Source organism: Pituophis catenifer, unplaced genomic scaffold (genome assembly GCF_029215685.1).
Source record: "Pituophis catenifer annectens isolate HBS135680 unplaced genomic scaffold, rPitCat1.0.hap2 SCAF_2, whole genome shotgun sequence".
NCBI classification, from domain to species: domain Eukaryota; kingdom Metazoa; phylum Chordata; class Lepidosauria; order Squamata; family Colubridae; genus Pituophis; species Pituophis catenifer.
Genome location: NW_027256882.1, coordinates 286,862,027 through 286,934,115, shown reverse-complemented (window position 1 = coordinate 286,934,115; position 72,089 = coordinate 286,862,027). Strand labels below are relative to the sequence as shown.

At 42.1% G+C, this 72,089-nt stretch overlaps 1 protein-coding gene across 1 annotated transcript; it reads right to left on the bottom strand.

Annotated features, from left to right (window-relative positions):
- Nucleotides 1-13,884: 13,884 nt before the first annotated feature.
- Nucleotides 13,885-53,027, bottom strand: SKOR2 (SKI family transcriptional corepressor 2). Its single transcript, XM_070934570.1, has 7 exons — nucleotides 50,730-53,027; nucleotides 41,650-41,713; nucleotides 38,778-38,849; nucleotides 25,759-25,824; nucleotides 25,233-25,331; nucleotides 18,073-18,140; nucleotides 13,885-13,947 (listed from the first exon to the last, which is right to left on the bottom strand). The coding sequence occupies exons 1-7, from the start codon at nucleotides 53,025-53,027 to the stop codon at nucleotides 13,885-13,887; spliced, it is 2,730 nt and encodes a 909-aa protein (XP_070790671.1).
- Nucleotides 53,028-72,089: the final 19,062 nt, after the last annotated feature.

The window sequence follows — 72,089 nt, the reverse complement described above, 5'->3', positions numbered from 1 at the left end:
TTGCGTGTAGATACGCAGTCTGTATGTCATATTGAAATACATCAAGATTGAGTGCTGATGCTACCACTAGAGCTGTTTTGACACTCTCTGTTCTTACAGTGGGGGAATACGTGTCAGTATAGTCCTCCGGATATTTCTGTGCATAACCTTGTGCAACTAATCTAGCTTTATATAGAGTATTGCCTCCTTCTAAGTTCTTAATTTTATATATCCACCTGGTACCAATAATTGTTTTATCTTTAGGTGCAATTGCAGGTGTAAATACATTTAATCCTTGTAAACTTTCCATCTCTTTTTTCATAGCTAATTCCCATTTTTCTTTTTCTTCACGAGGGAGTTTTAACACTTCCTCGTAAGTATTAGGTGTTATTGGCTCACCATCCATATGCATTATGTAATCTCTGTATTTATTTGGCATTTGATTTCTGTTGTTTCTAATGACTCTTTCAGGTTTGCTATTGTTATCATGCAAATATCTTGCTTCTTTTTTTGTTAGTGTGTCTGTCTTTATTTTGTGTTGGCTATTTGTCCAAGTTTTGGTTTTGCTTTTATATTTGTTGATATTCTGTTTTTCTATGGTCCCTTTCTCATGAGGTTTTGTATCTTTACATTTATTTGGAAATATTTCATTAAGATGTAATTTAGACCAGTTGGCCTGTTCATGGAACACAGCTGTTCTGGAAACTATAAATTTGTTATTATTATCAATGAATCTGTACCCTTTGGTGCCAGTTTCATATCCCATAAATCTGAGTCTTCTGGATACGTTTTCTCCCTTTCTTCTCAACTGCTTAGGTATGTGTACGTCTGCAGTGACTCCAAATATGTGCATGTGTGCTAATTTCGGTTTCCTATTATACATTACTTCATATGGTGTCTTATTTACAATACTGGACCAGGTTCTATTTTGTGTGTAATTTGAATAATGTAAGGCTTCTGACCAAAATTGTTTGCTTAAGCCAGCATCTTCCAATGTGCATCTAATCATGGTTTGTAATGTGGAATTCTTTCTCTCTGCAATCCCGTTCTGAAACGCAGAAAATGGACTAGACGTGTAATGTAGCATTCCTCTATCCTTTAACCATTGGGAGAATTCTTTAGACATGAATTCACATCCCCTATCTGTCATAATTTGTTTTATTTTGATATTGTGTTGTGTTTCTATGCGTTTGTAAAATTCCTTAAATTTTTGAAAGGTTTCATCTTTGTGTTTTAATGTATAAACAAACCCATAACGGCTATAATCGTCTACTATTGTCAGGAAGTAACGTTTTCTATAGGTGATTGATGGAGTTAATGGGCCAACTAAGTCCATGTGTACTAAGTCAAAAATTTTGTTAGTTGATCTAGTAGATTTTCTTGGCCTGGGACTAGTTTTTAGTTTTGTAGATTTACATACTGAGCATTCCAAATAGTTTTCACAATTTTTTATTTTGATACCTTCTGCGTGTTCAGTCATTTTTTGTACTACAGGAAAACTGGCATGTCCTAACTTCCTATGTAAGATGTGAGCACACTCATCATGAATTGGTTTACCTATTTTTGGTTTTTTTTCATTGTGTGCATCTGCGTGATCATGAGATATTTTACATTCATCATTGTCACTGTTGCTAATATTTTCATCATCTGCTTCAATACAATCTTCCATATTTGAATCAATGTTATGCAACCATTTTTCCTTTGTTATCAGATAAGGTAGGCCTCCTTTAATCATCACAGTGCCTATATTTATTTTATTCTTCTCCAAAGTCGCTTTTCCCTTTGAGAAAACTATATTAATGTCAGAATCTCTACTTAGTTTTATGGCACTTAGTATGTTATGAGGTATTTCAGGTATTAACAATACCCCCTCTATTTTTCCTAGACCAGGCAAGGTTACATTTCCTCTGCCTAATACTTGAACCTTTTCTTGGTTAGCTACCTTTATTACAAATTTATCTTCTGTAAATGAAGACAATATATTTTTGTTATTAGTGGTGTGATTAGTTGCTCCAGAATCAATAAGCCAATTATTGTTCTCATTTTGCTGTATTTTAGTGTTGTCTTGTTTATTTAATCCATTTAGTGAACCAGATTTTCTATCCTTTGAATTATCTCTGCCCCCTCTATTCTCTTTGTAATTTGGTGGGCTTCTATATCTATGTCTATCTATGGAAGACTGTCTATAATTGTATTTGTTCCTATATTCTGACCTATGTCTTTCCTTTGAAATTTTGGGACAATCTCTTCTATTGTGTTCCCTGGATCCACAATTGTGACATTTAAATGTTTCATTATATTTTTCTTGGAAAGCTACTTTCCTATAAGGTTTGTGTTCTGTGTGATTGCTAGAACGATTTCTTCTTGAATTGTCTTCTGCTATCAATTTATTGGATAGACTTTCTATGGATAAATATCCTAGATTGATAGTGTCTAAATGTGACATAAAACTGTCCCATGATGAATCAAGTGAGTTGATAATAACACTTTTCATTGTTTGGTCTGAAATCACCTCCCCCCTCAAATGCAGCTCAGCTCTTATTTTGTTTAAAGATATTAAATGCTCACTTATGGAAACCCCTGGTTTCACTCTAGATGAAAAGAAATCCTTAGACATTCTTGTGGTGGTAGCCACACTATCGCTGTGAAACAAATTAAACATGCATTGAATAATTTCTGAAACAGTCAGATTAGGTTTGATGCTATGATACATTGCAGGAGACACACTAGATATTATTAAGAAAAATGCTCTATGGTGTAAACAATCTATTTTTAAAGTCCAAGGTCTTTTTGGGGGACTAGTGATAAAAAATAGTAAATTTTCCTTCATAAAGACAACCTGTAGCTGTTGATACCATTCTTGCAAGTTAATGCCATCAACCCTTAGTTTTGGGAAGTCACTGGGTAAATTTCCGACATTATTTTGTCCATTACTTACGACCTGAGGTAGTCCGTGGTCTCGCAAGTGTAGAAAATTGCAAAACGGCATGGGGATGCTCGCAACGAGTCTGCGTGGTTCTCTCGCCAGTTCATGTCTTCCCGGACCGTCTGCGTAGTTTCGCGCATGCGCGTTGTCCATTTCTTCTTTGAAGTCGTCGTGGAAGGTTCTCTCCGTTGCGGCTCGCTCGCTCTGCTCTGCTTCAGACGAGTCGGTCTCTGGTTCGACCTTGGGAGTTCTGACGACGGCGGCTGCTCTTCTTTTTCTTTTGGGGGCGTTGGCACTTGCTTCGGTCTGTGGTGTAGGGCGGAATCGACAAGGCTCTCTGGGTTCGGGCGTCGTCGCTTTCGAAGTCAGGATGGGAGCGGGCAGTTCTTGAGGTATCGGCTTGCTCGCTCGCTTCTTCGGTGGCTCTTTGGTAATTTTTAGTTTTGGCCCAAATGCAGCAAAAAGTGTTTTCATTGCTGATTTTATTTGAGATTTTGTTGAGTCATCTTCACTTTCTGATTCTGATTCTTCTGAGGAGTTCGAATCTTCTTTTTCATTTTCGTTGTCTGATAACGTTTTTCGCGCCAGAAATTTTGAATTGAGCATTTTGATTGGCTCTGCTTCGCTCACCTTGGAGGCCTGTTGAAACCAAGATGGCTGCCATTCAAAATTTCGCGCGGGATCACTGTTTTTCTTCTTCGTAATGACTTTCTCTGCAGTCATATCACTCACTATTTTTGGGTCTTTAGACTTCTCATTAGTGATGTTTTTCTCTCTCGCTGCTCCGCTGTTCTTCAGCATTTCTTGGAGGTTCGCGATGAGGCTTTCATCATTCTTCTGGCTTTTTAATAGTTTTAATATCTCTGACCTGAGTTCGTTATTCTCTATTTCGATTTCCTCCTGGTCATCATTTTCGTCTATTATTTCTTCGTCTTCAGTGGTGTATTCTTCGGATTCTCTCGAAATTGCGTTTGTGGATTCGTTGATTATTTCTTGTTCTGTTTCCATTTCTTTGCTGTAGGCCCTGGTGTTGGGCCTATCTTTCTTAGACATTTTTAAGTTTTTATTGAGTCAATTAACCATCCTCTGCTACCAGCTTGTTGCAATATTTTCAGGATCAGACTCAATAATATTAGTGAGAGTTGAAGGTTTAAATATACTTCCTTTTATTTACAATAGGCATTCTATATTCACTGAATATTCACAGATAGAAGCAAGGAAAAGGGTGTAGGTGGCTCCTTATATATACAATGGGTGGAGCTATAAGTGGGAGTGGTGAATTATGAATACATTAAGAAGTGAAGAATAAGTTAACCCCTGATACCCCATTCATATACTATTTACACATTAGGGAATAAGGCATTTACATCTGACACTTAGTTTTATCATTCATCCATTCGTACCACCTTCCCCACACAGTATAGTAGTATGAATTCTCATCATGGTTTATTTCATGGGTTAATTTACTTATCTCTGCGCACTCCAGTATTTTCCTAATTATAAGTTCTTCTGGTGGTGGGTCTTTCTCTTTCCAGTATTGTGCATTGCTTCTTGTCCTGCCTTCAAGTGCTTTGGAGAATAGGTTGACCCCCTCTTCTTTGTGGCAGCCCCTTAGATATTGGAAGACTGCTATCATGGCATCCTACTTTTTTTCATTAACTAGACCATGGGTCTGCAACCTTAAACACTCAAAGAGCCATTTGGACCAGTTTCCCCACAGAAAAGAAAACACCGGGAGCCACAAAACCCTTCCCGTGCCTGACTATTTCTTGAGCGGCCACAAAACTAGCATATGTAGTCAAATTAAACGTTCTGTTTTCTTCTGAAACTTTTCTTTTCTTGGATTTATCCATGGTTGGCCTACCGGGGGGGTTGAAAAGCTCAATAAATTGTGTGCTGGCAGCTGTCGCACATTGGCGGTTGTGACGCATATTTTGAGTGACAGGGAGCTGCAGCAGAGGAGCGAAAGAGCGACAAGCGGCTCCAGAGCTGCAGGTTGCTGACCCCTGAACTAGACATACTCAATTCCAGCAGCCGTTCTTTATATGTTTTAGCCTCTGGTCCCCTAATCATCTTCGTTGCTCTTCTCTGCACTCTTTCTAGAGTCTCAACATCTTTTTTATATTGTGGCAACCAAAACTCGATGCAATATTCCAAGTGTGGTCTTATTATTATGAAGTGGTACTAATACTACATGTGATTTGATTCTATGTCTTTGTTTATACAAGCAATGATTGTATTAGCTTTTTTGACTGCTGCTACAGTGCTGGCTCATATTCCACTAGGACTCCAATATCCCTCTTGCAGTTACTACAGTTGAGCCAGGTACCACCTATTCTAGATTATTTGTTGTTGTTAGTTCCGAAGTTGTGTCCGACCCATAGCAACCCGATGGACAACGTTCCTCCAGGCCTTCCTGTCCTCTACCATCCTCTGGAGTCCATTTAAGCTCACGCCGACTGCTTCAGTGACTCCATCCAGCCACCTCGTTCTCTGCCGTCCCATTCTTCTTTTGCCCTCCATCGTTCCCAGCATTAGGCTCTTCTCCAGTGAGTCCTTCCTTCTCATTAAGTGTCTTTCCTTCCTTCCTTCCATTCTATATTATATGATCACCCTAATTCATAAATTAATTTCTCAAGATAAGATCTCATGATTGTATAACCGTTCAAATAGGTCTACAGGTAGTCCTCAACTTATGACCACAATTAAACCCAAAATTTATGTGGCTAAGCAAGACAGTTGTTAAATGAATTTATCATTAAGTCTGCTTAATCCTACAATGGGAAACCCATTTGTAACTGTGGGCAAAATTACAAGTTTAAAAAAAAATTCAAGAGACGATAATTGTAAATATTTCCATGCTTTTTTTTTTTTTTTTTAATTTGATTTATATGCTGCCCTTCTCCGAAGACTCAGGGTGGCTTACAATGTGCTCAGCAATAGCCTTCATCCTTTTGTATATTTATACAAAGTCAGCTTATTGCCCCCACAAACTGGGTCCTCATTTCACCTACCTTAGAAAGGATGGAAGGCTGAGTCAACCTTGAGCCTTGGCGAGATTCGAACCCTGCAGTAATTGCAGGCAGCTGGTCTTAATAAGCTTAATAACAGGGTGCCTTAAACCCCTGTACTTTTACCCAAAACTTCACATGCATTTCCACATAGTCAACAGGAGTTGAGCATTTTCTTTTCCAACCATGTTGCTTGGACAATCAAATGCAAATAAAGTAGCCCTCAATTTACGACCACAATTGAGCCCAATGTTTATGTTGCTCAGTGAGAAAATTGTTATGTGAGTTTTGCCCCATTTTACAGCCTTTCTTTTCACAGTTGTTAAGTGAATCACTGCCGTTGTTAAGTTAGTAACATGGTTGTTAAATGAATCTGGCTTCCTCATTGACTTTGCTTCTCACAGGGTCACAAAATGTGATCCCATAACCCCGGGACACTGCAAACCATCTTAAATATGACTCAGTTGTGAAGCATCCAAATGTAATTCACATGACCATGGGAATACTGAAACGGTCATAAGTGTGAAAAATGGTCATAGGTCACTTTTTTCAGTGCCATTGTAACTTCGATCGGTCACTAAAAGCAAACTGTTGTAAGTCAAGGACTACCTGTAGACATATATGTCCATTATCCTCTGATGTTTGGTTTACAAAGGTATTCTGCTCCAAAATGAGAGCTGCATTTACTTGATTAAGAAGAACAACAGGTACAGATAGTCCTTGACTTACAACCAGGGGTGAAATCCAGCAGGTTCTGACAGATTCTAGAGAACCGGTAGCGGAAATTTTGAGCAGTTCAGAGAACTGGCAAATACTACCTCTGGCTGGCCCCAGAGTGGGGTGGGAATGGAGATTTTGCAATATCCTTCCCCCAGGAGTGGGGAGGGAGGGAATGTGGATTTTGCAGTATCGTTTCCTTGGAGTGGGGTGGGAATGGAGATTTTGCAGTATCCTTCCCCTGCCACGCCTACCAAGCCACACCACACCCACCAAGCCATGCCCACAGAACTGGTAGTAAAAAAAATTAGATTTCACCACTGCTTACAACCATTCGTTTAGTGTTACAACAGCAATGAAAAAAATGACATGACTGTTTTTTCACAGTTATAACTGTTGTAGCATCCCCATAGTCACATGAACAAAATTGAGACGCTCGACAACTGGCTTGTACTTATGACGGTTTCAGTGTTCTGCTGTCACGTGATCATCTTTTGCAAGCAAATTCCATGGGAAACCCAGATTCACTTTACAACCATTTTACTAGCTTATCAACCGAAGTGATTCACTTAACAACTGTGGCAAGAAAAGTCACAAAATGGGGCAAGACCTCCTTAACAACTGTCTCGCTTAGCAACGGAAGGTTTGGGCTTAATTGTGACTATAACTCAAGGACTACCTACAGTGCATCCTCAAATATTTGAATTTAGTCTGTCCGGCTAAGTAACTCTTGTCAACTGAACTGCACAGATTTGGGTCTCAAGAGGTGGTTCTGGAGCACATTCATAGATCCAGTGAAACAAAAGAGATTTAGCATTCTTTCAAAGGTTACCACCAAATTTTTAATGTGCCAAAGGAGTATAATTATTAAGTACCTCAGAGAAGCATCTTGTTAATTGTATTTAATTAATTTGATTTGATGTAAATTAAATCAAACTTATCATGCTTGATTTTTGCAATAACTTGGCTCATTTTTTTTTTGTCCTATCTGCCAAAGAGCAGCAATTTCTAGACTTAAAAAACATAAACATGTCCAAAACTCTCTGCGCATCCCGTTTTTGCGAAAATAGGCCTGTTTTTAGCAAAAACAGGATGCGCAGAGAGTTTGGGAGGCCTGCAGAGTGCTCCTGGGGGCTGGGGAGGGCAAAAACTGTTTTTTCCCCTTGTTTTCCTCTTCGAAATCTTGGTGTGTCTTATACTCCAGTGCCTTATAGTCCAAAAAATACGGTACCTGAAAACATTGCAATATCCTTGATTTCAACCGAACTGGAGGAAATGCAGATTCACCTTGAACATAGCTTGCTACTGCTGTCCCTTGAGGAAACGATTAGAATTAGATTGTTTTCCATTAAATCAGGATGCATCCCGTATTGTCTCTTGGGTGGTACTTCACATTCCCTAATTGTATTAAGTATTCTCTCCTTGGATATCCCAAAGGTGCTTTTCAAAAGGCAAATAGGCTTTCTTGGATTTTTTTTTTTTTTTTTGCCTTGCAAATGTTTTGCTGCTCATCCAAGAAGCTTATTCCGTTCTGAAGAAATGAGAGAACTGAAGAAGCTTCTTGGATGAGAAGCGAAACGTCTTCAAGGGTGGAAAAAAGAAAGAAAGTCCAGTTGCCTTTTGAAAAACAGCTTTGGGACAAGCATGACCAGGATGATTGAGAATCTTCATAGACATTTTTCTTTCTTGAATGTTTTAGGAAAAAAGAGAGGGAGGGAGAGAGGGAGAGAGATTAATTGTTCTCACTGTCAGAAAATTTATTCTTATTTCCAGCTTGAATCTCTCCTTGTTCAGTTTCCATCCATTATTCCTTGTCCTGCCCTCAGGTGCTTTGGAGAATCGCTTGACTCCCTCTTCTTTGTGGCAGCCCCTGAGATATTGGAACACTGCTATCATGTCTCCCCTAGTCCTTCTTTTCATTAGACTAGATATACCCAATTCCTGCAACTATTCTTCATATGTTTTATCCTCCAGGCCCCTAATCATCTTTGCTGCTCTTCTCTGCACTCTTTCCAGAGTCACAACAACATCTTTTTTATATGGTGGTGACCAAAACTGGATGCAATATTCAATATTAAGTGTGGTTTTACGAAAGGAATTATAAAGTGATACTCTGAGTCCTCAGGTGCTTGTTAAAAGCGAATGTTTTGTGTTAGTCTTCAGATCAGCTCCATTGACAAGTATTAACAATAGAAGCAATATTTATATATGTCAGGTTTCGATGTCATCTCAAATAAATTGCACTCCCAAACAATTAATCTTTGCTGAAATATTCCATTTATTGAGTACGACAGATCTGGCCCCGACTTCGTCGTAGCCGATACTAACCCTCTGACCCCCAAACCCTTCCCTTTCCATTCCCCAATTCTCATCTTCTCATTGTCCATCTTCCAAGTCAGTCTGCCCAGCTTCTGACCTCACCCCACAGGAATGTTCCCCCCTCCCATCTCATCTCCTAGGGGATATTATCTACAGAGAAAATAAGTAGGTGAAAAGTCAAGCCTCGTCTTTTTATGGCAGCATCAGAATGCTGACAATGTAAATATCCCTGGATCCCAAATGAACTCCAAAACTGTAAGGGAAAGGGCACCACCGAGTATGGCAATTGATGAAATAATCTGAAAGATCCTTCACGGCGCTGAAGGAACACCTTTGTTGTGATGGCACATGCTGATGGAGCAGAGGTGGAATTCACTTACCTTCCCTAACAGTTCACAAATGTGACCGCATGCGTGCACTCGCTCGCTTTGCTTACACACCATTTGGCATTGTAGGAAGTTAACACCCACCCCATTCTTGGGAAAATGAGATATTTTAGGAAATATCAAAAGGGTAGAATATTTCCCTTAAAAGGGAGGCAGAAATTCAGCCCCCCACCTTTGTCAATGGGCCATTAAGGCCTGAGCCAGTCCATTCTACATAACAAAGGTCTACCTGTTTCAGGTAGAGCCATAGTAGGAATTGCCCAAAGCCCTTTCATGACATCATCATCGTGACCAGTGTGTGTGAAAAATGGTCAGGTCACTTTTTTTCAGTATTGTTATAACTTTGGGTGGTCACTAAATGAACTGTTGCCAGTCCAGAACGACCTGTGTTCAGTTCAAAGATCAGCCAGTTAACTGAATCACCAAAATTAGGACAGAACTAAATTCCCATATTGGTAACGTATTCAGTATTGTAATGTTGGAAGAAACCTCCTTCTAGGTTCTGCTCCAAGTGGGGAAAACAGACACTGGAAACATGGAGACTGCTTGGAAAGATGGTTTAATGGTGGACAGGATCACATGGCTTGAGTTCCTGAACAGAAAAGGGGGCAGATACAGTAAATCCTCGCATTTTTATGCTCTCTCTGGCTCTGCATTTCTTGGGGCCCCGAAAGAGTATCCTGATTGGTTGTCAGACTCCCAGGGGGTGGGGGCCTTGCTGTCTGATGGTCACATGTGCTTCCCAGGTCACATGTGGTGAGTTTCTGCTGCTATTGTGTAGAGGGCTAATCCTATCTTTGTTGGATCTTGGCAATTCCTAGTATAGCTCTGCCTGAAGGAGGCAGATCTTTGTTATGTAGAATAGACTGGCCCAGGCCTTAATGGCCCATTGACAAAGGGTGGGGGGCAGGAAGATGGGAGCTGCTTCCAAACATGCTTATCCCAGGGAAATATAATATTCTGCCTTTTTCATATTTCCCAAAATATTTCACTCCTCTAGAAAAGGGGTGGGTGCTAACTTCCTACAGTAACCAATAGAATTTCCCCCAGTTGTGACACACAGGAAGGTAAGAAGTTCATCAAACAAGGCAGGAACCGAAGTGCGAGAAAAGAACAAGCCGTCCCCTCATATAATTTTCAGTTTTTATTATAGACTTTGTTTTAATCGACATGAATGTTAAAGAAACTACAACAGAGTTAAATACCTTTGTTTGGTTTTGTTTTTTTTAGTCTGAGTGGTTATATTTTTTTTTTTTTAAATTACACTCAATCGTACATTGTAAAATATTTCCGGAAGGATTATCATCTTCATTTGTACAGCAAGCAAAGTATCAGGGGAAAACTTGGAAAAGGAAGAAAGAAGTTGTGAGCGCTCTTGTGTAATGCAGTCTCCTTCCAGAAAGAGCCGGATATGGCTAATGCATTTCCATCAATATGTCCAGGGATGACTCTTCCCCCATGTTCGTTTAGACCTCATTCTGTAGAAGGATCGTTCTGCCGAAGGAGAAGAGCTAACATCCCAAATGTGTTTCATAGCATTGGAATCGGAAGCACCATGAGATCCTATGCCCGTGGGTCAGTCTGGATGGCCACAGCCTTTCCACAGTTCCTATCACATTCCAGAGTCCTTCTAAAAATCACCGAACCAACCTTTGGTACCATCAAAAAAAATAAAAAAAAATCCAAAATGTCTTTCCAGTTGTTGTTGTTTTTTTTAAATATCCCTTTTGGTTCTTAAATTAATAAATGGCTGCTACTTTCTAATGTCTATGGTTGTCCATAAAGCTTTGAGTCGAGGCCATTTGTCATTAGAAGAGCCATTTTTATTTCTTCCGTATTGTTTTTCTGAAATGCCCAGAGTCCTTCCGTTTTCAGTCTTTAGATACATCCAAACTCAGAGTGATGAGTAGTATCTTACAAGAGGGTCTTGTGGTCCTGCTAGAAAGACAGAAAAAGGAAACATCAGAAAGGTTTGAGCCCACTGAATGGATCTCACTATACAGCTAAAGTCCAGCTAGGTTACCCAACCTTGACTGGTCTTCAAAACTGAATACAGAATAACAGTGTTGGAAGAGATCTTGAAGGCCTTCTAATTTAACCCATGCTCAAGAAGGAGACTCTATGCCATGCTGGACAAATAGCTGTCCAATCTCTTCTCGAACACCTGTAGTGATGGAGCATCCACAACTTCTGAAGCAAGATGTTCCATTAATTAAATGTTCCCACTGTCAGGAAATTTATCCTTAGTTCTAGCTTGATTCTCTCCTTGATTAGTTTCCATCCATTGCTTCTTGTTCTGCCTTCGGGTGCTATGAAAAACAGGTTGACCCCTCTTCTTTGCGACAGCCGCTCATAGATTGGGAGACTGCTATCATGTTACCCCTAGAATGTGGTACTGCAGGCTACTTTTGCTGCCTCCTGGCTGCTTGCAGTTCGGCAGTTCGATTTTCATCGGCTCAAGGTTGACTCAGCCTTCCATCCTTCCAAGGTCAGTAAAATGAAGACCCAGATTGATGGGGCCAATATGCTGACTCTGTAAACCACTTAGAGAGGGCTGTAAAGCACTGTGAAGTAGTATATAAATCTAGATACTACTACTACTACTACTACTACTACTACTACTACTACTACTACTACTACTACTATCTTTATCCATTAAATATGAAACTCAACTGAACATTCAAAAATGCATCACAAATACCATTGACTGGTGCTAATGGTTGATATGGGTTGCTGCCAGCGTCCTAGGTATCAACCAAATACTTTCTTAAGATGTACGATGTTCCAAGTAGCACAGTTTTTTGCAGTTCCCCTGGTGTTATTGCAGGAAGCTGCAATTTGCTGATGTATTTTATAAAATTCTTGGACATGGTATCAAGTGCCCCGATGACAATGGGTATCACTGTTACATGTTTCATTCATTAATAAATAATAATAATAATAATAATAATAATAATAATAATAATAATAATAATAATAATACGATACCTTAACAGTTCCTAGGTCCTTGGTTAGGACCCGAGCTGCTGAGCTATTAACCAGCCTCAAAGGCTGTGAATCTCACTAAAGATTAACTAATAATAATAATAATAATAATAATAATAATAATAATAATAAGTTAATCTTTAGTAAGATTCACAGCCTTTGAGGCTAGTTAATAGCTCAGCAGCTCGGGTCCTAACCAAGGACCTAGGAACTGTTAAGGTATCGTCAGAGGTTCTGAGTAAGGTGGTTTTTTTGTAGAGTCAAAATGTTCAAGTCTGGCAAATTTAGAATTATTATTATTATTATTATTATTATTATTATTATTATTATTATTACTACTACTACTACTACTACTATTACTATTATTACTATTATTTTTATCTATTACTAGATGCTATTACTATTCTCGTTGTTAGACTAGTAACACTTCCTCCAACATTCTTCATATGTTTTAGCCTCCAGTCCCCTAATAATCTTTGTTGCTATTCTCTGCACTCTTTCTAGAGTCTCAAACATATTTTTTATATGGTGGTGACCAAAACTGGATGCAGTATTCCAAGTGGGATGATACACTAATATCAAGATAGTATTTAGACATGAGGCCACCAGAAGATCCTGTGGCCATAGATTAGGGAGGGGTTTAAGCAAAACTTGAGAAGGAGCAATGGCAACCTAATTCCATATTATAGCAATGAAAGATTCATGGATACGTCCAAGGTACATCATCAAGAGTCAAGTCTGACCTGACAAAATCTTTGTTTGGTCTAGCTAGTGCAGGGCTTTTTAAAAAAAAAATCTCCAGGGACAGGATAGTGAGTGAATGGCTTTCTTTGCTATTTGTTCTCAGCATTTCTGAGTCAGCAAAACATAAAGTGACTGCAGGTCAAATTCAAATGTTTCTGGAGAGATTGAGGGCTGAAAATCGCAGCATTGTGACAGTGCCTTTAATTTTAGCTCTCAGGCAGAAGAGCGATGGGCTTCATCGTGATTGTTCAGCAGTGCCACTCAAAACAGTGAATTTATTCACCTAATTCCTCACTGTCCTAAACTGCAAGCAATAAGAGGGAAATACAGTCGTGTCAACATTTGAAGCAACTTTTTTTTTTTCTTGACTCTGCTTAAAACAAATGTTGCAGTATGTCAATGAAGACATACTTCAACATTCAGGCCAAAAGTATTTTAAAAGGTTAAATCATGGCAACTGGACCAAAGTTTGTTAATCTGAGAAGTTTCATCAGCCAAGTTAACTTCATCAGTCAAAATAAAAATATTAGGTAGAGACTCAAATAACCAACTGCACAGGGTTCTCCCCAAAATGTATTTCAGTTTTACAACCACAATTGAGCCCAAAATTTTGGTTGCTCAGTGAGACATTTGTTAACTGAATTTTGCCTCATTTTACGACCTTTCTTGACACAACTGTTAAATGAATCACTGCAGTTGTTTTATTATAGTGCAGCAGGATTGTGAAATTCATATCCTCAGAGAAGGACATATAGCAAAAACGTAATAGCCACACTGGCAAAAAATATTTGGGGCCCATCCCCTATTCGCTTACCTTTTAGCTTTTGCTGAGATGTGTGCCAAGTTTTTCTTTCCTGATCAAGCTTGCTGCATAGGGGATCTGAAAGAAAACAGAGAAATATCTCACTTAACAGCAATGAGTTAGTGAAGAAAGAAGAGATATCAAAGAAGGCACCTTAAAACCCAAAAATCTAAAAATCCTGGTAGGAATGCAATCATATCTATTAGGAAGACCATAAGATGGATGTAGATAAGAATAAGGTGTACATATTTCACTTGAAATAAGTAATTATATAATAGAACAAAAGGGATGCTCCGGTAGAAAATGATCCTCTATTGAAGTAAAAACTGCAGGGGGCAAAATGCCATTGAATGCCTGGGTTACAATATTGTGGTACGGGGTGGGCAACTTTACACCCTGTGGATTTCAGTTCCAAGAATTCCTGTGCCAGTCATGTTGAGTACTATGAATTCTGGGAGTTGAAGTCCACAAGGCGTAAAGGGGTCATAGATGCTCAACCCTGTAGTATAATATAGTATTTCAATCAAGTTTTAATTTTTAGATGATTTTGGAGGGTATTCAGAACTTTTTCACACCAATATATTTTCACACCAATATATTTTCACACCAATATACCCTCACAAATCAGGTTAAAGATGACTTATACTTCTCTTCTCATCTGCCAGTCTCAAAGTTCAGATAACACACTCTACCAGTTTCTCCACCTCAGTGAGTTTAAGGAGTGTGGACTTTAACTCCCAGAATTCCCCAGCCAGCCAGCTGGCTGGGGAATTCTGGGAGTTGAAGTCCATATCTGGGAGTTGAAATCCACATCATAAAAGCTACAAATACCATCCCACTCCACACTTCTTCTTCTTCTTCTTCTTGTGCCATATCCATCATCGGACATTGACGATCATTATTGGTGATCCTATTTTTATCAACAGCTGCATGAAAAAGCGCTGCTGAGTTTTGTTCAAACCAGTCCCTTAGATTTTGAAGCCATGATGTTCTTCTTCTGCCTGGGCCTTGTTTGCCTTCAATTTTGCCCTGGAGGATTAAGTGAAGCATGCCATATTTTTTCGGGTGTCACATCACATGTCTTAAATATTCTAACTTTTGCTTTTTAATGGTTTTGATGATTTCCCTTGGCTTTCCCAGGCAGCTTATCACCTCCTCATTTCTAATTTTGTCAACACATTTTATTCGTAACCCAGTTTATAGGTAACCCACTCCACACATACCACAGCAATTAAATCTAGGCTGCATGTCTCTGTATCGCCACTAGATGGCAGCAGCGCATCTGAGTTCCCAATTTTTGTTGCCCTCTACTGTAACGTTTGGATTTCTGCAGCCGCGTTGTGATACGTTCTGCTAGCTCGGAGAGGAAATAAAATAAATTGCAATCACTCTTCCACCTTTTTACAACCAACTGACTTTGTCCTTACAATCTGCCTAACTGGTTTAATGAGGGGGTTAATGTGCTGGGAGAACCCTGAGAGGATCAGCTGGCCCAATCAATTAATTCTCAAGATGTTGTTGCACTCAGCCCCAAACAGGCTCAGTCATGCATGGGGGTTAAGCTAACTTAACCAGTGGGAATGTTGCAGAGATGGCCGGGTTCTGTGAATAGCTCTCTTCATTGAAAAAGCAAATATATGCGCAATGACTACAAAGGGTCATTGCACAAAGCACCGCTCCAACACGGCAACCTTTTGTTGGGAGAATAAAAACATGACAAGCCCCATCTGTGCTTGCTTGAACTCCTAGAGATACAGCAACCTACGCAGGCAGGAATAAAACACAATGCTCTCTTAGTGGAGATGGCGAAGGGCTAACGTACAGCAGTGGGCAAGAAGACTTTCTATTGATGTGCTTTCTCACAACCTGTGCTCACATCATTATTTGCAGCCCCAGCTCACAGGTGCTGGCTCTCCGTTGGCAAGGGAAGAGCAGTCAAGGAGAAAGGCCCTATGACCCATTTCCCATTCATCTACAAAAGATCAATGTTTTGGGATATCAATGAGAGCCAGTTTAGTCTAGTGATTAGTGCACCAAGCTAGAAACTAGAAGACTGGGAGTTCTAGTCCCATTTGGCAGGAAAACTGGCAGGGTGACTTTGGCCCAATCATCAGGAGACTGTGAGTACTAGTTCCGCCTTAGGCACGAAACTTGGCAAGGTGACTTTGAGCCAATTATCAGGAGATGGTGAGTTCTAGTCCCGCCTTAGGCACGAAACTTGGCAAGGTGACTTTGGACCAATTATCAGGAGATGATGAGTTCTAGTCCCACCATAGGCATGAAAGTTGGCAAGTGACTTTAAGCTAATCACCAGGAGACTGTGAGTTCTAGTCCCACCCTAGGCATGAAAACCATATGGCTGACTTTGGGCCAGTCACTCTCTCTCTCAGCAAACCCACCTCATAGGGGTGTTGTTGCTGTGGGGAAAATAGGAGGAGGAAAGAGTAGTCTGTATGTTTGCCGCCTTGAGTTATTTATAAAATAATAAATAAATAATAAAAATCAAATAAATAAATAAAACCAAGGAGGTCAATCCACCAGAAACAACAAGATTCTTTACAAACCCACCAATGGAGAAAAACTGAAAAAGACCCCTCCTGATTGAGGTTTATTGTAACTGCAGGTACTAATGGCTTTCCCTGCTGAGCTGCTGGGGTGTGTGTGTGTGCAGTAATAAAAGAAAGCAGCAGAGGGCACTGGGAGACTGGGTTGCCTTAAATAGCCTATTCTAGTTTGAAACCCTTCCATCACCTTGGCAAGAAAAGTACATGGATGTGTGAGTGTGCAATCAAACTCTTCTTAAAGGCAATTTTGTCTTGTTAGGTTTTTGTGGGCATTCCTAGAACTCCACAGAAACTGAAGAAAGTTGGTGGGGCAGAAGGCAGGGGTGCTATTCAGCAGGTTCTGGAGAACCGGTAGCAGAAATTTTGAGTAGTTCGGAGAACCAGCAAATACCACCTCTGGCTGGCCCCAAAGTGGGGTGGGAGTGGAGATTTTGCAATATCCTCCCCCCAGGAGTGGGGAGGGAATGGGGATTTTGCAGTATCCTTCCCCTGGAGTGGGGTGGGAATGGAGATTTTGCAGTATCCTTCCCCTGCCACGCCCATCAAGCCACGCCCACAGAACCAGTAGTAAACAAAATTGGATTCCACCACTGGCAGGAGACATCTCCCATGGCTGGCCAAATGGATCTACTTCTCATATGTTTGATGACTAAGAAAAAGCCCAGCTGGTTTCTGGATCTTTGACAGCAAGCTGGCCAAACCATCAGCCGAACTCTTCTTGGGAGTAACATTTATTTATCTTGGATTTTTTAAAAAAATCCCACCGTGATTACTTTTATAGGTAACTCAGGGTGGCGAACATACCTAATACTCCTTCCTTCTCCTATTTTGTCCACAACAACAATAATCCTGCGAGGTGGGCTGGGCTGAGAGAGAGAAGTCACCCAGCCAGCTTTCATGCCTAAGGTTGGACTAGAACTCACCATCTCCTGGTAATTGGCCCAAAGTCACCCAGATGGCTTTCATGCCTAAGGTGGGACTAGAACTCACTGTCTCCAGGTTTTTAGCCTGCTGCTTTAATCACTAGACTGAACTAGCTCTACCTTGATTCATGAAAGGAAGAGCGATGGAGTGTTTGACTAGTTTCCAGGATTTTCGGGCAGTTTCTGCAAAAAATCTCCATAGGAATGAATGGACTTGCTTTGTGATTGCCATGTTCGCTTTACGACTGCCTCATTTGCTTAATGACCACCACAAAAAAAAGGTCATAAAATTGGATTGGTTAAGTGAGTCACCATGACATAAGATGGAAATTGTGGACCTCATTAAGGTCATAGGTTGAGGGCTAAATATAGTGGTTACAGCACCAAGATAGCTCCCAGCATTGGGAGACAGTGAGTTCTAGTCCCACTTTATGCATGAAGCCAGCTGGATGACTTTAGGCCAATCCCTCTTTCCCTAAAAAGCAGGCAATGGCAAACTACTTCTGACAAGATGGACAAGAAAAATTGCAGGCAGTTGCGGAGAGTCAAGACTGTCTCAAAGACAGAAAATAATTAAAGAAGCCCTAATGCTCTCCATGAAAAGAAAATCCCAAACTCCTTTGTTCCAGCCAAGGCAAATATTCATAGACATCTGTGCTAAGATATCAGATGAGTGCATTTTTAATCCAAAGCCACTCAGCAGAGGAGAATCTTACAATTTGTAATTGTTGAACCATTTCTTCTCTGTAGGCCAACTCCCGCTTCATCTGATCTTGAAAATTATCTGTGCAAAAAGAGGGGGAAAAGGACAAAAAAAGAGAAAAAATGAATAATTTTCTTGTTAGACACTGCCAATTCAATTTTTTCCCCTAAAAGCCGCAGTTTGTTATTCTCTGGTAATTTTGTACTGAAAAAAAAAAAATGGGTTACTGAAAAAAAGAGCAGACCTGGCTGTCCAGAGGTGTTAGATCATAGGAAGTCTGTTACCTTAAATGAAATGAAGTATTTAAGCAATTATCCTCAGTCTGCATACAGATGGTCCTCAGTTAATGACGGTAATTGGGAGTGGAATTTCTATCACTAAAGCAATATGGCTGTAAAGCGTGATGTCACATGACTGCATTGCTTAGCAGTGGCAATCCAAGCTCTCCCCATTATCATTATTAAGCGAGAATCATGGTTCCTTAAACAAAGGCCCTCCTTGCAACTTTCTGCCAGCTTCTAATGAGCAAAGTCACTGGGGAAGCCGGCAGGAAGTTGTAAGTCAGAGTGGGTTCACAAGCTGATCCACAGGGAGTTAAGTAACTGCTGCTGGGAAGATGCACAGGTGGCTGCAGATGCATGGTGAGCGAGTTTGGGCCTGGGGTGGTTGTTACCATGTGGGGGAGACTTACTTGAGTGACTTGAAACATTCCCTGCTGGCTTCCCCATTGATTTTGCTTGTCGGAAGCTGGGAGGATAGATCGCAAATGCCAATCACAAGATCAAGGGAAGCTGCAGTGCAACCATTGTTAAGTGCCAATAATGTGGATCATGATCATGTGAACACAGGGGTGCTGCAATGGTTGCACATTTGCAGACCAGTTGTAAGTCCCACTTGTTCAGCACCATTGCAATTTTGAATGGGCGCTGAAGGAGTAAGTGAGGACTACCTGTTTTATATTCGCAGTATTGTACTGTCAGTTGGGAGTAACAGGAATTATAATTCCACCTCTTAGAGACATCACATGTAAAGCTACCAAATGTGGGCTTCAAAATTCAAGTTGATTATGATATATCACTTCTAGCTGTGTTCTGGTAGTTATCCAGATGTTTGCAGCTGATTTGGTAGCCTAACATTTTTTAAAATCTGCTTTTCATGGATCTTACATTATAAATACAATTTGATAATCCCATATCAACCCAGAGTTCTCTCTCAAGCATAAACAGCCAGGCTCAAACCATCCCAAAGGTACTTTTCCAAAAGGCAACTTGACTTTGTTTTTCCTTGAAGATGTTTCGCTTCTCATCCAAGAGGCTTCCTTCAGTTCTGAAGAACAGTTCTGAAGAACTGAAGAAGCTTCTTGGATGAGAAGCAAAACGTCTTCAAGGAAAAACAAAGTCCCAGATGCTTTTTGGAAAAGCACCTTTAGGACAACCATGACTGAGAATCTCAGACATTTAGCCAGACTCAAATTATCCTACTTTGTACACATTATGTGAAGACCTATCTAGAGAAGGCTCTCCTGCTAGGAAAGGTGGAAGGAAGAAGAAGAGGAGGAAGTGGATGAACTCAATTACAGAGGTGATGAACGCACCATTGGAAGACTTGAAGGAATAGGTTTTAAGGATAAATCTTTATGGAGACGAACTATCTATGTGATTGCTAGAAGTCGGCGCCCTGATGGTACGTAGAGGAAGTCCTTGAGATACACCCAATTGTTTAATAACCGTTCACAGTTACAAAAAGTGACTTATGACCTGTTTTCACACTTATGACTGTTGCAGTTATCTGATCAAAATGTGGGTGTTTGGAAACCACCATGCATTTATGTCAGGGAATCGCGCAGCAGGTATCCAAATGAAGTTAGAGACTTGTAGTTTTATATAAAGAAATATATTTTATATCAAACTACCCTGCTTCCCTGAAAATAAGACATCCCCTGATAATAAGCCCAATTGGGGTTTTGAGTGCATGCGCTAAAATAAGCCTCCCCCCGAAAATAAGCCCTGTCTGAAAATATTTAAACACTCAGGTAAGATGGCAAGAGGAACCCCATCTTGCTCCACCCGTCCCAAAATAATAAGACCTCCCTGAAAAGAAGGCCAAGTGCTTATTTCGGGGTTCAAAAAAAAAGTAAGACAGGGTCTTATTTTCGGGGAAATGCGGTAGATAGTCAGGCAAACAGGAGCGTCATGAGGTAAATCTCAGAGCCCACAGAGGACACAGAAGAAAAAGGCGGGAAAAAAGGGAACCTCCCCCTCCACATCCATAGCAACCAATCACAGTGCAGATTGCCTCATGCAGGAGCCAGCCCTCTCCAGTCAATCAACTATAACTGTGTGTTCTGGCTCATTGTACAAGCCCACAGCTCCAGCTACTAAATTTTAAAATCTTAACAATTTACAATGGTTATATAGCATCCCGGGCTTTTGGGATTGTCATTTGCAACCTTCCTAGGGAGCTTCTGACAAGCAAAGTCAAATGGGGGGAAGCCAGATTTGCTTAACGACCACTTGATTCACTTAACAACTGCAGTGATTCACTTAACAACCATGGCAAAAAAAAAAGGTGTAAAATCAGGCCTGCCTCATTTAATAACCTCCGTGCTTAGCAAAGAAAGTTCTTTTTTTAAAATATATAAATTGATTGTTCTGTCATAGAGAATAAAATACAGAACAAACCAACCAAATGAAGCAAAATAAAAACATACATCCAACCCTAACAACAACAAAAATAGTGTACAAAAAAGAAGGAAAAAATGGTCAATTAAATTTAACATCTAAATATGTAGGATCCACCTTGGCTGAGTGCTGAAAGAAGAGAAAAAGCAATAAATTCTCCCATTTTACATATATATTACATATATTTCTTCCCATTTTACATCTATCTATCTATCTATGATCGATCTGTCTATCTATGATCAATCTATCTACTATCTATCTATCTATCTATCTATCTATCTATCTATCTATCTATGATCAATCTATCTATGATTGATCTATCTATGATCTATCTATCAATGATCTCTATCTATCATCTATCTATCATCTATCTATCTATCTATCTATCTATCTATCTATCTATCTATCTATCTATCTATCTATGATCGATCTATCTATCTATGATCAATCTATCATCTATCTATCTATGTATTTATCTATCTATGATCAAACTATGATCGATCTATCTATGATCAATCTATCTATGATCTATATCTATCTATCTATGTATGATTGATCTATCTATGATCTATCTATCAATGATCTCTATCTATCATCTATCTATCATCTATCTATCTATCTATCTATCTATCTATCTATGATCAAACTATGATCGATCTATCTATGATCAATCTATCTATGATCTATGATCTATATCTATCTATCTATCTATCTATCTATCTATCTATCTATCTATCTATCTATCTATCTATCTATCTATCCATCCATCCATCCATCCATCCATCCATCCATCCATCCATCTATCAATCTATGTATCTATGTATCTATGTATCTATGTATCTATGTATCTATGTATCTATGTATCTATGTATCTATCTAAATATAAAAATGAATTATGAATTCCCAGGATGAAATCAACAGGCTGAGGTGTTTTGGTCATGTAGAGAGAATTAAGGTTGAATTGTAGCACCATTACACGAAGGAAGAGTGAAAGAATTGAGAGGAAGAGGGAGAAAAATCACACTAAGAGAAGGTTGAGGAGATTCTCAGAAAAATGAGAACATTAAAGGACAAAATGCCACGCATGAAGTGGTAGATCAGGGGTGTCCAACTTTAAGCCAACTTAAAGGCTTGTGAACTTCAACTCCCAGAATTCCCCAGCCAGCCATGTTGGCTGGGGAATTCTGGTTGCTGAAGTCCACAAGCCTTTAAATTACCAAGGCTGGGCCATCCCTATGGTAGATGAATCTAGAGCCAGGATGATTTGCAAGAATACCATGTTTCCCCAAAAATAAGACCCTGTCTTATATATTTTTTGAACCCTGAAATAAGCGCTTGGACTTATTGCCATGTGCTCAAAATCCCGATTGGGCTTATTATCAGGAGATGTCTTATTTTGGGAAACAGGGTAGATAGCTACCGAGAAATACAATGAATGCTCTTGTCTGTGTGTGTGTGTGTGTGTGTGTGAAAAAAGTTTTATTTTTTGTTTCATGTCTTATCTTTCTTTGACTTTGTCTTCTTTTCTGCACTATGCATCACATTCCTTTACCTGGAAGGAGACCGTATGACGGGCATGTATGTGTATACAACCATCTCTATAAAGTTCTGATATACTGTGGTCAAAGTGGTTAATATGCATTACTTGTCCTAACCTTTACAACAACCTTGTGTATCTTGCCTTTTTTTAAAAAAAATGTCTCTTTGGGTTGACCTGTGTGGTGCACTGTCTCTTTAAGGCTCTTGACTCAGCAAATGGGAGCCTATAAATTAGTTCCTTGGCTTTTTTTCAGATGATCCATTGTCCTCTGCTTTCTTTGTGTCCTTGGGTTTCTGATAATAAATGTTTCCTCCCTCGACAACAATGAAAAAGCTTTGGGAGGTGTTTTGTATCTGCTTAGGTCTTCCAGATTAACCAGTGGGAAATCCTGGTTGGATTTCTCTTACCTTGGCAGAGATTGAGCACCGTGACTTTGTGACAAAGGGGTGGGCAACAGAGCTTGGGAGCTAGGGAGAAGATGCTTCTAATCAACAACAAAACAAGAACATGGAAGAGAAACTCTTCCAAAAAGATGTTGAGACTCTGGAAAGAGTGCAGAGAAGAGCAACAAAAATGATTAGAGGACTGGAGGTTAAAACATATGAAGAACGGTTGCTGGAACTGGGTATGTCTAGTTGGATGAAAAGAAGGACTAGGGGAGACATGATAGCAGTGTTCCAATATCTCAGGAGCTGCCACAAAGAAGAGGGAGTCAAGCTCTTCTCCAAAGCACCTGAGGGCAGGACAAGAAATAACGAATGGAAACTCATCAAGGAAAGAAGCAACCTGGAATTAAGGAGAAATTTCCTGACAGTGAGAACATTTAATCAGTGGAACAACTTGCCTCCAGAAGTTGTGGGTGCTCCAACACTGAAGGTTTTAAGAAGAGGTTGGAGAGCCATTTGTCTGAAATGGTATAGGGCCATGATGGAGAACCTATGGCACGCGTGTCACAGGTGGCACGCAGAGCCATATTGGTGGGCACACAAGCGTTGCCCTAGCTCAGCTCCAGCGTGCATGCGTGCGCTGGCCAGCTGATTTTTGGGCCTTCTGGGCCCAACCAAAGTCAGCAAACAGGCTGTTTCCAGCCTCTGGAGGGCCTCCGGGGAGGTGGGGAAGGCTGTTTTTGCCCTCCCAAGGCTCCTAGAAAGCCTCTGGAGCCTGGGGAGGGCATAAAATGGGCCTACTGGGCCCACCGTGCCATCACATGCCAAAAGCGGGGGGAACATGGGGGGGTCGCACACGCATGCGTGGGGGGGGGGGCAGGGCACATAGAATTATGGGTGTGGGTATGCATGCGCGCAACCAGCCCGCACTCCCCCAGATTTGGCACACGATGGTAAAAAGGTTAGCCATCACTGGTATAGGGCCTCCTGCTTTAGCAGGGGGTTAGACTAGAGGATCTCCAAGGTCCCTTCCAACTCTGTTATTCTTGGCTGGAGGTTCCGGTAATATCAAATAGGATGTTTTAATACTCTGAACAACCTACTTTCCTAGGGGATTATGGTTTGTCACACAGTCAGCTAGAGGTTTATACCAGATCTGGCATTTTTATCTACCTATCAAATCCTCCCCAAGAACCTGAGACAGGAAAATATGTATCTTTGATGGTATTAAAGGTATTGTTGGAGGATGTAAGCTGTTCCAAGTAAAACTGCCTTTTAAAATTGACCAATGATGATTTTTTTCAATGCCAATGTTGTTCAAGTGCTGTTCCAGGTGTTTTGGGATGGCACCCAAGGCACCTATCGCTATTGGTACTATCTTTGCTTTCTTTTGCCCCAGTTGTTCTACTTCTATTTGCAGATCTTTGTATTTTGATTTTCTCCAGTTCACATTCACTACCATATTATTATCCCTGTTATTATAGGGATAGAGTGTTTGAGTATATCCCTTTTTGAAATAATACAAACATTTTAAAGTTCAATTCATTCAGAATAGAGCTGGAAGGGACCTTGGAGGTCTTCTAGTCCAACCCCCTGCTCAGGCAGGAGACTCTACACCATTTCAGACAAGTGGCTATTCAATCTCTTCTTTAAAACCTCCAGTGATGAAAGACCTACAACTTCTGGAGGCAAGCTGTTCCACTGGTTAATTGTTCTCAATAGAAGGAAGTTTTTCCTTAATTCCAGGTTGCTTCTCTCCTCGATTAGTTTCCATCCATTGCTTCTTGCCTTGCCTTCTGGTGCTTTTTTTTTTTTTTTTAATTTGATTCATATGCCGCCCTTCTCCGGAGACTCAGGGCGGCTTACAATGTGCTCAGCAATAGCCTTCATACTTTTGTATATTTTATACAAAGTCAGCTTATTGCCCCCACAAACTGGGTCCTCATTTAACCTACCTTAGAAAGGATGGAAGGCTGAGTCAACCTTGAGCCTTGGAGAGATTCGAACCAGCAGTAAATTGCAGGCAGCTGTGTTAATAACAGGGTGCTTTAAACCACTGTAGTACCAAGGCTGGTGCTTTAGAAAATAAGTTGACCCCTTCTTCTTTGTGGCAGCCCCTCAAATACTGCAATACTGCTATCATGTCACCCCTAGTCCTTCTTTTCTCTAGGCTAGCCATACCCAATTCCTGCAACCGTTCTTCCTATATTTTAGCCTCCAAGGCCTTTATAATCATCTTAGTTGCGCTTCTCTTCACTTCTTCCAAAGTCTCAACATCTTTTTTTGTAATGTGGTGACCAAAACTGGATGTAGTATTCCAGGTGCTGCCTTACTAAGGTTTTTATAACGCAGGACTAGTACTTCACGTGATTTCACATGATTTGTGTCAATGCTCCTAGAAATGTGACCTGCGGTACTCAAAATGGTTTAGATCTATGTCTGATGATATAAGATCTATATCTGATCATCCCTTTATTGGTCATGTTGGCTGGGGGTTTCTGGATGTTGTAACTTGTAGTTCAGTGCATTATCTCAAGTTAAACGAATTAAAGAGATAAAACCTTACTGAAAACTGGGAATGACGTGGTTCCTTTGAGCACTTGGAATTCCTGTTCAAGCCTCCTGCGCCAATCGATCTGTTCAAACAAGACCTTCTGAAGCTCTTCTAAACCAAAGAGGAAAAAGAAAAAAAAATTTTTTTTGTGACCATACGGACTCTTAAGACCGAACGTTCACAATTACAAAAGGAAAAAAAAATATTTTTGGCAGTTTAAGGGTGGCTGCAGCATGCCGTGAGCAGCTTTGGATAGATTTTGTGCAGAAATCCATGAATACAAATCAATGCAATATATTATTTTAAAGTATTATAGCCCAGTGTCGTGTATTGATTGATACATATGCATTAATCTCAATTATAGCCACACAAAAGGTCCATATATTATTCATATGTTGCTTGTCAAGCTTAAAATATGGTAGGGAGTAAAAAACATATATTACCCTTAATTGTCTTGATATTCCGCTAAAACAAAAGTCAGCCTCTAGTAAGAGATTTGCATCTATTTATCTTTATAAAAATCCCCCACCTTTTTTACCTTTTCCCATGTTTTCCATGTCCTTTTTCAGAGAATGGGGTGCACTGGGTTCCTGGATGGGATCACCTGAATGAAAAGAGAATTATTACTATAAAGGAAATATTGAGTCTGTCATTTGCACCTCTATAAATGTTTGGCTTGGCACAGCAACCAAATAGGACAGACACCGACTTTTAACGGAGCATTAGAACTGCAGAAAAAAAACACAATTGCAAACAGCCTACCTTCCATTGAGGATCTGTACACGGCATGAACCAGAAAAAGGGCTGAGAAAATATCTACAGACACCTCATATCTTGGACATGAACTGTTTCAACTTCTCCCCTCAGGATGCTGCTATAGGACATTGCATGCCAAAACAATTAGACCCAAAGATAGTTTTTTCCCCTCTCGTGCCATCACTCTGCTAAATACTGTAGCTAATTTCCACAGCACTGCCTTAGACCTAAAGTTATTTACCCATGTAGTAGGCTGTATTGCTATTATCCTTCTTATCTTCTCAACTTTCCTACTACCTTCTCCTATTGGTATCTTATGATTTATCACTTGTTGTATCTTCAGATCATGTAGCTATGATCTGTTTGTGTGTACACTAAGAGCTTGTGTACCAGAGACAAATTCCTTGTATCTCCAATCACTCTTGGCCAATAAAGAATTCTATTCTATTCTATTCTATTCTATTCTATTCTATTCTATTCTATTCTATTCTATTCTATTCTATTCTATTCTATTCTATTCTATTCTATTCTATTCCATCCCATCCCATCCCATCCCATCCCATCCCATCCCATCCCATTCCATTCCCATCCCATCCTTATTGATTTGCACCATCCACCAGACTACGTTTGATCAAGTAAAGTGTTTACGGTAGTGTCCTTGAAAAGAGTTCAAAACAATTAAGACAGTGGCTAAATTTTGATCATGTAATTGTGACCATCAGCTTAAATTTTCTGACCTTTTTCTCCCAATCTATCATATTGCATCCTTGCGAAATAGCAAAACATGCTGAGAAATGTTCCTGTTTAAGCCAACTCTGTATGACTCCAGAGGGCAACATGTCAATCATGCATTTTTTTTGCAGAATCCACCTTTGGTGACAAAGATATCCACAGGGGGATTTCAAAATGACCACGATGGCAGCAAGGATAGGCAAATGATTTGCACCCTCCAAAGAGAAACCAAAATATTCTTAGGTGAAATCTCAGGAAAAAAAATCAACAAGAAATATAACAATTTAATGAAATCTACGCTTGTAGCAACAAAAATAAATTTTGCTGAACCTCAGAAGAAAGATTCTATTAATATCGGTCGGGGAGCCTAAACTTGAAGAACAGACAAAAACGCAAAAACTAACAGTATGACTGCAGGATAGAAATTTTAACTTAAAATGTAAGCAAGAATGGTTTACTCTTCATACAATAACATCACACAGCAGGGCAAATACAATCCCAATCAAAGTTCTAATGGTTAGGCTTAAATGTCTAAAATAGGGCAAATTAGTAGTTGTGCAAATTATGTTAGAAACCGAATAATTCCTTTTCTTTTTTCCTTTGTAGCTATTTTGGGTATTTTAATTTTTGCTAAATATAATTTACTGAACTATTTTTCCCATTTTATTAAGAGATCATAGATATACGTATACGGATAGATAGATAGATAGATAGATAGATAGATAGATAGATAGATAGATGATAGATGATAGCAGTGGTGAAATCCAAGTTTTTTACTACTGGTTCTGTGGGCGTGGCTTGGTGGACATGGTGTGGCTTGGTGGGCATGGCAGGGGAAGGATACTGCAAAATCTCCATTCCCACCCCACTGCAGGGGAAGGATACTGCAAAATCCCCTCCCCACTCCTGGGGGAAGGATATTGCAAAATCTCCATTCCCACCCCACTCTGGTGCCAGCCAGAGATGGTATTTGCAGGTTCTCCAAACTGCTCAAAATTTCCGCTACCGGTTCTCCAAAAGCTGTCAGAACCTGCTGGATTTCACCCCTGATAGATAGATAGATAGATAGATAGATAGATTGATAGATATATATCTGTCTGATCTATTTCTCTCATCTCTTTGTCACTGTCTGTCTGTCTCTCTATCTGTCTATCTCTATCATCTCTCTCCTATCATCCATCCATCCATCCATCCGTCCGTCCGTTCGTCTAGCTGTCTATTATGATATAGAGACTTTATTCTAAACAATCAGCTCAAGACCGAAACCTAGTTTGATATAATCTGCAGCAGTTTCTTCTTTCTAATATTATAATATTGTATCCTATTGGATACACGACAGATAGTCCTTAACTTATGACCACAATTGCAACCAGAATTTCTGTTGCTCAGCAAAATGGTTGTTAAATGAGTTGTGGCCAATTTCACATCTTTTTGCCAAGGTTCTTATGCAAATCCCTGCAGTTATTAAGTGAATAATGTGGTCATTAAACGTATCTGGCTTCCCCCATTGACTTTGCTGATCGGATGTTGGCTGGGAAGACCACCAATTGCAATAATTTATCCTGGTTTGCTGTAACCGTTGTAAATACTTGCCAGTTGCCAAGCAGCCAAATTTTGAGGGATGCTGGGATGGTCATAAGGATGAGGACGGGTTCTATACCTTTTTTCAGTGCTGTTGTAACGTTGAATAATCACTGAATGAATGTTGTAAGTCAAGGACTTCTGGTAGATGTAAGCAGACTGTTTAGTACCATACCATATGCTACTATTAATGCTAGAGTCTTTTTTAATTAATTAAATTAGTGGATTAATCCATTAGAGCCTGAATAACTGAGGAAAGTCAATGTTAGTTACTGTTGCTGTGAGTCATAAACATATTTTAGCTCATCAAGAGAAGCTATCTCTAATGTGTTACTAATATAAACAAAAGGAAATGATCAACAATTACTCTGTATTGCTCTCTCTCTCTCTTTTAATAACACATGTCTGTTCTGTTTATTAAATTCTAAAATTATCTTACGTTTCCATCACCTCATGGTACGAAATGGCATTCCTCCTGAAGTTTGGTAATATACTGTATATTTAAATATAATTGATGGAGTAATTAAAAGGAAGATGCTTAATCAACTGGAAGTTGTTAATGGGTTGGCAGCTCATATTTCAATGAATACGAAAGATATGAAATTTCCTTCCTGTCTCCCAGAGCCTCAATTAACATCTTCTTTCTTTCAGGTGGAAAATTTACACAAGGGGTTAGAAGAACCACATGTCAAAGGATAACTGTGGAGAAAAATACGACTATCTAATTTTTGAAGCAGCCAGGAACTGTCTGTCAAACCAAACAATAATTGGTCCGAGGTACCTTCTCCAAAAATTTGCCTTTGGTTGAATGTAAAGTTACTTCTCGACACGCAGCCATTTGTTCAGGGACCGTTCGAAGTTGTAATGGCACTGAAAAAGGTCTCTTATGACCATTTTTCTACTTATGACCGTTGCAGCATCCCCATGATCATGTCATAAAAACCATTAGCAAGTGGCTCATATATATGATGACTGCAGTGTCCCAGGATTACGTGTTCACCTTTTGTGACCTTCTGACAAGTCAAAAGATTCACTTAACAACTGTCAACAACTGTCAACAACTTAACAACTATCCTAAAAGTGCAATGATTCATTTAACAATGGTGCCAAGAAAGGCCGTAAAATGGGGCAAAACTCACTTATCAACTATCTTCCTTAGCAACATAAATTTTGAGCTCAATTGTGGTTATAAGTTGAGGACATATACCTGTATTGTGGTCTAATATAAATACTGTGTTGTTATGGCTACTACCAGACGTTCTCAACCAGGTCCTACCAGTCCAGGGACCAGTGTTTCTCAATCTTGGCAACTTTAAGACGGGTAGACTTCAACTCCCAGAATTCCACAGCCAGCCATGGAATTCTGGGAGTTAAAGTCCACCCGTCTGAAAGTTGCCAAAGTTAAGAAAGACTGAGTGGAACTGATTCCAAATTCCAATTATCCCTTGGTGGTGATAGCTAGGAATTCTGGGACCTGCAGCCGTAAGAAATCCAGTGCTTGCTCCTAGGAATAGAAAAATTAATGGTGAAAAAAGGTAGGGAATATCATAAAGAAATACATTTACTTAGTGTTATTTAAGATATGTAGAAGGAGGACCATAGCCATAGTGCTTACTATAATGTTCCAAAGGGCTGAAAAATTCAGTGTCTCTTCCTAAGTCATAAAGTACATACTATCTGTTTTCCACTCCATTAATGTGGAGTCTATTGTCATGTGAGCTCATACTGTACCGGTATTAGATACGTAAAGCAACATTTAAGATGCTGAATTCTACCAAATCAGATTTATTGGTCACACAATTCCTAATGTTGCATACTCCATGTTTCTTCAATCTTATGGTCTCCGGAAATATTGGGAGTGCCAGTTTTTCAAGCCAACATGACTAAAAACTAGGAATAGCAATAGCATTTATTTATTTATTATTTATTTATTTATTGGTTCAATTTATATGCCGCCCTTCTCCAGAGACTCAGGGCGGCTTACAATGCATTAAGCAATAGCCTTCATACTTTTTGTATATACCTGCATAGTAGTGCTTTCGCCCACCCCCAAGCGGTGTTCTTTTTTATACAAAGTCAGCTTATTGCCCCCACAAACCGGGTCCTCATTTTACCTCCCTCGGAAGGATGGAAGGCTGAGTCAACCTTGAGCCTGGTGAGATTTGAACTTGCAGTAATTGCAGGCAGCTGGTGTTACTTAACAGCACTTTAGTCTGCTGCGCCACCACTTAGACTTATATATCGCTTTACAGTGCTTTACAGGCCTCTCTAAGCGGTTTTTACAGAGTCAGCATATTGCCCCCAACAATTTGGGTCCTCATTTTACCTACCTTGGAAGGATGGAAGGCCTGGTGGGATTTGAACTGCCAAATTGCAGTCAGCAGAAGTAGCCTGCAGTACTGCACTCTAACCACTGCGCCACCGACGTTCCAATAAGGATTTAAAATCTGAGCCGCAAAAAGATACACAACCACTAGGTGGCAGCAAATAATTACAGTAAGAGTCTTGTGTATTTGGGCTGCCATCTAGCAGCCATAAGATACTTGCAGCCCAGATCGGATAGCCCTGTAGTGAGAGTGTTCAGGTGATACAGATAGTTGAGTCCAACATTTCTGTTGCTAAGCAAGACAGTTGTTAAGTGAGCTTTTCCCCATTTTACAACCTTTCTTGCCACAATAGTTAAGTGAATCACTGAAGCTGTTAAGTTAGCAACATGGTTATTAAGTGAATCTGGCTTCCTCATTGAATTTGCTTGTCAGAAGATCTCAAAAGGTGATCACTGACCTGGGACACTGCAACTGTCATAAATATGAGTCAGTTGCCAAGGACCTGAATTTTGATCACATGACCATGGGGATGCCGCAACGGTTATAAGTGTGAAAAATGGTCAAGTCACTCTTTTCAGCACTGTTGTAACTTTGGTTATTAAATGAAGTGTTGTGTAAGTCAAGGGCTACTTGTATTGAGTTTGGGATGACCAACAATAGAGATCCACAGCCTCACTTAAAAGTCCTTTAATCGTCTTACTTGATTCTCTTCTAACTGGATATGCCATAAATTGAACCGGGATCTTCTGTGCGCAAAGGGATTCTACTCTTGAGCATCTAACAGAACTTCAGATTCATACTTCCTGAACAGCATATCTTCCCCAGTTCTATCTGGCAAATCACAGCTCAGACCGAGAAAGCCTTAGAAATCAGATAGTAAACCATCAGGCTATTTCAAACAATGCCTAGTACTGTATATAGCTAGGACTACAGTACCAGATAGGGATGCGGTGGCTCAGTGGCTAAGGTACTGAGCTTGTCGATCGAAAGGTCGGCAGTTCAGCGGTTCGAATCCCTAGCGCCACGTAACAGGGTGAGCTCCCGTTACTTGTCCCAGCTTTTGCCAACATAGCAGTTCGAAAGCATGTAAAAAATGCAAGTAGAAAAATAGGGACCACCTTTGGTGGGAAGGTAACAGCATTCCGTGCGCCTTTGGCGTTGAGTCATGCCAGCCACATGACCACGAAGACGTCTTCGGACAGCGCTGGATCCTCAGCTTAGAAACAGAGATGAGCACTGCCCCCTAGAGTCGGGAACGACTAGCACATATGTGCGAGGGGAACCTTTACCTTTACCTTACAGTACCAGATTTGGACTACAAGATCACACATGACCACAAGATGGCAGCAAAGGGCCTCTTCAGAATCCCATTGCTGCCATCTACTGGCTATTTTCAAGTTTTATAATCCAAATATGGTATTCTTAAAACAGTGATAGTGATATGCAAGATACTTATAAAACCCAAGAAGTATTGTTCTGCTTTGAACAATTCAGTCTTAAATTTGACAAAAATAGGCAACAAAGAATAGGAAGGAAGCAGTAGTATTACATGGAAGAATTGTTGCATTCATTTAGTAAGCTTAACCAAGCCATGTAAAAGCGTAGCAGAAATATCCAAGCAATGTACGAAGTTTGCTTAAAATTCTGTGCAAACCCAGATTGTTTGATTTAACACGAGAACCCAGAATATGGGTCAACTGAGAAACCAGGCTAAGTATATTATGTAAAGTATATTAAGTATATTATTCTAAACTTCCAGTTTAGAAAGCTGAGGACAAAGGAATTAATAGAGCAAAAGGTTTCGATATTTGGGTAAGGAAGACGCTAGAAGACAGTTTGAAACAATTAATCACAACTTGGGGCCTTCTGAATAATTTGGAGCGAAACTTCCCAGTCTTCTAAACCAACATAGGTAGGCCTCAACTTACAACCATTTATTTAGTCACTGTTTGAAGTTAAAACAGCACCGAAAAAAGTGGAAGGAGGGATGCTTGGGGGAAAGCAAAAGTAACTTCTGTATCTTCCTGAGACGCTGCTTCAAGATCATCCAGCTGGGAAAAGAAGGCAGCTGCATACCAACCATTTGAAGTGTCTGTTCTGAAAATATTTTGCTTGAACCTGATTGGTCATAGGGAGATCAGCAATGGGGGACAGTTAAGGGAGGGAAAAGTTGAATTTAAAGATTTTGGCACGCGATTCTCAGTTCTGGCTATGCTTTACTGCAATACATTTGACTTTTAATAAAGTTATACCTTTCTCAATAAATGGAGCCAAGGATTGTTTTTGTTTAGAGGTTTAAGTGCAGGCAACTATCTGTACAGCCAAACCAGTTAGCTAATACTAGGAACTGCTGTTTCAACACATCTGGAAGATAACCTAGAGAAGTTTGGTTTAGGAGATAATGGAGATGGTACAGAGAGAAACCACTGTGCTTAGGAGTGAAATGGAAGGAGAAATAGTTTGATACACCATACTGGGGGCATCTGAGAATCAAAGTGTTACTAGACATTCAGAAAGTTAACAATATTGGTGTAAAATAATTTTACATCTGAGATGAACCTCCTGGGCAGGTCAAGGGGTTTTCTAGTCCCTTGGCCAACAAGATGATTTGGGAAAGTCTATGGGTATGTTATATTTTGCAGAGGCGGGTAATTGATTTCGCTTCTCAGAATGTTGTAAAAGGTGATCATATGACCCCGGGACACTGCAACCGTCATAAATATGAGCCAATTGCCAAACGCCCAAATTTTGATCATATACCACAGGGATGACGCAACAGTCGTAAGTGTGAAAAAATGGTCACAAGTCACTTTTTTCAGTGCTGTTGTAGCTTTGAACTATCACGAGATGAATTATTGTAAGTTGAGGGCTACTATATGTTTCCTTCTATATTGCCTTTGAACGTTGCTGTTATTATTTATTATTACTTAGTAAATTTATTATGCTGTCCATCTCAGTGGTGAAATCCATTTTTTTTAACTACTGGTTCTGTGGGCGTGGCTTGGTGGGTGTGGTAGGGGAAGAATACTGCAAAATCTCCATTCCCTCCCCACTCCAGGGGGAAGGATATTGCAAAATCCCCATTCCCTCCCCACTCCTGGGGAAAGGATACTGCAAAATCCCCATTCCCTCCCCACTCCAGGGGGAAGGATATTGCAAAATCCCCATTCCCTCCCCACTCCTGGGGGAAGGATATTGCAAAATCTCCATTCCCTCTCCACTCCAGGGGGAAGGATATTGCAAAATCCCCATTCCCTCCCCACTCCTAGGGGAAGGAAACTGCAAAATCCCCATTCCCTCCCCACTCCAGGGGGAAGGATATTGCAAAATCCCCATTCCCTCCCCACTGCTGGGGGAAGGATATTGCAAAATTCTCCATTCCCACCCCACTCCAGGGAAAAGATACTGCAAAATCCCCATTCCCTCCCCACTCCAGGGGGAAGGATATTGCAAAATCCCCATTCCCTCCCCACTGCTGGGGGAAGGATATTGCAAAATTCTCCATTCCCACCCCACTCCAGGGAAAAGATACTGCAAAATCCCCATTCCCTCCCCACTCCAGGGGGAAGGATATTGCAAAATCCCCATTCCCTCCCCACTGCTGGGGGAAGGATATTGCAAAATTCTCCATTCCCACCCCACTCCAGGGAAAAGATACTGCAAAATCCCCATTCCCTCCCCACTCCAGGGGGAAGGATATTGCAAAATCCCCATTCCCTCCCCACTGCTGGGGGAAGGATATTGCAAAATTCTCCATTCCCACCCCACTCCAGGGAAAAGATACTGCAAAATCCCCATTCCCTCCCCACTCCTGGGGGAAGGATATTGCAAAATCCCCATTCCCTCCCCAGTCCTGGGGGAAGGATATTGCAAAATTCTCCATTCCCACCCCACTCCAGGGAAAAGATACTGCAAAATCCCCATTCCCTCCCCACTCCTGGGGGAAGGATATTGCAAAATCCCCATTCCCTCCCCAGTCCTGGGGGAAGGATATTGCAAAATTCTCCATTCCCACCCTACTCCAAGGAAAAGATACTGCAAAATCCCCATTCCCTCCCCACTCCTGGAGGAAGGATATTGCAAAATCCCCATCCTCTCCCCAGTCCTGGGGGAAGGATACTGCAAAATCCCCATTCCCTCCCCACTCCAGGGGGAAGGATATTGCAAAATCTCCATTCCCACCCCACTCTGGGGCCAGCCAGACGTGGTATTTGCCGGTTCTCCGAAGTGCTCAAGATTTCCGCTACTGGTTCTCCGAAGTGCTCAAGATTTCCGCTACTGGTTCTCTGAAGTGCTCAAAATTTCCGCTACTGGTTCTCCGAAGTGCTCAAAATTTCCACTACCGGTTCTCCAGAACCTGTCAGAACCTGCTGGATTTCACCCCTGGTCCATCTCACAGTTTGAGGCAACTCTGGGCAACTCACCTCTATGGCACTTTGGTTTTGCAACTCACAATGGATTTTAGCTTATGAGAGTTCATCATGTCATCATAAATGCAGTAGTTGCTCATGTGCTACCAGACTATTTACAAGCTAACATTATTGCCTTGTGGAGAACAGGAATGAGATAACAGGCAGAACATGCATTCAATCTCCAAAAAACAAATGACCATTTTAGTTTATGATGGCTGCACAAAATATGATTTGGGATGCCTGTGGAGATTCTCAGTCACCCAGGTTATAGTTGTCTCAAAAGTGCTTTTCTTCTTCAATGTATTTTTTATTTATTTATTTATTTATTTATTTATTTATTTATTTATTTATTTATTTATTATTTTTTATTTTTTTATTGGTTTGATTTATATGCCGCCCTTCTCCAGAGACTCAGGGCGGCTTACAATGCATTAAGCAATAGCCTTCATACTTCTGTATATACCTGCTTAGTAGGGCTTTCGGCCCCCCCAAGCGGTGTTCTTTTTTATACAAAGTCAGCTTATTGCCCCCACAATCCGGGTCCTCATTTTACCTACCTCGGAAGGATGGAAGGCTGAGTCAACCTTGAGCCTGGTGAGATTTGAACTCGCAGTAATTGCAGTAATTGCAGGCAGCTGGTGCTACTTAACAGCACTTTAGTCTGCTGTGCCACCAAGGCTCTTTAGGAGGAAGAATGAACCAATATGGAAACTAAAAGATAATATGTGTGATAAGAATGGTTAAAGAGATTGTATGTTTATATATGTTTTATGAGAAATAAAAAGAAAAAGCGTTTATTAAAAAGAAAAAGGCAACTAGTCCGTTTTTTTTTTCTTTGAGGAAAAAGAAGAAAATGTTTCACAGATGAAGCGATGAAGCTTCTTGGATGAGAAGTGAAACGTTTTCTTCTTCTTCTACCTCAAGGGGTAGGAAAAAAAAACAGAAGAAAAAAAAGCGCCTTTGAAATAAAATGGGATGATGATTTTTTAGTTTTTTTAGTTTTTTAGCTTTTTATTTGTCAATGGGTTTTAATTCAAATTGTTTTAAATTTGGGCCAAAGTATGTTTTTTTTTTTTTTTTTTAATTTGATTTATATGCCGCCCTTCTCCGGAGACTCAGGGCGGCTTACAGTGCGTTAAGCAATAGCCTTCATACTTTTGTATATTTATACAAAGTCAGCTTATTGCCCCCACAAACTGGGTCCTCATTTAACCTACCTTAGAAAGGATGGAAGGCTGAGTCAACCTTGAGCCTTGGAGAGATTCGAACCAGCAGTAAATTGCAGGCAGCTGTGTTAATAACAGGGTGCTTTAAACCACTGTAGTACCAAGGCTCTTGGTACTTGTAATTCTTTTAATAATTTTAAATTTTGTAGTGGTCTGTGTTTTAGTTCTGGCTGTGCACCGCCCTGAGTCCTCTAGGAGAAGGGCGGTATACAAATTGAATAAAATAAATAAAATGATTAGACAAACAGAAAAAGAGACAGAGAGAATATGTTATGACTCCCTAAGCTTTTGAAAGCATCAGTTGTGTCTCTTGAAGTAGTCCCTGGTCCTTAAAAGCTTACTACCCTCTAAGTAGAATTAAAGATTTTTGCAAACTCTCAGATATATTTCGGTATGACTCGATGTAACTGATCTCAGATAAATAGGGCAGACAGATAGATGATAAATATCCCGAACCGTGTTTCTGATTTCAATAAAGGAAAATATTCATAGCCCAGGGTTGAAGCATGGAGTCCTTGGTGCTCTCTGAGCTTGGTTTCCTTCTTGCAGAGGTCTCATCACCCAAACTAGGTAATGTCATCAGTGTTAATGGTAATGTCATCACTAGTTTGGCTAATGAAAGGTCTGCGAGAAAACAACCAAGCTCAGAAAGCACCAAGGACCCTTTGTTTCTGATTTTTACTCAGTCTTTAGCTTATCATAACATGCCACACGAGAAATGAAATAACACCTCCAATCAACTTAATAATTCCCTCCCTTAATATTTTGATACTTAATATTTTTGTATCTTATGATTTATCACTTTGTTGCTTGTATGTACACTGAGAGCTTCTGTACCGGAGACAAATTCCATTCACATTGGACAATCACATTTGGCCAATAAACAATATTCTTTTCTTTTCTTTTCTTTTCTTTTCTTTTCTTTTCTTTTCTTTTCTTTTCTTTTCTTTTCTTTTTTTCTATTCTATTCTATTCTATTCTATTCTATTCTATTCTATTCTATTCTATTCTATTCTATTCTATTCCAAGAGTCCCTTGGGAGTTGGGCAGCATAGAAATGCGATAAATTAAATTAAATTAAATTAAATTATTCTCTTCTCTTCTCTTCTCTTCTCTTCTCTTCTCTTCTCTTCTCTTCTCTTCTCTTCTCTTCTACTCTACTCTACTCTACCCTACCCTACCCTACCCTACCCTACCCTACCCTACCCTACCCTACCTTACCCCATGCCATCCCATGCCATCCCATCCCATGCCATCCCATGCCATCCCATTCCATTCTCCCTCACCCCATTCTAATGTTGATTTCTCTTCTGATCATCCTTTCACTTTATTTAAAAGTCTATTGTTTCCTCTTTCCCTTTCTTCTTTCAGACTTTTTTTTTTAAATTAAAAAAAAATCAGGAGAAACCTTTCGTACAAGGCACTCCTTGGCCAGCCAAACCCAGGTTTCTACAGAGGCTGGAGAAAGGTTTGTTTGGTGTTTTTAATTCCGAGTTTGCAAATGTTTCCCTCCTGCTTTTACGCCCAAGATTTGAGACCCAATTTTTGCAACTGCTTTCCATTCTATCCCATCTCTCTCTCTCTCCCTCTCTCTTTCTCTCCCTCTCTCTCTCTCTCTCTCTCTCTCTCTCTGGCTTGCTTTCTCTGTCTCATTTGACAGGCAAATTTGCAGACGTAGCCCGAGGATAACAACCTCGTTTGACAGTCAATTAACCGTGAATAGTCAAAGCCGAGACAGTTTGCATTACATAAATGGAAAATTACATTCCCTCCTCACCCCCCCTTCCCGTCTTTTCTGTCTCCCCTGAAACAAAACCTCTCTTTCCTTATAACCCTCCCCGGCAATACCCAACTTAGTATCAAAACTTCTAATCACGTTTTTTCCCCCCCTTCTTCTCTCCCTCCCTCCCTCCCCTCCCCTCCCCAAAACCCTTGGAGACATTTAGCAATCAGTAAAAGGTGGTTCCATTTAATTTGTATAATGTAATTTTTGTCAATGTATTATACATTTTGTGTAGAGATCATTATCACGGAGATAATATAAATGTTGCCTTAGATCTCATAAAACACCTTTAATGTCTCTCTGACAGATATTAAAAGCAATAAGCTGTGATCCTTTTTAATGGAAGGTTTCAAAGAGAACATTTCAATTATTGTCATTTTATGCTGTTTCCCCCCCCCCCTTCCCAGCCTGCTCCATTGTGTAACCTGATATATTTCCGGAAATTTCTTGCTAAAATATGACCCGCAATTAATATTCTTATTGCTATTAACATGGCACCAGCCCTGCTTATTTGTATTTTCCCCTTAGTTATTCCATCTATTAAGAGTTGTTCTATTTTTATTTTTGGGGGAGGGAAAAAAAATTAAACCCTACCAAATATTCAGTCGTTTGATTAAGAATTTTCAAGAGGAGCTTCTGTGCATGCCAAGTAGGGAACAGACACACACACAGTGGAAATCAGTAAGCTTACTTTGAAGTAAAGACGTCGAGGGGAGCTCTGGATTTGATTCAACACTCACCTGCTATATTTCTCCAGAAGTCTCCTGGATGTTCACCATCTGAGATGAAAAAACTGTGCTCCTTGTTCTTATCTAAACACAAAGAAAACGAGGAGCAAAAATTAAATGCAGGCACTCCCTGACTTACAACAATTCCCCTACTTCCTGTTCAAAGTTACGACGACACTGAAAGAAGTGACTTATGATCATTTTTCAGCATCCCCCATGGTCACGTGATTTACACTCGGATGCTTGACCATTGATTCACATTTATGACGGTTGCAGTGTCCCGGGGCGGGTCACGTGATCCCCCTTTTGTGACCTTTTTGACAAGCTAAATCAATGGGGAAACCAGATTCACTTAACAACTGTGGCAAAGAAAAGTCGTAACGTGGGGCAAAACTCACTTAACCAAATTTCTCACTAGGCATCATAAATTCTGGGCTCAATTGTGGTCGTAACTTGAGGATTACTTGTATTGCCCAAAACAGAGGAATCTCCTTAACATTTCTATTGAAATTGGAAGAAGAGGTATTGAGAATGAGTGAGGTGTTATACAGGTAGTCCTTGATTTACAACAGTTCATTTAGTGACCATTCGAAGTTACAGCGGCACCGAAAACAGCGACTTATGACCATTTTCCACACTTACGACTGTTGCAGCATCCCCGTGGTCACATCATCAAAATTCAGATGCTTGGCCACTGGCTCGTATTTATGACGGTTGCAGTGTCCTGGGTCATATTGTCATATTGTCTCTTTGGCGATTTTCTGACAAGCAAAGTCAATAGGGAAGCCAAATTCATTTAATACCTGTGTTGGTAACTTAACCCCTGCAGTGATTCACTTTAACGACTGTGACAACAAGCGTTGTAAAATGGGGCAAAACTCGCTTAAAAACGGTCTTGCTTAGCAAGAGAAATTTTGGGCTCGATTGTCGTCGGAAGTCGAAAACTACCTGTATTACGTTAAGGTAAAGGTAAAGGTTCCCCTCGCACATATGTGCTAGTCGTTCCCGACTTTAGGGGGCGGTGCTGATCTCTGTTTCAAAGCCGAAGAGCCAGCGCTGTCCGAAGACGTCTCCGTGGTCATGTGGCCGGCATGACTCAACGCCAAAGGCGCACGGAACGCTGTTACCATCCCACCAAAGGTGGTCCCTATTTTTCTACTTGCATTTTTTTTACGTGCTTTCGAACTGCTAGGTTGGCAGAAGCTGGGACAAGTAACAGGAGCTCATCCCGTTATGCGGCACCTGGGATTCGAACCGCTGAACTGCCCATCTTTCGATCGACAAGCTCAGCGCCTTAGCCACTGAGCCACCGCGTCCCTTCTTATTATCAATTATTTTATTATCAATGATCAAAGTACTACATTGCTGATGTCTTATTCTTCACAGACTAACTATGTTCGTACGACACCCTTACTCAGATCAGTTAGAAATCTAGGGGTTATATGGACACAGCAAGGGTAAACAGGGTTATCCATAAGAGCAGAATCAGGAAAGTCAAGATGGCGGCTGCGATGGTACAATCACAGCACTGCTACAGTCATCATTTTGGGTCCGGAAGATGTGGGTAAATCCATCACTTGAGGAGCACCCACAACAAGCCCTCACTGGAGGAACATCCAACTCAAGAAAAAACTGGATAACCATTTATCCAGAACGGTATAGGGTCTCCTGCTTGATCAGCGAGTTGGACTAGAACAGGAGTCTCCAACCTTGGCAACTTTAAGCCTGGCGGACTTCAACTCCCAGAATTCCCCAGCCAGCTTTGCTGGCTGGGGAATTCTAGGAGTTGAAGTCCACCAGGCTTAAAGTTGCCAAGGTTGGAGACCTCTGGACCAGAAGACCTCCAAGGATCCTTTCCATCCCTCCTTTTTCTGTATTTTGTATCTTGTAAACATACGCTACACAGGTAGTCCTCAACTTACAATGGTTCATTTAGTGACGGTTCCAAGTTACGGCACTGAAAAAAAGTGACTTATGACTGTTTTCCACACTTACGACCCTTGCCCCATGACCCCATGGCCACCTGATCAAAATTCAGATGCTTGGCCACTGGTTCATATTTATGACGGTCGCAATGTCCCGGCATCACGTGATCCTCTTTTGCGGCCTTCGGACAAGCAAACTCAAGGGGGAAGTCAGATTCACTTAACCATGTGACTAACTTTTTAAAAAATGCAATGGTTCAGTTAACAACTGTGGCAAGAAAAGTCGTAAAATGGGGCAAAACTCACTTAACAAATATTTCACTGAGCAACATAATTCTTGGGTTCCAAATGTGGTCGTAAACTTAAGGACTACTTGTATACAACTGACTTAGAAAGCACCACAAATGAAGATCGTTTGGCCAGCGAGCAGCTCATATCGCACGAACCCAGACAATGGGTTAATTCCGTGATCTTGGTTAGGCATCTTGTGAAGGCAACTATTATGATGCTGAATTTCTCCTCCTCTTGCTCTCTTTCTCTCTCATTTTCTCATTAAATATAAATTAGATCAAGACAGCACAGCTCTATTTATCTATAAAAGAGATAAAGAGAGAAGCTAGCTATCAATAAAAAAAGAGATGGAGAGAACACATTTATCTGGCTGTAAGAAATAAATGTTAAAAGATGGATACAAATGGAGAAATATGTCTCTTCTCTTAATATCCTTCATCCCCATCCCATCTACACACACATACAGTATACACAAACACAAACACACACAAACACAAACACATATTGTTTGATGTTCAGAATCTTGATACTGAGGCTTTTCAGGAACTACACGGATGGACCAAAACAGTTTTGGAGGTCAATTTTAGGGGATGCAAGTCCATTTTGTCTCTCCTGACTTCACTCCAGGGTGGAAACACAATCAATAGGAATCCGTTGTGTTGCCTTGCCTGAGAAATTATCTTCCTTGGAAGAAGAGAGACTGATGGGGTGGGCTTCCTTGCTTTTCGGAATCTGCCAGCATGGAAAGAAATAAACAACAAGCAAAAATTAGAAGGAAGGAAGGAAGAAAGAAAGAAAGGAAGAAAGGAAAGTAGGTAGGAAGGAAGCAAGTCTCCCACCCATAATTCAGTTGATGAACAATTAGTAATAGTGAAAGAACATTAGTGGTGGGTGGATGTGAGAGAGAGAGAGGGCGAGAGAATAACACATCCAGGCTAAATCTCGGCTCAAGAATTGTGCTTGCTTTCATTGGGAGATAAGAGTCATTTCTTAGCATCAACTAGGGTTTGTTTATCTATTTATTTATTTTAGAAAATTTATAAGTTACAAGTCAACATATACTCAATTTGTAATCTAGTTTACAAATCAACAGCTATGAAGGGTGACAATGGATTGGATCCTGATTGTGGTTTTGAGCTGAATATATAAATCTCACTAATGTGAGCTGAATCTGAACTGAGCTGAATCTGAACTGATCACTAATCTGAACTGAAAAAGATCAACTTCAGAGATTCTAACCGCCCCCCCCCCTTCCCCCAAAATACTAGGTTTTGTGTTGTAATGGGGTTTGAAAATGACTTTGGGAAACTGTCAATAGAGATTCTCAGCCATCCAGGTCATAGTTGTCCCAAAGGTGCTTTTTCAAGAAGCAACTGGACGGACAATCTGGTTTTTCTTTGAAGACGTTTTGCTTCTCATTCAAAAAGCTCTGAAGCTTCAAGAGCTGAAAACAAAAGTCGCCTCTTTGAAAAAGCACCTTTGGGGACTTGGGAAACTGGGTAGGAGGGGAAGGTACAGGGATAATCAGAGAAGGGAAGACACAGCTCACAACTGCATAACAGGCAGAGAAAGAGATTCAGAAAGGATTCTGAAGTTATCAGTCTGCAAAGGAAATGACAGAAGATTTGTACTTTCAGCCTTACAAGATTCTGTTAATGTAGCCTTACAATACAATAGAATTACAGTAGTTCACCTGTCCTTCAAAAGAGGGGAAGGTCATTGCATTTTAGAAGACTGACCCCAGTAGGGGAAATCTGAGGTTCCTTAGAGATTGCTCAGGTCTATCTTCTGCTGTGGCCAGAGTTGATGGAGGAGTGTGACCTCCATTTAGAGAAAGTTGCAAATTCTCTTGGATTTGAGGGTCCTGGTTAATCAACCTAGCTGCAAGGATTCTTTGTAGGATTTGGGTAGCAGATTTGGGGGGGGATGAATTGCAGTAGAGTTCATATGTCAAACCTATGTTTTCTTCATAGCAGTGCACATACAGGTAATTTTTCTAGCAGCTGTATAGAAATAGCCTGTCTTTCTTTCTTCCAAGTTACAGGTAGTCTTTGTTTAGTGACCATAATGGTGACTGGCAACTCAGTAATTAAGCAAAGCATTCGCTAAGTGAAACAGCCACTGTGCTTCCAATCTTCGTTCGGCTTTCCTTTCCTTTACAGACCTGTGAACGTCGTAAAGGTAAGAATTGGTTACGAAGTTCCTTTTTCATCAACCCTCGTAACTGCAAATAGTCACTAAGTGAGGATAACTATACTTTTTCAACTTCTCCATCTAGTTTTCCTCCCTGAGTTGCCCTGGTGCTCTTCCATCTAAGTCCAATCCATATCTCACGCTACTTAGCTTTTTTGAAATCAGACAATGTTGTCCAGATGTTGACACTTTCTGTCGATTATATAAGGTTATTTTGGGCAATCTAGAAGTAGACAGTTGGCTCCAGACGTAACTAAAGGAGACCCACTGAAATCAATGGTATTTAAGGCTTTACTTAAAATGATGGCTTAGATCCAGTCCAGTATTGGTGGTGTGATGGTAATTTGGTGTGATTTACCAGGCACTAAATATTGTTGCAGAACATAACCTGCCCCACCCTTGGTGCCCATCAGATTGTGGTCCACATAGTTTGTTCCCCTAAGCCAGGGATGTCCATTCTTGTCTACTTTAAGACTTGTGGACTTCAACTCCCAGAATTCCCCAGCCAACATGGCTGGCTGAGGAATTCTGGGAGATGAAGTCCACAGGTCTTAAAGTTGACAAGGTTGGAATTTCAACCCTAGGTTTATTTGAATAAGAACAATGCAACACAAAGTATTTCCCGCTAACTTTTTTTTTTTTTTTGGCTTTAATTTATATGCCGCCCTTCTCCGGAGACTCAGGGCGGCTTACAGTGCGTTAAGCAATAGCCTTCATATTTTTGTATATTTATACAAAGTCAGCTTATTGCCCCCACAGTTTGGGTCCTCATTTTACCTTCCTTTGAAAGGATGGAAGGCTGAGTCAACCTTGAGCCTGGTGAGATTTGAATATGCAGTAATTGCAAGCAGCAGGTGTTAATAACAGTGTGCTTTATTTGCAGAAATTACTCTGGGTGTCTTGTGAGCGTCCAGTCTTAGCACGACAGGCATATTGTGAGGAGGCAAGCCTCTCGCAGCAGCCATTTTGTGAATGTGCCCGCTACATCTTACACAAATTGCCAGTGTACCAATTCAAAAGAGGGGCTTATGTCCTGCATCTGAAGCTTATTGGGAAGATAAGTAGGGTTTATCTATTGGGAAGCAAATCAGGAGTAAGTCAATGTTTCTCAATCTTGGTCACTGTAAGATATGTGGACTTCATCCCCCAGAATTCCTAAGGTCCACACCAGGGGTGGGTTCTAAATTTTTTTACTACCGGTTCTGTGGGCGTGGCTTATTTTGTGGGTGTGGCTTGGAGGTCATGTGACTAGGTGGGCATGGCTAGCTGGTCAGAGTCATTTCTGGAAGGTCCTCGCACTTACGACCAATCCTCACACTTACGACCCGACTCATTTGTTTGCTTTTAACACTGATCAGCTGTAGGACGGCCCTTTGAAGCCCCGCGGCAAGAGTTTAAACAGTTTTTTTCCCTCTAGTCATCAGCTGGGACTCAGGAGGCAGCAATAGATTGGGGGTGGGACCAAATAAAAGGTAAGAATAACGTGGGGGGGTGGGGGGGTGGGAGGGCAGGGAGGGGGAGAACCGGTTCGGTGACATCATATCATCACCGCTACCGGCTTGGCCGAACCGGACCGAACTGGGAGGAACCCATCACTGGTCCACACATCTTAAAATGCCCAATTGGAGAAACATTGTATTAAGTGAACAATCAGATCCATAATTAAAAGATACAGATCCTAGGAAGGGGATCGAGTTTCTTTCCCTGTTTTATCTGCAGGAAAGTTTACCTGGTGTCCTCTCTATGTTTTAGCCTAGGACTTTGATAGTCCTTCCCTTGGACACTATTATTTCTTGAGCATTATGGGAGCTGCAGTCCAGAACATGAGGAAGACACCGGTGAGACTCTCTGTGGGGTACCCCTGATGGAAAAATAGGTGGTGTTTTTAATACTCAAAGATCTACTGCAGAAAACATCTTAAAAGAGCTTCATTCAAAGCTTGTCCATCTCAATACACTGAACCAGAGGAGCCAAAATGGGTCTTTTTAGAACATAGAATAACAGGGTTTGAGGGGACCTTGGAGATCTTCTATCCAACCCGCTTACTCAAGAAAGAGACCCTGTTCCAATCTGGACAAATGGCTTTTTCAAAAGACATTCCTCTGAATTCAGTGGGAACAGCAATGAAGGTCCAGTTTTGTAGCCCTCTTTTGGGAATGGCTTAGGGCCGTGATGGCGAATCTATGGTACGGGTGCCCAAAGTGGCATGTGAAGCCATGTTGCCTGGCGCGCACGCGCCTTTGCCTGTTTGTCTTCTGGGTTTCTGGCATGCATGCATGCATGATAATCAGCTGACCTTTACGCGCGCGGCAGTGCCAAAAACTGGTGTGCGCACGCATGCCAGCCAGCCAGCTGATTGTTGGGTGCGCATTCTCGCCAGAACCCAGAAGTTCAGCTTTTCTGGAACACGATCCCTTCGCATCTGTGGCAGTGCCGAAAACCAGCCTGCGCATGCAAACTGGCCAGCTGATTGTCGGGCGCACATGCGTGCTAGAACCCGAAACTTCAGCTTTTCTGGAGTGCGGCCCTGATGAGCCTGCGCGCGACATTTTCACGTGACCTTTTCGGCACTCGGTGCCAAAAAGGTTTGCCATCACTGGCTTAGCGGGATAAGACCTTACCTAGAAAGGAATGCCCCCTTAGAAATCCCTGCCATTGTAGTACAACAGTCACAAATTGGGTGGCCTGGTCCTTGCTTTTAGAAAGGCAAGGTGAATTTTCTCTGGTTTAACAGAGAAGAACTGGGCCAATCCAAGACATTTAGAAGTGGAAAGAAAATCACCGGCACCTGAATCTTATAGCCATTTTCATTAATATTAACATTAACAATCCTCCTGCTATTACAGCCCTTCTTCCTCATACAGAATGCTACATCATGGGACAGAGAGTCCCAAGGGCCAATTTCTCAAGGTGGCTCTTTTTCTCCCCTGACATCTTAAATCTTTCATTTAGCATCCTTGGAAGATTTGAAATCTTAATATTTATTTTTATATTTATTAATATTAAGAGGGAGGAAACATGAATTTCTCGACAATGGATTGTAAAGATTTGCGTGGGTTCTAACTAATACCTCTCTTCAAATCAGAATTATCGTCTTTATAACACAGCTATTCCAATCTTCTAAATTCCCTGACCCAACCCCCGAATCTGTTCTAGCACCCCAATACCCTTTGCTGATCCTTTGGTGGGATCTTTCTGATTCTAATGCAGGGATCTCCAAACTTGGCAACTTTAAGATTTTTGGACCAACTCCCAGAATTCCACAGGCCGGAATTCTGGGAATTGAAGTCCACAACTCTTAAAGTTGCCAAATTTGAAGAGTCCTGTTCTCATGCAATCAAATTTGTGTGGTTGTTAGTTCACAAAAAGGAAGATTGTAGGCCTTCTCAAGGAGGTTTGCCCTACAGATGAATTAGGATACACACTCACATATTTGGGATAGTCTGGGACTTCATCCCTAGGATAACTGGAGAGGAAACTATAATTGTTTTGATTTTTCTTCCATATTGTGAAATTATGATCTTTATGATTATTAACCCTGCAAGCCTGAAACAGTGAACTCTAGGTCTAAAAATCAATGGGAATGATTGCCGACTAAGCTAAAGAGAAAAGAGTATATATTTGCAGGAAAACTATAAAGCTCATTTTTAGATTGTGCTGGCTTAAGAGTATCGTTCTGGTTTGATGCAATTTTTCAGCAATGGGATTCATACTTCTTGACTTTAGGATATCAGCAGAAAAGCTGCATTAATTTCCTACTATTACCTCCAGGGTTTATCTTACTTTCTACAGATGTCCAGGGAAACAAAAATATGCTTATTCGCAGGGTGCGGCTGCCAACAACTTGAATCTCTTTATCATATTCATATGAACATGTGAATGTTTTTAAAATGTTATCTATTTTAGGTTCTATTTAATTGGGCCAAACTATGTTATAATAATAATTTTAATTAGCAATTTTATGATGTTTGTGTATCTATATTTTTCTTGACTGTACACCGCCTTGAGTCCTACGGGAGAAAGGCGGTATAGAAATATAATAAATAAATAAATAAATAAATAAATAAATAAATAAATAAATAAATAAATAAATATTCTGCAGACATCCGCACCTGACTTGTGATCACTTTCAAGATCTGGCACAATTATGCAGATTTTAGCTCTGTTTGGAGAGCTAAGCAGGACTGAGCCTGATTAGGACTGGATGGAAAACTATCAGGACATTGCAAGATGGCCTGAGCAGTTGAATTCCAGAGAAAACAATAGTAAAACCACCTCTATATTTCTTATGGGGTTTTGGTGCTCTCTGATGATTGTTTTCTTGCAGACATTTCATTACCCAATTAAGTAACATCATCAGTGCTAGTGAGTGTGGGGCTTGCTCAGCATTTTTGGCAGAGCAAACTACAGGAAATCCTCAATTTACAACAGTTCATTTAGTGACCGTTCGAAGTTACAACGGCCCTGAGACAAGTGACCTATGACCATTTTTCAGACTTATGTCCATTGCAGCATCCCCATGGTTATGTGATTTACATTCGGATGCTTGACAACTGGTTCATATTTAGGCATATATATATTTATTGCGGTGTTTATTGGAATCTTGGTGGTGCAGTGGACTAAAGTGCTGTTAAAGTAGTATTTAGCTGCCAGCAGCCTGCAATTACTGCGAGTTCAATTCTCACCAAGCTCAAGGTTGACTCAGCCTTCCATCCTTCCGAGGTAGGTAAAATGAGGACTCGGTTTGTGGGGGCAATAAGCTGACTTTGTATAAAATAGAACATTGCTTGGGGTGGCCCAAAAGCCCTACTAAGCAGGTATATACAAAAGTATGAAGGCTATTGCTTAACGCATTGTAAGCCGCCCTGAGTCTCCGGAGAAGGGCGGCATATAAATCAAACCAATAAATAAATAAATAAACAATAAATAAATAAATTCTGGGGTCCTATGATCCTTTTGAAGGTAAGCTTTTTTTGCAAACAAACTCAATGGGAAAGCCAGATTCACTTAACAGCGGTGTTATTAATTTAACAACTGCAGTGATTCATGTCACAAATGTGGCAAGAAAAGCCGTAAAGGGGGGCAAAATTCCCTTAACAAATTTCTCACTTGGCAACATAAATGTTGGGGGTCAATTGTGGTCGTAAGTCGAGGACTACCTGTACTGCAAGAGCAAGCTACCTTGCATACAAACAAGGAGCAAACCCACACTCACTTAGCACTGATGATGTTACCTACTCTGGTAATGAAACATCTGCAAGAAATAACCAAACTCTGCACCATGTTCAACCCTGAGATACAACCGGTGGTAGGATTCAAGTAATTTAACAACCGGTTCTCTGCCCTAATGATTTCTTCCAACAACCAGTTTGCCAAACTGCTCAGAAAGTTAACAACCGGTTCCCCCGAAGTGGGGCGAACCGGCTGGATACAACTATTCTTGTCTATGTTGCTTCCAAGAAAACAACGTCAATCTATCCATGGGGACCCCAGGAATCGGGTTTCACTCCTAACCAGCTTTACTACTTAAATGTATTTTGGACTGGGGGGGGCTAACGCTAAAAGGGCTCTTCGTTGTGCCAGTTTTGAAGGTCAGGGAAATTAAAACAAGAATCTTCAAATGGTAACCCGTGTAAGTTTCTTTGTGGATTACACACTTGGCTTGGATTCCCCCCACCACCACCACCACATTTAGTCTTGTAGGTTTGTCAGAGGTGGGGGGAACAGCTTTTCAGTGACTTCGGAAAAAAAGTGATATGATTTGGAAAGGAAGGCAGCATTTTGCAGGCAACAGAAGTAAAATGATTATAGGTAGTCCTCAGTTTACAATTTGTTTAGTGACTGAGTGCAGAGAAGAGCAACAAAGATGATTAGGGGACTGGAGGCTAAAACATATGAAGAACGGTTGCAGGAACTGGGTATGTCTCGTTTAATGAAAAGAAGGACTAATGGTGACATGGTAGCAGTCTTCCAATATCTCAGGGGTTGCCACAAAGAAGAGGGAGTCAAGCTATTCTCCAAAGCACCTGAGGGCAGGACAAGAAGCAATGGGTGGGAACTCATCAAGGTGAGAAGCAACTTAGAACTAAGGAGAAATTTCCTGACAGTGAGAACAATTAATCAGTGGAACAACTTGCCTCCAGAAGTTGTAAATGCTCCAACACTGGAAGTTTTTAAGAAGATGTTGAATAAGCATTTGTCTGAAGTCCTGCCTAAGCAGGGGGTTGGACTAAAAGACCTCCAAGGTCCCTTCCAACTCTGTTATTCTATTCTATTCTATTCTATTCTATTCTATTCTATTCTATTCTATTCTATTCTATTCTATTCTATTCTATTCTATTCTATTCTATTCTATTCTATTCTATTCTATTCACTGTTCAACGGTACAAGGGAATTGAAAAAAAAGTAACTTATGACTGTTTTTTGAGCAGCATCTCTGTGGTCACATGATCAAATTTGGGATGCTGGGCAATGGGCTCACTTAGCAACTGTTTCACTTAGCAGCAGAAATGTTGGGTTCAACAGTGTTTATAAGTGTAGGACTTACCTGTATTAGGAGAAAAAGAAAACCCAATAATTTAAGAACACCAGTCTGGATTTAAATGATTACCTTAACAACGGGGTTACTAACTTATCAATTTAAGGGAGTCATTTAACAACGGTGGCAATAAAGGTTGTAAAATGGGGCAAAACCCACTTCACAAATGTCTCATTTAACAACAGAAATTTGGGGCTCAATTGTGGTCCTAAGCCAAGGACTACCTGAACTTGGAAACCACTTCTGGATTTTGTGCTCGAGGTGGGGGGGGGAACAAATGAAACTTTAATTTGGGGTTTTGCCGATTTTGGCTTTGTTGTTATAGAAATGGCTAGTTTATATTATTACATTATATGTAATATGACTAATAAATATGACTAATATGACTAATAAAATAACATGACTAATACGACTAATAAAATAATAAAATACACAACCGTAAAAAATTAAGGTTTGATGTTATGATCTTATTCTATCGACCACATTAAAAGGAGTTGGAAGTCAATGCTTTTTTCGCCTTTGTTTTTCCCACTTGCTCTACTCTTTTCCCCTCCTTTATTTTCCTATTGTTTTCTTCTGTATTTTGTATTGTTTTGTATTTTGTATTTATATTATACTTTGATAAAAATTTTGAACACACACAAAAAAATACTCCACAGGGAAATGAGCCCTGGTGGCTCAGCAGACTAAAGCACTGTTATTAACATCCACTTACATCTGCTGCCAGCAATTACTGCAAGTTCAAATCTCACCAGGCTCAAGGTTGACTCAGCCTTCCATCCTTTCTAAAGTAGGTTAAATGAGGACCCAGTTTGTGGGGGCAATAAGCTGACTTTGTATAAATATACAAAAGGATGAAGGCTATTGCTTAACACATTGTAAGCTGCCCTGAGTCTCCGGAGAAGGGTGGCATATAAATCAAATTAAAAAAAAAAAAATTCCCAGCTCACAGCAACCCCCCACTCCTCTCCCATCTCCCCCATAGCAACACTTGCAGATTTCAGGGCGGCTATTTACATCTTTGTAGGGCGTGGTTGGGATCTCCTGGGCTGTGTGGAGGGTGGGGCTGCCGGGCCCTTTGGGGAGGCAGGGGGGCGCAGAAGGAGGGAGCGGTGGCGGCGGCAGCTGTTCAGCCTCGGGAACAGCCGGGCTCTCCTGGCCAGCGAAAGGCGCCGTCGGGGCAACGCTGGAAGAGTTCGATCTCTCCCGGCAGCCCGCTTTGTCCGTCAGTCCCCGGCTTTGCTGGAAGTGGCCGGCCTCCCCTCCTTCTCCTTCCTCCCCCCTCTGCTCTTCCTCCTCTTCCTCCTCCTCCTCCTCTTCCTCGCCGGGCTGCCGATGGCTCTCCACGTCCACCTCCGGCTCTTCCTCTTCTTCTTCCTCCTCTTCCTCTTCTTCCTCCTCGCTGCTGTCCTCGCTGGGGAAGCTGCAACTGGTCCCGCCGGGGGAGAGAAGCCGGGGTCCGGCCGGCTGGAGGGCAGGCTCGCGATCCGCGGGCAGGAGCAGGAGCGGCGGCGGCGGCGAGGAAGGCCGGCCCGACGGCTGATGGTGTTGGTGGAGCTTGGCCAGGCTCTCCGAGTCCTCCTTGCCGCCCACCGGGCGGAAGGCGCTGGAGTGGTGGTAGGCAGAGCCCCCCTTGGGCCGCGCTTGGCCGTCCAGCAAGTGGGCAGCGGGCACCGCGCCCTCGGAGGTGGGGGACCCGCCGCCTTCGCCGCCGCCTTCGAAAGCGCGGGGCTCCCGGCTGCTGCCCCCGCCCGCAGCCCCGCTAGCTTGGGGGGCGGCGGCGGGAGGCGCCCCCAACCCTGCGGCCGCCCCCTCGGCGCTGGGCTCGGCGGCCAGGTCCAGGAAAGCTTGGCGGAGCAGGCTGGAGCTCTCCCCGCCCAGGGCCGAGCAGCCCGGCGGTTGAGGAGGGGGCGGCGGGGGCTGCAGGTAAGTGGGCAGCCCTGGAAGCCCCCCCGGCGCCCGGGGAGGCCAAAACATACAGAAAGGCGGATAGAAAGCGGCCGCCGCCGCCGCCGCCGCATCTTTGCGACTCCCGGGCCAAAAGAGACCGGAGAGACCCGCTCCGGCCGACGGGGCTCCCGACCCCGTTTTGGGAGCCCCCGATCCGCTTTGACCCCCGACGCCCAGCCCGTCGCCTTCTTCCTTTTTGTGGCAGAGGCTGAAAGCGGCGGCGGCGGCGGCCGGGAAGCCGTAAGGGTGCGGGAAAAGCCCCCCGCAGGCGGGGAACTTCTGCAAGACGCCCCCGAAGGAGGCTCCCTTGCTGGGCACCGGGATGACCGGGTAGTTCCGCGGGGCTTTGCCGTGCGCCATAGCCGCGGCCGCCGCAGCCGCCGACGCCACCGCTTCTTGGAGCTCGCTGTCGTCGTCGAAGCGGGGCCGCTTCTGGGTCAGGTCCGGCGGCGGGGGTCCGGCTAAGAGATGCGGGCTGAGCAAGCCGCCTCCGCCGCTTCCCAAGCCCACCCCGCCGGTCTTAACCGAAGCCAGAGGGTGGCAAGAAGGCGGCTGCGGCGGCGGCGGCTGCGGCGGCCGCGGGTGGCTCGACGGCGCGGCCGAGGAAGGCAAGGCTCGCTTGCGGCTGCCCCCGTTGAACATGGCCTTGACGTCTTCCCAGGCGAAGACCAGCTCGTCCTGCGGGCTTTTGTCGGTCAGCTTGAGGTGGCGGCGCCAGGAGTTGAAGTTGGCGGCGTCGGGCTGCAGGTACTTGGCGTCGGGGGTCCGGTGGGAGTGGAAGATGAACTTGTTGGGCGAGAAGTAGAGGCTGCAGTAGCTGCACTTGATGCATTTGGCCCGGGAGCTGTTGTAGCGCGCGGGGATGAAGCTGCCCCGACAGCCCCAGGCGCACTCGTGGGACACGTCGAAGGCGAAGTTATCGGGGAGCTTCGGCGGCCGGTTCTCGCCCAGGAACGACTTGCAGAGGCGCTCAGCCTCCCGCTTGGTGATCATCCCGCAGCGGCGCGAGGAGATGGGCATGGCCCCGGCCCTGCGCAGGATCTCCAGCTGGACGGGCGTGCACTGCACGCAGGTGATGCCCAGGGCCACCCGACGGTTGTGGATCTCGTTGTAGCTGAAGTTCTTGAGCAGCGTGTTGGAGATCTGAGCCAGGCACAGCCGCTCCTGCCCGTCGATCACCAGCGAGACGATGGGGATGCCGTACAGGATCACTTGGCCCACCTGGTTAGGCTTCATGGCGCCCGCCGAGGGGACCGAGGAGCCGCGAGAGGCCGGAGCGGGCTGGGTCAGCGGTTCTGGTGGGAAGGCGTTGGACGGGACGGTCAGAAGCAGTTCGGTGGGGGCCGGCAAAGGACTGCTGGCCATCGTCGTGGCCCCTTTGGGGTTCCTTTGCTGAGAGCTGGGGAGAGACAGAGAGAGAAAGAAAGGGCTGCATGAGGACTAGCGCCATTGAAAGGCTGACTTACGTATATTAGCGGCTCCCTAAAATCTGCCTTTCTGAGCAATAGCCCAGTCATGTGTATCAAGCCTGGTGGTGCAATGGACTAAACTACTGTTAAAGTAGTGTTTAGCTGCCAGCTGCCTGCAATTACTGCGAGTTCAATTCTCACCAGGCTCAAGGTTGACTCAGCCTTCCATCCTTCCGAGGTAGGTAAAATGAGGACCCGGATTGTGGGGGCAATAAGCTGACTTTGTATAAAAAGGAACATCGCTTGGGGGGACGAAAGCCCTACTAAGCAGGTATATTCAAAAGTATGAAGGCTATTGCTTAACGCATTGTAAGCCGCTCTGAGTCTCCGGAGAAGGGCGGCATATAAATCAAACTAATAAATAAACTAATAAATAAATTAACTGCTGGATCCTGCATTAGCATGAAAGAAACCCCAGATCCTTTTATCGATAAATAATGAATCAGTGGTGAAATCCAAATTTTTTACTACCGGTTCTGTGGGCGTGGCTTGGTAGGCATGGTGTGGCTTGGTAGGCGTGGTGTGGCTTGGTGGGTATAGTAGGGGAAGGATACAGCAAAATCCCCATTCCCTCCCCACTCCGGGGGAAGGATACTGCAAAATCTCCATTCCCACCCCACTCCAGGGGAAGGATACTACAAAATCTCCATTCCCACACCACTCCAGGGAAAGGATACTGCAAAATCTCCATTCCCACCCCACTCTAGGGGAAGGATACTGCAAAATCTCCATTCCCACCCCACTCTAGGGGAAGGATACTGCAAAATCTCCATTCCCACCCCACTCCTGGGGGAAGGATACTGCAAAATCCCCATTCCCTCCCCACTCCAGGGGAAGGATACTGCAAAATCCCCATTCCCTCCCCACTCCAGGGGAAGGATACTGCAAAATCTCCATTCCCACCCCACTCCAGGGGAAGGATACTGCAAAATCCCCATTCCCTCCCCACTCCAGGGGAAGGATACTGCAAAATCTCCATTCCCACCCCACTCCGGGGGAAGGATACTGCAAAATCCCCATTCCCACCCCACTCCAGGGGAAGGATACTACAAAATCTCCATTCCCACCCCACTCTGGGGCCAGCCAGAGGTGGTATTTGCCGGTTCTCCGAAGTACTCAAAATTTCCGCTACCGGTTCTCCAGAACCTGTCAGAACCTGCTTGATTTCACCCCTGACATGGACCCTTTTTGGTTTCTCTGTCACAGTCTCTGCAACCTTGTCATTACAAAGATGCAATCGGAGAACTGAATGCCTTCCTTGAAGTTCTGGATGAGAGGCTGGAGAGAGAACTGACAAACTAGAAAAACAACACACTCAACAGACATCAATAGACTGCTCTATTAACTAGGAGACAAAATTTTTATTTACTGGTGGCCCATCAAGGTACAGGCTACCAGCCTCAAAGACCTTCCAACCAGCTCTTTTCCATTAAAAAAAATTGGTCCTACTGCGTTAAAACTGGACTGGGCCTCTTAGGACATCATCCTGTTTATTCAGAAGTAACTACCAAAGGTGCTTTTTTCAAGAGGCAACTGGAATTTCTGGATTTTTGTTTTTTTGTTTTGAAGACATTTCGCTTCTCATCCAAGAAGCTGGTGGGGCATCCAGTCAGAGTTGAAGAAGCTTCTTGGATGAGAAGCAGAATGTCTTAAAAAAAAAAACAATCCCAGAAAATCCAGTTGCCTCTTGAAAAAAGCACTTTTGTGACAACCATGACCTAGATGACTGAGAATCTCCATAGATAACTGCTTGGGTAAATCTAACTGGGGTTATTCGCTGGGATATGTTGTACATCTGTAGAGGCAGACATTTGTTCATATTATCGCTTTTTACGTAAGATCTCCGACCTCTGAGTATTTCGCTGTGCACTGAAGACCCTGTTGGTCCGCCAGGCTGGGCTATCAACATAATAATTTTAAATTGGAGTATTTTAAATTTCTGGGGTTTTAAATTGAGCCGAACTTATTTAATAATTTTTAATTTTTAATTGATGTTTGTCTTGTGTTTTTAAATAGGCTGTACACCACCCTGAGTCCTTCGGGAGAAGGGTGGCATAGAAATAAAATTATATTAAAATTATTATACTTTTACAGGTAGTCCTCGATTTACGATCACAATTTAGAACCAGAATTTCCATTGCAATTGTTAAGTGATTTACACCTGATTTTACCACCTCCCCCCCACCCAGTTGTAAAAAGACTCACTGCAATTAGATGAATATGTGGTTGTTGAATGATGTTCTGCCCCAGCTATGGACCCCAAAGAACGCAGCACACACAAACTCTATACCAAGCTTATTTTACTCAAATAACTCAGTCTTTATCAACCAAAGGCTGTTAATAAACTGTCTTAACAGCCTACCAGAATTCTGAGATAAGGTAATCACAGTCTTACTAGAGATGGCAGAAAGCCCAGAAGCAATTTTGCAGAGAATCCAGACGTGAAGGAGAGTGAACTAAAATTGTTCCCTACAACTTGCTGCAATCGGCATTCCTCCTTAAATAGGCTAAGGGAGTGGCTAATTAGCCCCAAGCCTTACTCTTGAGGAGATCTCCTCCCGAGGAGCCACTCCTGCCTTTTGGCAGCTCTGCGTGCCCGTGCATTGAGAAGAGGCTTCTCCTCTTCGTCCTCTTCACTTAAAGGAGCTTCTGGAGGTTCTGAAGGCCCTGGCTGAATCCCCGCCTCTGGCACCACATCTTCTCCAGCCTCCTCACTGTCCAACTTGAGCGCCAGCTGAACAGGCTGCTGGCGCAGCACCACACCAGCCTCCTTGCTGTCAGAATCAGCTACTAACTGCACAGGCTGCTGACAGGCCACAACAAATGAATCCAACATTACCAGAAGTTGTCTGGGAAGGTCAACAATGATAATTGTGAGACCCCGGGATGCTGCAATAGTCATAAATACGTCCAGGTTGCCACGGGCTTGAATCTTGATCACATGACCATAGCTTGCTACGATGGGTTGTTAAGTGGAGGACAAAGCTGTAAGTCACTTTTCTTCAGAGCCATTGTAACTTTGAATGGTGGCTAAATGAAGGATTGTCAGTGGAAGAGCACCTGTAATCAAGACTAGTCTGCAAATGGAGTCCTGGCAATTGGAGTTATTTTCTTGTTGGTTATTTTCTTGTTGGTTCGCTGTCCATATACAGTAGTGGCCAAAATTGTGGAAACCTTTTGGGAAAAGTGTATTTTGAGGTTTGATGGCTAATAACACCACTTTTTTTTTGGAGTTTGAAGGTAATCATATTCCAGTGCTGGAATGGCCTGGGAATAGCTCAGTCCTTAACCCAGTTGAAAATCTATGGAGCCGATTAAAGAAACCTGTTAGTCAGAAGCGAGCCAGCAATAAAACCCAGTTAATTAGAAGCCATCATTCAATCTTGGTTTCACATTAGAACAGCTGCAGAACTAAAAGACTTGGTTCACTCCATGGGAAGACGTTGTAAGGCCGTCATTCATGCTAAAGGTTACCCAAAGAAGTATTAACTGACATGGGGATCATTTTTGTATATCTCGTTTTTTCTATGGTGATCATTTTTGTCTATCTCGTTTTTTTTCTACGTGTTTCACTTTTCTTCTTTATCCTGTAACTGCTATTCTAAGAGCAAATCCTTCATAAAAGTGATTGCATTACATTCTTGATTCAATTATCTTTCCATTGATATATAATTTTATGGTACTACTACTTCAAAAAAAAAAGTGGTGTTATTAGCTAGTTTGAGAAAATGCACTTTTCCCAAAAGGTTCCCACAATTTTGGCCACTACTGTAAGCAGCTTCTTCAGTCTTTGTGTGGGCAGCATAACATCTCAAACCAGCCCCCACCCCCAAAATAAGTCCAGATGCCAGGACTCAATTTCCAGACATATCCTCTCCTTAAGAGAAAAACGAATGTCGTGCACCAAATGTATTAACCCCCACACCAAACTGGCTCTTACATTATTGTAGACTAAAAATAAATAAATCCCTCCTCTATTCTAATTCACCAATTTGTTTAGAGAAGGGTAGGGGGTAGTCAGGAGTCAAAATTACTTTTTTGACCTCCCTATCCCACTTGGTGGGTGTCCCTGGCTTGGCATATTTCAGGGAAATTCTAATTCTTCAACACCTTAGGGACTCTTATGCATACATCCAGATTGGGCATTGTGAAAAGAATTGGCCAGTTGTGCAACTACAGGTAATAATACGCATCTGATGAAGGGAGCTATCAATAGGGATTCTCAGTCTTCCAGGTCATGGCTCTCCCAAAGATCCTTCTTCAAAAGACAGCTGGACTTTGTTTTGGCTTGAAGACGTTCCGCTTCTCATCCAAGAAGCTTCTTCAGGTCTTCAGAAGAGGTTTCTTGGATGAGAAGGAAAATGTCTTCAAGGCAAAATAAAGTCCGGCTGACATTTTAAAGAAGCACTTTGGGACAATGAAGGGAACCGCAGCTGATGAAAGCTTTTGCCTTTTAATAGCAATAGCACTTTTTTTTTTAAAAAAAAAAATTGATTTATATGCCGTCCTTCTCCAGAGACTCAGGGCGGCTTACAGTGCGTTAAGCAATAGCCTTCATCCTTTTGTATATTTATACAAAGTTAGCTTATTGCCCCCACAAACTGGGTCCTCAATTTACCTACCTTAGAAAGGATGGAAGGCTGAGTCAACCTTGAGCCTGGCGAGATTCGATCTTACTTTAATTGCAGACAGCTGGTGTTAAATTACAGTGCTTCTGTCTGTTGAGCTAAACCAGGCTCCTCCAGGCACTTAAGGCTTATATATCATTTCATAGTGCTTTTACAGCCCTCTCTAAGCCGTTTACAACATCAGTATATTGCCTCCAACGAACTGGGTCCTCATTTTACCGACTTCCGAAGGATGGAAGGCTGAGTCAACCTTAAGCTGGTCAGGATCGAACTGCTGGTTGTCAGTAGAATTAGCCTGCAATACTGCATTCTAACCACTGCGTCACCATGGTGCCAACTGTTTAACTAAAATGGTTAGCCAGAACCATTATTTTGGCTACTGTAGGCTAACTTTACTTTACTTTACTTTACTTTTATTTGATTTATATACCGCCCTACTCCCGAAGGACTCAGAGCAGTGAACAGCCAACAATAAAATACATACATACAAAATTTAAAAAGCAGAAATAAAATCGAATTAAATAGTTTGGCCCAGACAGATTAAAAAAAAACCCCAATCAATTTAAAACAAATTAAACTTTGAATATTAAAAATATTAAAAAATATTTAAAAATTTTATAATAACAGGACTCTTCTTTTGGAAGCTCCTACAGGTAGTCCTTGACTTATGACCACAACTGAGCCCATGTTGTTTGTTGCTAAGCAAGACGGTTGTAAAGTGAGTTTTGCCCCATTTTGCTTTATTGCCAGAGTTGTTAAATGAATCACTCCAGTTGTTAAGTTAGTAACACGGCTGTTAAATGAATCTGGTTTCTCCATTGATTTTTTCCTTGTCAGCGGGTTACAAAAAGATGATCCCATGACCCTGGGACACTGAAATATCATAAAAAACATGCCAGTTGCCAAGAATCCAAATTTTGATCACATGACCATGGAGATGCTGCAAGGATTTGTAAGTGGGGAAAAGTGGCCATAAATCATTTTTTCAGGGTCATTATAACTTCAAGCAGTCACTAAATGAACGGCATCAAGTTGACAGCCTCCCTGGCTTCTCAGTTAACAATAACAAAGTTACAAGGGATCTTGGAGGTCTTCTAGTCCACCCCCCTGCTCAAGCAGGAAACCCTTTCTGACAAATGGCTGTCCAATCTCTTTTTTTTAAAAAAACTTCAGTATTGGAGCACCTACAACTTCTGGTGGCAAATTGTTCCATTGATTAATTGTAATTGTTCTGTCTGAAAATTCTTCCTTAGTTCTAGGTTGCTTCTCTCCTTGATTAGTTTCCATCCATTGTTCCTCGTCCTGCCTTCAAGTGCTTTGGAGAATAGGCTGACCCCCTCAAATATTGGAACACTGCTATTATGTCACCCCTAGTCCTTCTTTGTCGAAGCCTCGTTCCCCCCCCCCCCCGGGGGGAAACTGTAATTAATTAGAGGTGAATGGATCTTGTTTTCCATGGTGTATACTTTCAAAGAAAGAAAACCCGAAGTATATATTCTAAGAAACATTTTATTATAAAAGTAAAAAAAAACTAGCTAACTACATTTTACAGGACAAAGGAAAAGAAATCAGGAAGTTAGAAAAGAAAGAACGTAGACATGCGCAGTAGTCCAATGTCTCACCGTAAATCCTTGGTAGTACAGTGGAGCCTTGGTAGTACAGTGGTTTAATGCACCCTGTTATTAACACAGCTGCCTGCAATTTCTGCAGGTTCGAATCTCGCCAAGCTCAAGGTTGACTCAGCCTTCCATCCTTTCTAAGGTAGGTAAAATGAGGACCCGGATTGTGGGGGCAATAAGCTGACTTTGTATAAATATACAAAAGTATGAAGGCTATTGCTTAACGCACTGTAAGCCACCCTGAGTCTCCGGAGAAGGGCGGCATATAAATCAAATTTAAAAAAAATAAATAAATCTCAGAATGGAAGCTCAGCTGGCAAACACTTAACGCATTGACATTCTTTTCATTGAACTAGACAAGGCCAATTCCTGCAACTGTTCTTCACATGTTTTAGCCTTTAGTCCCCTAATCATTTTTGTTGCTCTTCTCTGCACTTTTTCTAGAGTCTCAACATCGTAACCATTTAAATTAAATTATAAGCGAGGTTTCCAATTGGGAGCTCATTCTCAGAGGCCCTTTTCAGTTTGGGTATGCTGGGCAGCAAGGAAGTTTCTGAAAAAATGGAGCAAGGTCTCCCAAAACACCAACCAGCTGCCTCTTCTCCCACCATAAGAAAAGTGTTAAAAGTGTTTGTTTGTTTTATTAAATTTATATACCGCTCTACTCCCGAAGGACTCAGGGCAGTGAACAGGCACAAAATAAAATACATAAATACAAAACTCTAACAAAAGTTAGAAACATAATTAAAAGTGCCCTGAAAATAAAGTAGAAAAACAGAAGCCTCTTTTGCAATGTTAAAACAGCTTTTGAAAAAGATTGTCTAGCAGAAATTGCACAAGGGAACAGCATTAGCATGGCTAACCAGGATGCATACTAACAACCAAGCAAGCAAACCAGGAGACGTACATGCATAAAAATATCCCTCTTTTTGAAAATTAGCAACAGGAATTTAACCAAAAATGAATTAGCAAGAGGCCTTAACCAAAGCTTCACCCCACTCCACCACACCCCAAAATCAGTGGGCATTCCCCCCACTATCTCAGTTCTCCACGAACTTGTTAAGGGACTTTCTTAGCATCTTAGTGATTAAGATTCAGTACAGCCACGAGTCTAGAGAATGTCAGTTTGATGGGAAGACAGATTGAAATCCAAGTTAGTCATTCTTGATTGGAAGCTGGGAAAGTGTCTTCTACTTTAATTAAGTACTGTCAAATGTGACAGCTACTGGTTCCCCAATTCTTTGAAGTTTTCTAATCAAGTATCTTTTTTTTCCTCCCCACTGAAGACTGTGGAATTAAAGTTAGCCTAGCAGGCTGTTCCAATGGGGGAAATATTCCCCTTGCTTTGAATACTGCCATAAGCAAATCTCCCATAATCGTTACTGTCCTGGATCAGACCAATGTAGGTAATCCTCGACTTACGACCACAGTTGAGGCCAAAATTTCTGTTGCTAAGTGAAACAGTCATTAAAAGAGTTTTGCCCCCTGTTTTCAACCTTTCTTGCCACGGTTGTTAAGTGAATCACTATAGTTGTTAAGTTAGTAATACGAATGTTCAGTGAATCTGTCGTCCTTCATGGACTTTGCTTGTCAGAAGGCTGCAAAAGGTCCCGGGACACTGCAGAGGGGAAATCCAGCAGGTTCTGACAAGTTCTGGAGAACCGGTAGCAGAAATTTTGAGCAGTTTGGAGAACTGGCAATACCACTTCTGGCTGGCCCCAGAGTGGGGTGGGTATGGAGATTTTGCAATATCCTTCCCCCAGGAGTGGGGAGGGAATGGGGATTTTGCAATATCCTATCCCCAGGAGTGGGGTGGGAATAGAGATTTTGCAATATGCTTCCCCCAGGAGTGGGGAGGGAATGGGGATTTTGCAATATCCTTCCCCCAGGAGTGGGGAGGGAATGGGGATTTTGCAATATCCTTCCCTCAGAAGTGGGGAGGGAATGGGGATTTTGCAATATCCTTCCCTCAGAAGTGGGGAGGGAATGGGGATTTTGCAATATCCTTCTCCCAGGAGTGGGGTGGGAATGGGGATTTTGTAATATCCTTCCCCCAGGAGTGGGGAGGGAATGGGGATTTTGCAATATCCTTCCCCCAGGAGTGGGGAGGAAATGGGGATTTTGCAATATCCTTCCCCCAGAAGTGGGGAGGGAATGGGGATTTTGCAATATTCTTCCCCCAGGAGTGGGGAGGGAATGGGGATTTTGCAATATCCTTCCCCCAGGAGTGGGGAGGGAATGGGGATTTTGCAATATCCTTCCCTCAGAAGTGGGGAGGGAATAGGGATTTTGCAATATCCTTCCCTCAGAAGTGGGGAGGGAATGGGGATTTTGCAATATCCTTCTCCCAGGAGTGGGGTGGGAATGGGGATTTTGTAATATCCTTCCCCCAGGAGTGGGGAGGGAATGGGGATTTTGCAATATCCTTCCCCCAGGAGTGGGGAGGGAATGGGGATTTTGCAATATCCTTCCCCCAGAAGTGGGGAGGGAATGGGGATTTTGCAATATCCTTCCCTCAGAAGTGGGGAGGGAATGGAGATTTTGCAATATCCTTCTCCCAGGAGTGGGGAGGGAATGGGGATTTTGCAGTATCTTTTCCCTGGAGTGGGGTGGTAATGGAGATTTTGCAATATCCTTCCCCCAGGAGCGGGAAGGGAATGGAGATTTTTCAATATCCTTCCCCCAGGAGTGGGGAGGGAATGGGGATTTTGCAATAACCTTCCCCCAGGAGTGGGGAGGGAATGGGGATTTTGCAGAATCTTTTCCCTGGAGTGGGGAGGGAATAGAGATTTTGCAGTATCCTTCCCCTGCCACACCCACCAAGCCACACCATGCCTACCAAGCCACGCCCACAGAACCGGTAGTAAATAAAATTGGATTTCACCACTGGCAGCCGTCATAAATATGGGCCAGTTGCCAACCATCTAAATGTTGATCCCATGACTATGGGGATGCTGCGATGGTTGTAAGTGTGAAAAACTGGTCATAAGACCCTCACAGTTCAACTCTGAGCTACAAATATTCTCTTCCATCAGATTGCAATTTTGAGCAACCTTTGAGGCTCAAGGAAGTTGCTTTGTTGACTCCTTACCCTTGGAACATCCCAGTTCTGTACCTTAACAAGTGATGGGGAGGGAAGTGTGCAACAGTTGTTAATATAAAAGAAGAAGGATGTAGAAGAGGACCAACCTTAGCTTAGAGAAGGTCTCTCTACATTTTGCTGAAATACAGCTTCTCTCTTTTGATGTGCTCTGTCCAAGGTTCTGAATACAGCATCCATCTACCACCTTTGCTGGTTGACTATTAGAGATGATGACTAGCTCAAATTCAACATCAAATAAGGATTTATACATTGGACCTAAACTTAATGCTCTTATTGCTACACCTGACTGGCTTGATATGTCTGATAGGAGATATTAGATATTCAATCAAATTTGTTCATACAAATTATTTTATTTTATTCAGATTAGATTTTTGTCCTGCCTTTATTACTTTATAAATAATAGTGAACATATCCAAATACATCTTCCTCCTCCCATTTTCCCCAGAACAACAACTCTGTGAAGTGGGCAGGATTGAGAGAGAGGGACTGGCCCAAAAACCACCCAGCTGGTTTCCGTATCTAAGGCAGGATTACAACTCACCATTTCCTGGTGATTGGCCCAAAGTCACCCAGCCGACTTTTGTGCCTAAGGTGGGACTAGAAATCACAGTCTCCTAGTGATTGGTCCAAAGTCACCAGTCTGGCTTTATGCCTAAGGTGGGACTAGAACTCACAGTCTCTTAGGTTTTAGGCCAAAATCTTAACCACTACACCAAACAGGCTGTTAATTTTCAGGAAATGGACAGTTGATACTTTGAATGCATGAACGAGATGTTGCCAGCCAAGCTCATCAAAATTCATATCTGTGCAAATGTAACACCATTCACATCCTATTCCCAAATTTGGCAGTTCCAAGGCATCAATTGTTGAGCCAACAGCAGTAAAGAAACATGCTTGAGGCTGATTCAATAGCAAACTCCCCACTCAGTAGTGGAACCGAATTCATGTTCACACATGATGGGTCAAATGCTTGAATTTGCTATCATTTATGCTAACTGGGATTATGTAGCCAAAAGATTCTGTTTGTTCAGAGAAAACTATACAGTAGTGGCCAAAATTGTGGAAACCTTTTGGGAAAAGTGTATTTTCTAAAACTAGCTAATAACACCACTTTTTTTTTTTGGAGTAGTACCATAAAATTATATATCAATGGAAAGATAATTGAATCAAGGATGTAATGCAATTACTTTTATGAAGGATTTGCTATTAGAATAGCAGTTACAGTATAAAGAAGAAAAATGAAACACGTAGAAAAAAAATGAGATATACAAAAATGATCCCCATGTCAGTTAATACTTTGTTGGGTAACCTTTAGCATGAATGATGGCCTTACAATGTCTTCCCATGGAGTGAACCAAGTCTTTTAGTTTTGCAGGTGTTATCATGTGAAACCAAGATTGAATGATGGCTTCTATTAACTGGGTTTTATTGCTGGGTCGCTTCTGACTAACAGGTTTCTTTACTTGGTTCCATAGATTTTCAATTGGGTTAAGGTCTGGGCTATTCCCAGGCCATTCCAGCAGTGGAATAGGATTATCTTGAAACTCCAAAAAAAAGTGGTGTTATTAGCCATCAAACCTCAAAAATACACTTTCCCCAAAAAGTTTCCACAATTTTGGCCACTACTGGGGGGAAAATTTAAGGAAAAGATTCATATGCTTCTGCGTGCCACTGGTCAAAAAAGAATAGAAAAAGAATGAAACAGAATACAGATAATCCTCGACTTATAACAGTTCACCCAGTAACTGCTTGAAGTTACAATGGCAGAGGGAAAAAAGATTTACGGCCATTTTTCATACTTATGACCGTTGCAGCATCCTCATGGTCATGTGATCAAAATCCGGATGCTTGGCAACTGACTCATCTTTATGACGGTTGCAGTGTCCTGGGATCACGTGATCCCTTTTTGTGACCTTCTGATCAGCAAAATCAATGGGGAAGCCAGATTCACTTAATGACATTCACTTAGCGTTACCAACTTAACAACTGCAGTGATTCACTTAACAACTGTGGCAAGAAGGAAAGACATGGAGCAAAATTCACTTAATAACTGTCTTGCTTGGGAACAGAAATTTTGGGCTCAGTTGTGGTCGTAAGGCAAGGACTACCTGTATACATAAAAGAACATTGCTTTTCTGGCTTACATTCTATTAGCTTTCATCCAATGCCAGCTATGTGTAGCCAATATCCCTCATCAGGGCACCAATTAAACATTTATGTCTCAAAATGTGAAGTCAAATGCCTTTTCACTCAAAGAAGCCCCCTATTTCCCCCTGTGATCCTTTCATTGAAAAAGCACAAGTGTTTCTTAATAAATCCAAGACTAGGAATCATTTGGGGTACAACCAGAACATTTCTATTTTCCCAAATATTCATCACACCAGCAAAAAACCCTTTCTGTTCCTCTGTCTTTGCAATTCTTTTGAGAATCCCTTATTCTTCCCTGATGTGAATGTAAAAAAAAGCAGGTATTTCTCCAGAAATATATCCCCCAATTAGAATCCTGTATGTGCACAGTTGCAATCAACAAACAAACAAACAACTCACATTTATTATAATGTTCCTGAATTCTACATGGCAGGAATACCTGCTTCCAATGTCATTTCCCACCAAAATATCTAATCCCTAAAGTGCTCGCCTAGAAACCAGGGGACAGTGAGTTCTAGTCCCACCTTAGGCATGAAAGGCAGCTGGGTGATTTTGGGCCCATCACCTGGAGATGGTGAGTTCTAGTCCCACCTTAGGCATGAAAGCCAGCTGGGTGACTTTGGACCAGTCCTTCTCTCTCAGCTGGATGTGAGGTATGTTTGTCACCTTGAGATAAAATCATAAAGATGTAATAAACAAATGAATTGTCGAAGTCATGGCAGTGTGTTAAAAGAGTCAGTTTGTCAAGTTTTCAGGCTGTCTTCAAATAAATTGCATCGCAAACAAAGTCTTTTATAAAACAAACTTTCATTTTATTAAGCACAGCACTTTTTACATCGACTCGTTGCAGCAGGCTGCCCCAAAACCCTCCTCTTCCTTCCCCCACTCCTCTGCATTCATTGGCCATCTTCCCAATCATTCACCCCTATCTACTGCTCCAATTCAAAGAATTCCCCCCTCCCATCCATCTCCTAGGGGACATTATCTCCAGAGGAAATAAGTAGGTGAAAGGCAACCGTCCCGTTGCAGACGCCTGCATTCTCCTTCTTATGTCAGCACTAGGATAAATGCATCTTGACGTGCTGACACAGTTTTTGTTATGGGGGATATAGAATGTTTGGGTCTAGAGCCACCATTTAAAATCTTAGGTTATTTGTGTCAACAAAAGCACTTCACTTGTTGAAATCTCAGGAGCTAAGGAAAACCAAAGAAGCTATATGGCCTACCTAGTAGTTAAAGGCACTGAGCTGAAAAACAAGAGGTCATGAGTTCTAATTCTGCCTTAGGCACAATACCAGTTGGATAGCCAGTCCCCCTCTCTCAGGCCATCAAAGAAGGCTAGGATGAACCTCTTCCGAAAAACATTTCCAAGAAAAATGCAGGGACTAATCCAGGCAGTCAGCAGGAGCCAAAACTAGCTCAAAGGAAAATAAAATAAAATAAAATAAAATAAAATAAAATAAAATAAAATAAAATAAAATAAAATAAAATAAAATAAAATAAAATAAAATAAAGGAAAATGAAAATGAAATGACAGAAAGATGGAAGTCTATTCTACGCTCCCTTTTCCCCCCTCCCATGACAAACTGAAACAACCAATCCCAGCCAGTTATGCTCATTATTGTAGTTAATATGGCCCACTGACTTCAGATTTTCATAAATAGGCAATGGCTGGAGCAGGGAGACCCATCAAGCTACCTACCAACCCAACAGAATCAGCCTTAAAGAATATACTTTTCCACTGCTTGCTGCACATGAAATGATAGAATGGCTCATAATATCAATTCAGTGTTTCTTAGTCTTGGCAACTTGAAGATAAGAAGGAGGAAAGAGAGAGAGGAAGGAGAAAGGAAAGGAAGAAAGGAAAGGAGAGAGAGAGAGAAAGAAGGAAAAAGAAAGAAAGAAAGAAAGAAAGAAAGAAAGAAAGAAAGAAAGAAGAAGGAAGTTAAGGAAGGAAGGGAGAAAGAGAGAAAGAAGAGAAGAAAAAAGAGGAAAGAAAAAGAAATAAGGAAAGAAAGAGAAAGAAAGGAAAGAAGGAAGGAGGGAGGTAGGGAGTAAAGAAAGGAAGGGAGAAAGAGAAGGAAGAGAAAAAAGAGGAAAGAAAGAAGAAGGAAGAAAGAGGAAGGAGGAAGTAAAGGAAGGAAGGGAGAAAGAGAGAAGGAAGAGAAGAAAGAAAAAGGAAAGAAAGAAAGAGAGAAAGAGGAAGGAGGGAGTAAAGGAAGGAAGGGAGAAAGAGAGAAGGAAGAGAAGAAAGAAAGAGGAAAGAAAGAAAGAAAGAGGAAGGAGGAAGGAAGGGAGAAAGAGAAGGAAGAGAAGTAAGAGAAAAAAGAGGAAAGAAAGAAAGAGAAAGAAGGAGAGAAAGAGAAAGCAAGAAAAAAGAAAGAAAGAAAGAAAGAAAGAAAGAAAGAAAGAAAGAAAGAAAGAAAGAAAGAAATAGATCCTTAATTCAAGCCTATTAGACAGAAAGGTTAACACTGTGGGAATTTCAATATAATTTCAAAGGGGGAACATCTTCAGAATTAAATCAAACCACAGTTCAGTATCTCACAAAATCTGATACATCAGCTTGAAGCAAAAGGCTATTTTTTTCTCTCTAATAAATCAGTGAACAAATACAGTCAAGCCAAAGAGGCATTTCAAGGCCTTCTGCATTTTCTTATGGGAATTATGCTGTTGTTGTTTTGTAAAGATCCCAGTCCAGAAACGAACAGAACTAGACTGATGGAGGAAAGAAGAAGGAGAGGGGGGGGGGGGGGACCTCTGCAAATTCAATTAAACATCTCAACTCACTGCTCCGGTGGCTGAGAAAATTGAAATAGGAAAGTTAACCTGTCATTCAAAGGGAAAAGGAATTATGTAAGACATCAAAAAAGGAAGGAAGGAAAGAAGAAAGGGAGGGAGGGAGGAAGGAAAGGAAGGGAGGACGGGAAGGGAGGAAGGGAGGAAGGAAGAAAGGGAGGGAGGAAGGGAGGGAGGAGGGAAGGAAAGGAAGGAAAGGAAGGGAGATAGGAAGAAAGGGAGGGAGGAAGGGGAGGAAAGAAGAAAGGGAGGGAGGGAGGAAGGAAAGGAAGGGAGGGAGGAAGAAAGAAAGAAAGAAAGAAAGGGAGGGAGGAAGAAAGGAAGGAAGAAAGGGAGGGAGAAAGAAAGGAAGGAAGGATGGGAAGGGAGGAAGGGAGGGAGGGAGGAAGGAAGAAAGGGAGGGAGGGAGGAAGGAGCCAGCAAGCAAAGGAGGAAAAGAAAAGGCAAAGAAAAAACAGAATGGGACTTATATTTCAAATGGAATGTATTGTATCGATATTCCTTGGGTGTCTAATCACAGCTGGCCAATTAAAGTATTCAATTCAATTCCATTCGAAAAGAAGTCTTTTTGGAAGAAAAGGAAAAAAAAAAACCCTTAGTTTATTGGCCTAGAGTAGACTGTGCCTATTTAAGTAGAGAGAGGCCTGCGCTTTCTACTCCCTGCAATGCTCCTCCTGCCTCCATCTCCCTTTATTCGCAAAAGCTCAGCTCCTGTTAGCTTCCCTGCATGAATTCTCGGAGAAATTCTATTGTATCTTAGATTCTTACAGAAAAAGGAGAATAAGGTATCCCCGTCTTCTGGGCCCCCTATTAGGCAGGATGTCCTAGATTTCCTAGATTAGATTCAGGAGCCAGTTTTCGCTCCTGAATCTATTCTTCCACAAGGCATTCCTTTCTCTCTCTCTCTCTCTCTCTCTCTCTCTCTCTCTCTCTCTCTCTCCTCTCTCCTCTCTCTCTCCTCTCCCTCCCTCTGTCCTCTCTCTTCTCTCTCTCCTCTCCTTCCTTCTCTCCTTTCCTCTCTCCTCTTTCTCTCATTCCCTCCCTCCCTCTTTCTCTCTCCCTCTCTCATTCTCTCCCTCCTCTCCCTCCCTCTCTTATTCTCTCACTTTCTTCTCTCTCCCTCCCTCCCTCCCTCCCCTCCCCCTCCCCTCCCCCTCCCCTCCCCCTCTCCTCTCACTCCTCTGTCCCCCCTCTCTCTCCTCTCCTCTCCTCTCCTCTCCCTCCTTCTTTCCTCTCCTCTCTCCTCTCTCTCTTTCTCTCCCTCTCTCTCTCTCCTTCTCTCTCTCTCCCTCTCTCCTCTCTCCTCTCTCCTCTCTCCTCTCCTCTCCCTCCCTCTGTCCTCTCTCTCTCTCTCCTCTCCTCTCCCTCCTTCTCTCCTTTCCTATCTCCTCTTTCTTTCATTCTCTCCCTCCCTCCTTCTCTCTCCCTCTCTCATTCTCTCTCCTCTCCCTCCCTCTCTTATCCTCTCACTTTCTTCTCCCTCCCTCCCCTCCCCTCCCCTCTCCCTCCTCTGTCCCCCCTCTCTCTTCTCTCCTCTCCTCCCTCCTTCTTTCCTCTCCTCTCTCCTCTCTCTCTCTCATTCTCTCCCACCCTCCTTCTCTCTCTCTCTCTCATTCTCTCTCTCTTCTCCCTCCCTCCCTCCTCTCCTCCATCCCCATTCTTTCACAAGGCACACATTTCTTTCTCTCCCTCCCTCTCCCCCCCCCCCGCTTCTCTCTCTCCTCCCTCTGTGTTTCTGTCTTCCTGGGTATGAACCTTTCAAAGTCGGCCTGGCCATTTCCTTCCCACCACAGCTAAAGGCCCCAGGACTCAGGTGTGGAATGGACTCTTAAGTCTGAGCATAGAAATCCAAGGTGGTGTCCGTGCTTTGGAAGAGCTGATCAGGGTTCCCGGGTAGTTATTTATTTATTATTTATTAATTTAATTTATATACCTCCCTTCTCCCAAAGGGACTCAGGGCGGTGAACAGCCAAAATTAAAATACATACAATACAAAAGTTAAGATAATTAAAAGAGATTAAATCAATCGGCCTCCCAGTTTAAAACCCCAAGTCTATAAAATTTAAAAATCCCATTAAAAATCATTTAGGCTAGTTATGATTGTCCGAATGGCATCTCCAAGGGACAACTTCCAGTACAGGATGGGGACACAGAGCATCCTGGGCTGCCCATTCGGTTCTGCAGATGAAGCAGTCCGTAATTCTACCACTTGATTCCAAGTTCATTGTGTGTGTGTGTGAATGCAGGACTGCATTCACACACTCACAAAATCCTCCCACTTCAGCTACATAAAACCCACAGTTCTGCTGCACCCTTCAGACCAGTTTCTCTTACATTGCAGGATCCAGGACTGGAAGGCTGCAAAAAATAAAATAAAATAAAATAAAATCGAGGCATTTGGCTAGCTGCTTAATTTCTGGATCTCAGAATCTCTGATAAACTGAAGACCACAAAGTATCATAAAGGTGTGTGTGTACGTTGTGAGGATAAACGATTCCTCTGGAAACAGACTTGCCAAGAAAACAAACGTATCTTACGTGAGTTCTTGAATTTTCCTTTCTTTTTGTGAAATACCTATTTTTCCCCTCCTTCAGCCATCTCATCAAAGAAAGCAACTAAAACAGGAACGTTTTCCAGTTTACTCAGTAAGCATTACATTAACCGACCCCCTCCACAGATTATATATTAAAGTATATATTATAATATATAAAGGTATATATTATATACCTTTTAAAAAGGGGTGCCTTTTTATCTCAGTGGGCCAAAACTCCAAAGGAAATGTGAAGAAAGTATTTGGATAAGAACTCTAAAACAGCCAGAGTTTAATTCTAGGGAATTTCGGGACATTGGTCACAGATTATTTATTACTTTATAACTGAACTATTAATTACTATTTACTCAATAAATCATTCTTGCAACTAATCCAATCCCCAGCAATGGACTGGCTTGAGATTTCCACCTTGACTTTTTTCCAGAAAAGAACACCAATACACAAACACACAGCTAAGCACCGAAATTGAAGGAGAAGACAGAATAACGTGGCAGGGACAGAGACCCACAAGAATCAGGCACGCTAGTGTGTAATTCTACAGATTCTAACACACACAACAAGGCAGACGGCACCATTGTATCACTGTTTGTGTCTAAACGACAATAATAACCTTTCAGGATTCAGACAAATATATTAAAAAACCGGATTACTCCGCAGCTCGGTTCCACAAATACTTAAGCCTTACATGCGGTCGGGTTGCATCAGCCAGCCAAGATAAGATTCTTGCTTATTTAATGAATGTTTATTTGTGAATAAATATCCTCCTCCGGTTGGTAGGGGGGGGGGGAAGGGACCAGGTTGCCTTTTCGTCACACCAGATTACAGTCCATTTGATTTGAGGACGTTTTAAACAGGGCGAGAGGCATTTCGCTCCAAGTGCCAAAGACGCAGCTCAGGGTTTTTTTTTTTGGTGAGTGGGGGAATCTTAGCTTTGGCGCTGCCTTCTTTTTAAATCCTGGTTTCATTTTGCTTGCTTTTTAATTTAGACGTTCTGCAACCGACCCGTCTGGGCATAAATCAGCCTGAGTGGCGCAGCAGACTAATGTTATTGTTAAAGGTAGTATTTAGCTTCCAGCTGCCTGCAATTACTGCAGGTTCGAATCTCTCCAAGGCTCAAGGTTGACTCAGCCTTCCATCCTTTCTAAGGTAGGTAAAATGAGGACCCGGTTTGTGGGGGCAATAAGCTGACTTTGTATAAATATACAAAAGTATGAAGGCTATTGCTTAACGCACTGTAAGCCGCCCTGAGTCTCCGGAGAAGGGCGGCATATAAATTAAAAAAAAAAGTGGAAACCTTGGGAAATTTTGCATTCAGCCTACGGACTAAGTCTGCTGATTTAGGCGGCTCGGTGGCAGCGGATCCTGGATTCCAACTAGCCTGCGCCCTAGATTTTGAATCCCCTAGGATTCAAAAAAGAGAAATTGGAGGAAGGGAACGCAAAGCCGTCGTTGAGGGATGCTAGATCGGGGGACGGATGCAGAAGGGAATTCCGCAGCTGGGGGATGATGGACCTTTTTTCTCATCCTGACGTGTCGTGACCCAAACTAGGTAACATACTGCACTGCTAGGGACTCGCACTGACGGTGTGTTACCTAGTTTGGGTAAGGAAACGTCCGAGAAAACAAGCAAGCTCAGAGAGCAACCAACCCTGAGCTACAAATATTCTCCTTTCTGGGTACTTTTCTCTTCCTCCCAGCCCCGTCGGATTGCGGGCAAAGGGTGGGTGGGTGGGTGAATATTCCCCCACCCCCGCCAAGTCGCAGTCGGAGGGTGCTGGGTCGAAAGGCGCTCGGATCATCCCTTTCCTCTCATCTCCATCGCTCCGGAGCACCAGTTTTCCCCGAAACTCACCTGCCTTCGAAGGCTCGGCACCAAAACAGGGGCAAAAATTTAGATTCTCACCCAGAGAAATACACCTCTCCCACCTCCACCTTCCTGCGGTGTGGCGGGTTTGCCCACCGCCCCATCCCAGTTCTGAGAAGCGACCACTGCCCCCCCCCCCCCGCCGCCGCCGCCGCCGCGCAGGAACCCTCCGATGGTTTTTCCAGCGGAATCAGAGAATTCTGCTGGGTTGCTCGTTGGGAAGGGAAGCCCCTTGGACTCAATGGG

Excerpts from the sequence above, each read along its gene's own strand:
- SKOR2 (XM_070934570.1), bottom strand. The coding sequence starts at position 53,027 with ATGGCCAGCAGTCCTTTGCCGGCCCCCACCGAACTGCTTCTGACCGTC. Across the intron at positions 18,141-25,232 it reads CACGTCATTCCCAGTTTTCA|ATAATTTTCAAGATCAGATG; the intron begins GTAAGGTTTTAT and ends CTTTTTGCACAG. Across the intron at positions 13,948-18,072 it reads TGGTTCAACAATTACAAATT|ATCCCCTATGCAGCAAGCTT; the intron begins GTAAGATTCTCC and ends GTTTTCTTTCAG.